The 60,948-nt window shown below is 42.2% G+C and overlaps 3 protein-coding genes across 3 annotated transcripts; all 3 read right to left on the reverse strand.

The window, feature by feature from the left end:
- Positions 1–28,520: 28,520 nt before the first annotated feature.
- Positions 28,521–46,123, reverse strand: LOC136677434 (polymeric immunoglobulin receptor-like). Its single transcript, XM_066654954.1, has 12 exons — positions 46,034–46,123; positions 41,573–41,624; positions 40,385–40,723; positions 40,210–40,290; positions 37,295–37,399; positions 36,845–36,934; positions 31,782–32,102; positions 31,589–31,669; positions 30,665–30,742; positions 29,362–29,469; positions 29,242–29,276; positions 28,521–29,145 (listed from the first exon to the last, which is right to left on the reverse strand). The coding sequence occupies exons 1-12, from the start codon at positions 46,121–46,123 to the stop codon at positions 28,801–28,803; spliced, it is 1,725 nt and encodes a 574-aa protein (XP_066511051.1). The 3' UTR covers positions 28,521–28,800.
- Positions 46,124–46,759: 636 nt separating this feature from the next.
- On the reverse strand, positions 46,760–50,956 carry LOC136674402 (CMRF35-like molecule 1). The gene is made up of 4 exons (XM_066650415.1): positions 50,775–50,956; positions 48,378–48,716; positions 48,227–48,283; positions 46,760–47,116 (listed from the first exon to the last, which is right to left on the reverse strand). The coding sequence occupies exons 1-4, from the start codon at positions 50,812–50,814 to the stop codon at positions 47,040–47,042; spliced, it is 513 nt and encodes a 170-aa protein (XP_066506512.1). The 5' UTR covers positions 50,815–50,956; the 3' UTR covers positions 46,760–47,039.
- A 4,057-nt stretch (positions 50,957–55,013) lies between these two features.
- Positions 55,014–58,925, reverse strand: LOC136677440 (CMRF35-like molecule 8). The gene is made up of 7 exons (XM_066654966.1): positions 58,883–58,925; positions 58,456–58,533; positions 57,440–57,766; positions 56,858–56,920; positions 56,544–56,627; positions 55,982–56,082; positions 55,014–55,430 (listed from the first exon to the last, which is right to left on the reverse strand). The coding sequence occupies exons 1-7, from the start codon at positions 58,923–58,925 to the stop codon at positions 55,014–55,016; spliced, it is 1,113 nt and encodes a 370-aa protein (XP_066511063.1).
- Between the last annotated feature and the right edge of the window lie 2,023 nt (positions 58,926–60,948).

Consider the following 60,948-nt stretch of genomic DNA (forward strand, 5'->3'; position numbering starts at 1 on the left):
ATAATGTAATACACACTTGGCTGTGATACTCTATAGAAAAGACCTTGAAAAAGGCTTTAAATATATTATTTTAAAAAAATTTTGGATTGATTTTTTTAAACTCTGAATGTAACTGCCGCCACATTTAAGGTGGAACGGAAAACTCGCTAAATACAAGAATGATATAAATTTACTAAAAATGAGACATCTTGTTTAACTACTCTAGCAGGCTCTAGTGACACTGAGTGAGAGAAAAAATAGAACTTGTTGCTAACGTTAGCTTGACTAAAACTACGGCTTGTTTTGGAACTGCTGGTCGAGCTGACACATTTAAGGTGGAAGAGAAAACCCGGGGGATGCTGAGGCTTGTTCGCTAAACGCGAGTGTAATATCAATGTACTAAGAAAAACAAATGTTGTTTAACTACTCTAGCAGGCTCTAGTAACATTGAGTAAGAGAAAAAAGTAGAATTAACTTACTATACTTAATCTCTTTCACACACAGCTCCAACAGGCTTCATTTTCAGATGCTCATGCAGTGATGTTGTGCTGCTGTGCCATGAGAGATCAGCTGTGCACATTTTGCACCCAACGCTGTTCCTTGAAGGCGTTAATGTAAAGTGTTCCCATACATTTGATGACTTGGGACATACATTTTTCTCTCTGCTTGTGCTAACATTATCCTCTGCTGTGACCGCCTCCGCCATTTTTTAAACCCTTCTTCAAGAGTTTGTCACGTGTAGCAACTGTACCTATGTGTATAATAACTTAGACCCAACTAATCAATTATTAAATTAGTTGTAAACTATTTTAACACTCGATTTTAATCAATTTAATTGATTAGTTGTTGCAGCCCTAATTTCATCTCTGAGTGTGTTGCACAGGTGGCATCCTACTACAGTTCCTGAGTGACCCATTGTTTCATAAATGTTTATAGAAGCACTCTTCATGCCCATGTGCTTGGTTTTATACACCTGTGTCCCTGGATGTGATAACAAACCTGTGTCCCTCTTGTTTTACACAATCTAATTCACTGCTATTTTCAAAAGATTCAGAGGCTTTTTAGGTTCAGTAAAATCTAACATTATGTATACGCTTGTTCACATCCATAATCTGGCAACCTAGGCTGTATGAACGCTAATGTGATTGGACAGCGGGAGGGATGCTCAGTCACACTTTGCGGGGGTTGAATGCTGCTTTGCTTAATGGACATATAAAACACATCTGCCTTCCTCTGAACTCTGGCATGGTTTGGCAGTTTGATACATCTGGAACAGTCACAGAGGAGCACCGCAGTTTTTTTTTCAACCTCAATGAAGAGACTACATGCAGGCCATCAGCTAATTATATCAAGATTTCAAGATATCAAGACCTCAGAGTGTAGGAGGACATAGCAGAAACAAACTATGCACACGTCTCTGCAAAGCTGTGAACCACCAGTAAACCAGTCTGACACCTCTGCAAGAATGGAACATCTAATATGGTGAACTGAGAAAAAATAAAATAAATAAGTGTTGTGGTAGGGCATATATAATCAATCAGAGAGGCTGACCAGTTTTATACATCGCTGTCCTCAGCCAATGAGGGATTAGTGAAGGGAGATGATGGAATGTGGAGAATACAAGCTGAAGAAAGTCACACAAAATCAACATGTCAGTTTGCCATTGCTTGAAGCAAAAAAATGAAACTCATCTTCAGTGTCTGGGGTCTCAGTGTGTTTAGAAGCTAGTGGTCTGCAGTTTTAACCCTCCGGTTGTGTTCACCTCCCGCCCCTTACTTTACTGTTCCCTGTCAACATTTTTATTCAACTTTGTTCATATCACAGCTAAAAATAATGTCTCTAAGTAGTGTTTACCATGAATTTATAGAATAAGACATAAAATAACTACTGTGAAAATACAAATAGGCAGCAGGTAGTGTCGCAGTCACACAGCTCCAGAATCCTGGAGGTTGTGAGTTTGAGTCCTGCTCTGGGTGACTGTCTGTGAGGAGTGCTCCGGTTTCCTCCCACAGTCCAAAAACACATGATGGTATGTGGATTGGAGAGTTGTGAGTAAATGTGTGTGTTGCCCTGTGAAGGACTGGCGCACCCTCCAGGGTGTGTTCCTGCCTTGCAACCAATGATTCAGGGTAGGCCCACCATGACCATGAACTGGATAAGTGTTACAGTCTCTAGGGTCACAAAGCTCACAGCGCTCCATTTTCTGCCCATGTCCTTGTTGGGGGAGAGCAGCCAGGGCAGCGGCTGGAGCTGGGGCTTGCACACTCCTAACCAGACTGGCAGAGGCTGGTGTGTGGGGAATGTGCTGGTGCCGTTGAATAAGAGGAGTCACCAAAGCTGTCCACACCACATATGCGTTGAAATCAAACAAATCAAGAATGTTTTGGAACATTGCCACAGGCCAGGTCTTCCACTTCTGAGACATCCTCCTCCATCTCTGGTTCACTTTCAGTGCCCTCTTTGTAGTGTATGTTGGTCATACACCATGATACCTCTGTGAATATATATATTTTATAATTTGTTTTATAGCCTTGACCTTATTCAAACTCCTCCAATCTCTGATATTTGACTTAATGAAATTAATTAAGATTTATAATTGGCTTAAGCAATTAAAACATTAATAATTAGTTTGAGAATGAATAATAATCATGCTAAATGAGTACTTCAGGATTTTCAGGAAAATAATGAACAAATCGCAAACACTGTGATTTCAAATAATGAGAGTTTTATTAATAAAGAGAAGATATTTAATTAACATAGCGTAGCCTTATAATCTCACGGTATCACAGCAGGGACAACCGATTTTGACCTTAAGGTGGGCTAGGCACTACTGTCTCGTGATTAAATTATTGCTAACTAAGGTAAATAAATGGTAAATTATAAAGAGGGTTTATTTAGACATTAGCTCCTGGAAAAGGTGTTAAATACGCTAGCTTACTCGTTCGCCGTTTCACCGAGCCGTTGCGTCCTGCTGTTTAATCTCCCTGTCCTGGGGTGTTCTTGTCGTTCCCACGTGGTGAGAGACAGGCCCGCTTATGGAGGATCTCTTTCCGGTTGAGTTGAAAACTTTCGATTCCAAGCTGAGCTGCGTCGATTGAGATTTCCCTTCTTTGGATTTTCACAGGCGTGGCTGGTTTCCACCGGAATGGAGCGGCTTTCTCAGAGTATTAGCTAGTCTCGTTGTTCAGTTTTCCAGGAGTAATGTCTTCAGGAATCAGCTTATAACGTTAATATATCTGCTATCGACTAATCAAAAGGTTTATATCTTATTCTGGCCACAAATAAGTTTCACCCGCTTTGATCACTCGTGAGATCACACTTCGATGGGTAATAAAACATAAACAAGATTAAAAGAAAAGAAGATATTCAAATTACTCGACGTATTAGTAAAACTTCATACTCTTAGCTAATTTCGAGACGTCTCTCGTAAGCTTTCAATGAAGTCTCTGAGGGTTTCCTTTGTTTCGTTGTCGGCGTGGAGAAGAAAGCGTTTCTTTGTAGTTTCAAAGTTTCTCGGATGTTCTCGCCGTTATTGTTGTTTTTTCTTCTCCGTGAACTGTTTCCTCTTGTCGGCTGAACTCTTCTCTTCTTGGCTGCTGAACTGATTCGAACTGGATACTCTGTGTTCTGCGTTGCTGCTCTGTGTTTTCAAGGCTGACGCGGTCACGCCCTAACGGGAGGCGTCCTCTTTCTGATTGGACACAAATTCAGTCTCACGTGACTCTCGCGAGGGGGAGAGAGTAGAAGGGGGTTTGAGTCATTGGTTCACAGAGAAAGAATATGAATTTTGCGTATCGAAATTCTTATACCTGTTATCAACATATAACAATGGGTACACTGGACTATTAATATCAAACGCTTACATAAGGTTCCATCTTTACGTCCCATTTATGATGCTATGCTGGGAAAGAATATTAATTCGTTTTCTCCTATTCAGAGGTAGGATTTCTCTTCATGATAGAAACAATCCACAATATACAACATTTCATTAGGAGGTAGGCATTCATCTGAGGGTACAGAAAGTGACATTAATACATTTATTTATACACGAATAATTCAGAGTTCGACTATTTTCCGCTATGGTTTCGGCGACTCCGAGCGAGGCGTAGTTTCGCCAGTGTCCATTTGGGGTCGCTGTTGATCCATGTGTAGGTTGTCGCTTAGATGAGTCAATGGGGTTCAATTCGAGGTCACCCCTTTCTGAACATCTGTTGATTCCCGTGGAAGATAACGAGACATTGAGGTGCCACTTTGTCCCAAGCGGGATTATAACCCTTCCTTTTGTTTGAGGTCCCTGTCTCTTAAAAGCATTATAAAAATTGGTTATCTCGACAGTTCCTGTTAGTTAAAAGAGAGAAGGGGGGTGTTGGGGCCATGTGTTACTTTAAAGGGTTCTTTGATGTTTTAGCTTATGTGTGTGCGTGTGTGTGGGGCTTTGCAACCCCGCGGGCACAAACAATCCTGTGGAATGTTGGATGTTGTCACAGACGAAAGGTCCTATTCAGACTGGAAAAGTTTAATTCAAAACTTTTCATTTCTTCATTTCGATCTGGTATTTGGTCTATACTCCACTACATTCCCCCCTTTCTTTTCAGTTTTATGGTTCGTCAGGGATCATGGAGCTGAAAAGAACTTTTGCTGTGGAGGAAGGTGAGATCAGCAAGCATATTTAAACACATTTCCAGAGCTGATGTATTCCTATTAGTGTATGGGTGTATATGGAGTGTGTATGTTTGCATGCTGAAGGGATCCTAATTATTTAGGGGTAGGTCTTGTTCAAACGCAACCTCGAGAGCTGATTCTTCGACATGGCCTTCGGCTTCATATCTAAAACTTGGGGGTTCACCTCTCTGGGCTCTTTTATGTCTAACGAATTTAACCATTTTATTAGACCAAGTTTCTAACCTGCTCTGGAGGGCTTGAGTGCGTTTGAAATAGAACCAAGCTATACCAAAGGTCAAAAGATATCCTAATCCTACCAGGGTAACTAGTAAGGTGTCCGGGGTGGACCATGCATAGGTGACAGGCTGAACTGGCCATAGGGGTTGAGACGACAGTTCTCTAAGAGTGTTATCTATGGGGGTTAGGTCAATGACTTGGGTTCCCTCATATTCTAGGCGAGTTAGGGTTTTAGTATCTAGCTCGATGGTGTGTTTGGAGAAGAACTCTGAGATTTCTACGTCGCTCTCATATTGGTCAGGGTTTAGGTGATACAGGGCCAGGTCTCCTACATGTAAGATTGCGTTTACGGGGACGTCTACCCAGAAGGTTTGGCTAGGAAGGAGTACCCTTTCTGAGGTGTCATGTTGATCATAAGTTAGTAGGGCCTCTCTAAAGGGGGTGTTAACCAACCAACGATTTCCAACAATTTCAGCTTGAGTACTGGTTACCAAACGTCGGGGTGTGACGACTACCGGGCATTGAGTATTACTCATCATAGGCTTAAGGCCACAGATCCCATTTGCGCTGTCACGAATGAAAGGTTTGCTAGGGCACAAGTAGTGAATGTCTTTAGTGAGTGTGCACATAAGCAAATTGGGTACCAGATATAGGTCAGGGTTATCGTCTTGGTATGCTACAAGAGATGTTGTTTTCACACGAACGTAGGCAGAATCTTGCCAGAAGCCAAAGTTGACAACATCTTTCAAACGGTATATGTTTTCAGGCGCCATTATGGGAAGGTTAATAATGAATGCTAATTCTCGGTCTTGAGGATTAACATAAATTGGGATGGCGCTACCTAAGGTATAGGCTAGGTGGGCCTGGAGGTCAGTAACTACTTCTCGAGTTGCTGTGGATAAAATCTCCTGTACTAAGGATAGAGGCACCAGGTAGGGAGGAATTCTCCCCATGGCTAGGCTATCTACAGAGGAGCTGATTTCTTGTAGCATATCAGACAATAACATATTCACAAGCTGGATGTGGGCAAGGTCAAGTTGTACTACTGAAAGCATGGAGTTAACCGTCTGGAGCATTTTGTTCAAGGCGACACTGTGAGCGTTGAGCACTACGACGGTGCCACGTAGGGTTTGCCCAATGGTTTGCAGGTGCTGCTGCTGTTTGTCTAATTGGGTTTTAATGTTCGGAATTTCCGCTTGCAATTCCCCTACTTCAAATCAAATCAAATCAAATTTATTTATATAGCGCTTTTCACAACTGATGTTGTCACAAAGCAGCTTCACAGAATTCCAGTAAGACAAGATTTGACATGAAATGTAAAGACAAATGTAAAACCCTCAAGTGAGCAAGCCAGGGGCGACAGTGGCAAGGAAAAACTCCCCCAGCTGAGGAAGAAACCTTGGGAGGAACCAAGGCTCACAAGGGGTGACCCATCCTCCTCTGGTCAATCTACTGGTGATGATAGTTAGTGGTCCTACTTGACATTTAACAGTGGCTACATTGACGGCATTGACGGCGGACGTTCCGAGACTCAGTAGTGATCCCACAGTTGCAGCTGCCATTAGCAATCCGCCTATGAAGCGTTTAGGTCGTTTATTGAAACCATTTAGTTCTGATTGCGTTACGGTGAACTTTTGTAGCTGGCGGAGCATGTGAGTTACGTCTGCTTCAGCATGGCTGATAGCTTCCTCAGTCCATCTAACTCCATTCCGACCAGTCTGCAGAGTGGTTATCGGTAGGTTTTTGCTACACGCTTCGGCGGGATTCAATCGTACAAATACTCTCTGGGTATGGAGGCGGCAATTAGTGATTAGCAGTCCCGGCTGGTCTTTCAGTATTATTCCTGAGTCAGGACCCGGTTCAATCACTTCAGGGAGCACGGCGGTTCCTAGGGAGCCGACGATCAGGAGAATGAGCAGCGGGGCCATTCTACCGGAAGAGATGCTCATGATTAGTTTTAGGGTATTTACGGCGAGTCGTTTAGACAAATTATAAAAAAAATTTTTCGATACCCCCTTTTGATAAAAGTTTCCTAGGGTAAACAATCTATAATAATTGACGATGAGGGACTAGGGTCTTGCACCCTGAGTGTCCTCAGTCTGGTTAGAAGCTCGTTGCCTGCTAAAGAGCGAGAGAAAAAGAGAAAAGGGATAGGAGAACTAAGGTGTGAGTAGAAGGTTATAGTTGTTTGTTAACTAACACCCTTCTTGCCTTTGGTTCTGTCGTTTATGATCTAACATAAGCGTTAGTATCCCCTACAAGTCCCATGGGGGTTGTGTGTGGTCGGATTTGGTTGCGGTGGACCCATTTAAATTCGGTACTGCCCCGAGCTTTGTTTATTTTGATCCTGTAAACAACGGGGGACAGTTTGTCTGTTATCTTATAGGGACCGGACCATCGGGGTAGGAATTTGCGGGCCAAATTCCCCCCCGTTTTTCGCGACCTTCCAACAGGTTGGACAAAGATGTAGTACCATACCTTGTCCCCTATTTGGAGTTCGTCGTGGGATGCTTTGTGATCGTAGTACGCTTTGCGACCTTCTGCACTCTTTTCCAGTTTCTGCTGGGCAAAGGCAAAGGTGGCTTTGAGGTGTTTCTGCAGATCCTCCATATACTGATGAGTGGTGTAGGCTACGGCTATGCTAGCTTCACCTGGCTGATATAACAGATGTAGAGGCAGAGTCATTTGTCTCCCTGTCATCAACTCAAAGGGTGAGACCCCGACCGCGTCGTGTGGGGTCGCCCGTATGGCCATCAGTACGAGGGGAAGTTTGACATCCCAGTCTCGTTGGTTTGCTGCTACGTACTTTTTCAGTATGCTAACAACAGTTCGGTTGGCTCGCTCTACCTGACCTGAGCTTTGAGGATGGTAGCTAATGTGAAGGCTGGCTTTTACTCCTAAGAGTTGCCAGAGCTGCTGCATGACCTCAGCTGTGAAATGTGTCCCTCTGTCAGAGTCGACACGGCTGGGTAGGCCAAACCGTGAGAAGACATGGTTCATCAGTAAGTATGCAGTGGTTAGCGCTGTGTCATTCGGTGCGGGGAGGCATTCTACCCATTTAGTGAATGCACACGTGACTGTGAGGAAGTACTTGTTACCTCTTACTGTTCGAGTGAGTGGTCCAACCCAGTCTATCTGGAGGTTTGACCAAGGGAAGGATACTCCTTTCTTTTGCAAGGGGGCTCTATGAAGAGGATTTGAGGGTTGAAATTGGCAACATACCAGACAGCCTTTAATATAGTCAGCCACATCTTTTACCATGTGGGGCCAATATGCCACCTGCCTGAGCGCATGGTGTGTTGCTTTGACCCCTTTGTGTCCCGCAGATGGGGAGTCATGGGCGTGCATCAGCATCACCCCCCTGTGGCACTGAGGAACCTCGAACGTAGGTGAAGTGTGCGAGTCAGTGGCATGAAGTAGCAAGCCTTTGACGACTTGGAGGGACGCTCTGGCGCCGTATAGGTCTTTAAGGCCTGGTATGGTGTCAAAATCCTGTGCTGCGATGGGATTAGTAGATGGGTCAGAGATATGGCTAAGCATTTTAGAAATGGATGGGTCTCGAGCTTGGAGAGTAACTAAGTCAGTGTCCGAAAAAGCAGGGTTAATAGAGACGATGGTAGTTTTGGCATTGTCAGGCAACGCCTTTGTTACAGTTCGAGACCGTGTGACAGCTAGGACTTCGATGTCGGGTGGGTTTGGAAAAAGGGAGGGATCGAATGCCCACGATGTGCCTTCGCGGGCCCCTTGTTTGGCTAAGCTGTCTGCTTGATCATTGAATCTCCCGGGACTCGGGAGTGACCCTTCACTTTCTTCCAGTAGATCTGCAGGTCATGTGTGTCTACCAAGTGTTCGCATGCCGCGAAAAGCTCTTTGTGTTTAACTGGCTTTTTGTTTGACGTGGTGTAGTTGTTGGTTTTCCACAGTCTCAAGTGGCATGTGAAGCTTAGGCGCGCGTAGTTGGAGTCTGTGCAGATCACCAACGTTTTTACGCTTTTCTGGACTGCAGACTGGATTGTGATGAGAATTCCTGCTATTTCAGCATATTGGGAGGACTGAGCACCCAATTTGAAACTTAGGGGTTCGTGAGGCCATCCGTTTATTCCGATAATACCCACCCCTGCCATCAGGGTGTGTTCTCGGCGGAAGGAACAACCATCTACATACGCAGTGACAAGGTCTTTGCATGTGTTAGGATCGAAATAGTGGTGGTTAGCCACGGTGGGTAAGAGGGTTTCTGGAGATTGTGGCACTTGGGAAGGAATGTTTCCTTCGCATCGCCTGCAGGAAGCAAGGCCTGTGCCTAGGGGGCTCTTGTAGTTTTGCGCGTAACGCACCTCTAAGTCAAAGCTTTGGAGAGCCATTAGCCATGATGCTACTCGAGCGTTAGTTACTACACCCTCTCGAATTCGTTGGCTGTTTAGGAAAGTGACTGGTTGATGATGGGTTTCAACAATCACCTTCTGACCACCTAGGTAGTTGGAGAAATGTTTGACTGCCCACACTGTTGCTAGTAGTGCTTTTTCGCAGTCACTGTATTTGTTTTCGGCAGCCAGCATAGTTTTACTAGCATAGGCTATGACACGTTTGTCTCTGTCATGTAATTGATACAGACCGGAGCTGAGACAGTGGTTCGAGAACCCTACTTCTAGGTAGAATTCTTTGCTACTGTCAGGATAGGCAAGGTATGGAGCCGTGCACAGTTTCAATTTTAGTGCCTGCATGGCATGTTCCTGGGCTTCGCCCCAGGTGAACGGAGTGTCCTTTTTCAGGAGGTCATAAAGTGGACGAGCTAGGTCCGCGTAGTTCTCTATGAATTGTCGTGAGTAGTTGCATACTCCTAAGAAACTGCGGAGTTCTTTAAGATTGGTGGGTGCTGCGAGGTTTGTTACCCCTTGCACTCGACTCACTTGTGGTTCAACACCATCAGTGCTTACGAGCAGACCGACGTAATTCACTTTTGTTCTGCACCACTGACATTTGGAGAGTGATATTTTCGCACCTGCTGTTGTAAGCTGGTCAAGAACATGATCAATCTCGTCAATGTGTGCCTGTAGGGAGTGGTTACGCATGAATATGTCGTCCACATATATGAGGGTGCCTCGCTCGCGGGCATCAGGGCATGCTTTGTTTAAGAAAATATTGAACTCCGCGGGTGAGTTGGCATATCCAAAAGGGCACCGAGTGAATGTGTACTGTCGGTTTGCGAAAGTGAAAGCGAGCTTGTGTTGGTCTTCTGCTTGCACCGGGATGGTCCAGAAGCCAGAGGCTACATCGATGGTGGAAAAGTATTTAGCGTTTCGGACCGAGGGAAGTTCTTGTTCCAATTGTGTCATCGGCCATCGAGACAAGGGAACCTGTTGATTTAGTTTCCGATAGTCGATGATTAAAGGCCATTTACCATTTGGTTTTATGACGGGCCATAATGGTGCCGAATACGTGCTGTTACAGGGTCGAATTATGCCCTTTTCCAGCAAGTCATCAATGATTTCTTGTACCGGTTCATAGGATGCCAACGGAATTTTGTATTGGCGGACAAACGTGGGTGGTGCTCCTGGACGAGTGGGAATGCGTACTGAATGAATGTCAGTGAGACCACAGTCCGTTGAATCTTTGGAAAAAGATTTTTGATATTTAAGGAGCACTTCACAGAGTTTCTCACGTTCTTCTTTGCTTTGGAGGGCGTCGGCCTCCTTTAGAACTTGTTCGACTTGGATACGAAATTCGGAGTCAGATAGTTCTTTCGAAATACGTGGATTTGAAGGGAGGATTCCGGGGATGAATCTATGGAAAGAACCGTGATCGTCATTTGATTGTCGTCAGCGAGATCTATCCTGCAAATGGCGTCGTTACTCATGTCCAGAGCTGAGAAGAGAGCAACAGCTCATGTCGGATGAGTGTAGAACACCTTTGATTCTGCATGGTCAAGAAGCAGGTATTCAGGCATTGGTCCTATGATCGGAATTCGCAACTCGAAGTCATGGAATTTCGTACTGACTAACCAACCCAGAGGGGATGAGTGAGGGATCGTCAAGGGTTGAGTGGTTTCGTTCCGTACGAATAGATAGGTGGATCTTGCTCGCGTCTCCACCAAAGGTGTGGCTTCGAGGGTGAGGCCTAGTTCGAAGAACTGAGGTGACGGTTGGAAAAGTGCATGTGCGTGGCTCAAGTGTTGGCCAGGTCGCATGACTAAGCGGATGGGTACATTTGCGGTGTTCGCAGGTACCACCAGTGAACCTTGGTTAGTGACCTGACATACCTCGGGAATAGTTTGTCCTGAGCCTAGGTTGCTGAGATCAGAGGACCAGGTTTCCGTTGAAACATCAGTCAAAGACCACAGCACGCTATTGAGGGTGTCTACGTGGACGTCGAGGCGCACCAAGAAGTCACTTCCAATGTAAGCGTCGTGCGGCAAGTTAGGGACGACCAAGAAATAATGGGTGATTACCCTTTTGTTCCACTGGACGGTTAAAGCATAAATTCCATCAGTGGGTGACATTGCTTTTGATGCCAGGTTAAGAGAAAAGCGACAAGGACTGCTCACCAAAGGAATATTTGGTTGAGTGAGGCGCAGAGTGTTAAAGAGGGTTTGGCTTATGGCGGACTGGTCGGTCCATAGAGCCAGAACTGCATTGTCTACATGATGGTCCTGCATTGTGAGACCATTCACGATGGGAAGGCCGGGAGCGTCTGTTGTGGACGGCTGTGTGAAAGTGCACAGGAATGTGTTCCGTTGTTCTAACATGGCACTAGGGGGCCAGGGAGAGACTGCTGTCTCCGGCGTGGCTGCCATGGGCTCAGTTTCCTCTTCCTCGAAGTGAGGGATCTGACTTGGTGGATCTCCTATTGATTCAGGCCGGATTTCGAGACGGCAACACTGAGCTTCCCGGTGATGTGGGGTGCAGATGGGTAAAGGCTCACGCACTTGTGCCCAGATCTTTGACCTTTTGAAGTCAATCAGTGGTTCGAAGCGGTTAAGGAGATCTTTGCCGATGAGGAAGGGAATTGTTTCGAGCGGAGACACATGGACTGGATGCACTAAGGTCATTGGTCCAATGGCTAAGTGTATTAGTGCCATAGATTGGATAGTGAGGCCTGCATGTGAATACGGCTGAATTTTAAGAGAACAGTTTTGGAGCTGTATCCCGCGATTTTCACGCCGTGCAATGGCTCGAACCTGGTGGAACAAGGCGGAAGACATGAGCGTGACATCTGATGCAGTGTCCAACAGGGCCTCATGTACTAGCCTTCTTTCCACAATGGTGGACAAATAGAATTTGCGTGCAATCCCTTTCTCAGTTAAGTGTCCCATGAATTGTCGGACGGGTGTGTCGCCTTCAATGACTGAAGGGTCATTTGGCGTTAAACCTTCTTTACCGTCTAACTGAACAACCAAAACAGCACTGGAGGGTAGTTGCGAGTCACCCCCCTGTATCATTGGGTCTTCAGTGTTTGTTTGGGTCACGAGGAGATTGCACGGTGCGCTAGAAGACGGAGCTTCGCTTGTCACTTCTCCTACATAACTCTCTAACATTTCTGGGGTGTTAGAGGATGGCTTTGGGTTAGACCGCGAAGAGGTGATAGAGAGAACGTCAGGTTTTTTCTTTTTCTCTTTGCAAATTATTGCAAGCATTCGGCGGATGTCCTCTAACTCCTTAGAGCTGAGTTCCGTGCCTTTAAGCTTGTCTTTAGCGTGATTTTCTTTATTTTGATACCAGTATTTCTCTTTCTTTTCTCTATAGGAATCAGAAAGCTGGTTCGGAGCTGTTCGCTCATATCCCTTATGGGGATGTGATGGTTTTCCACGGCCCGCACCGCGGTTTTCTACAGGGTAATAGTCACGACCATACCCAGCCCTGTCCCGAGGGTTCCAGAAATCTTTGTCGTGATTTCTGTCTGGCCTGCGAGGAGGGTAGCGCTTGTATTGGTGTGAGGGCGGATGAGGTTTCGGGCCCTCACTAGTCCATGGAGTGGAGGAAGGATCCAGGGCGGATCTTTGTGGATCGGCCTGGGTGGCACCTTCTAACTCTAAACGTGGGGAGTTGGAGTCGACATTAAAGACTTGGGGTATTTCGGACCGCCTGTTGGGAATTTGTTGGGATTTTAGGAAACCTCTGAGTGCTAAATCGCGCAGCTGTCTGCTAGACAGGGTGCGAGGGCAAGCTGAGACTCCCAACTGATGACTGGTGTGGGGATGGAGGTTTTGGATAAATAGTGATTTGAAATTTAACTCTTCCTCCTTTCCGGAGTCATTTCTAGGTCCGAAGTACGCCTGTCTAAGTCGATTATAATATTGCTGAGGGGATTCCTGGTGTTGCTGTTTTATGTTCAAAGCAGTGGCCAGTCCGGTCTGTGACAGGTGATTGGAGAATTCGTCCTCCAAGGCTTGGCACAGCACATCATATCGCGCTTTTACATAGTCTGGCTGACGTTCAATGAAGTTGCTGACGTCTCGGTTGGAGGTCAGTTTAATCACATATAGTCTGTCATCTATGGTGATCCCGGGGAACCTTTGGAGGTAGAAGTCAATATCTTTTAGGTAGGAAAAGATATCATTAGAACCGTCAGGTTTGGGATCAAAGCGGGTTATATTACGCGCGATTTTATCTAGGTTCTTGTATGAGGGACCGTGAGAGGGTAAAGGTTGAGGGGACCAGACACTGGGTTGCAGTGCTCTGGGTCTAGCAGGGCGTTGTAAGGGACGGCTGACAGGAGACACAGGGGAAGGTGAAATACCCGTTGATACCAGAGGAGGTGCTGCAGCAGCTCTAAAGGTTACGGTCCCTGAGTCTGGTTCCTGATCCTCACTATCTTCCTGCTGGCCTTGTCTTTCTGTAGCGGCACTAGGTGGCACATCAGGTGTGACCTGGGGCAGTGTGTTCCCTTCAGCTATTTCGCTTTGAAGTTGACTTAACTCTGCCTCTACCTTTGCCTGCTGTCGCTGTGATACCTCGAGCTCACGTTCGCTGGCTCTGAGCTGTACTAAAGCGAGGATGGCTATTTGACCTAATGCCTCCGTTAGGGACTTGCCCTTGGCCATGTGGGTTAAGTGGTTCTCTACCCACTTAGCCACCATGTGGTCACGGCCGACCAGGGAGGTCTTCTGCACAGTCTCTGCGAATCCAGGCATCACATCACTGGTGATGCTGGTCAGAACAGAGAATGCCTCATCCCACAAACCTTCTACATATACTTCCGAGGGAAAGGTTCCTTCTGCCATGTTAGCTGTGTTTTAACTGCGAGGTGTAACTTACTTCTATTTAGTTAGGATTAATTCCGTTAATCCCTTTTCTAACTAAATCTGAACTAAATTCACCTGTACCGAGTGCTCTAAGAGCAACTGCTAGTATGTATGGTGTTAGAGTTCACTTGTGAATCTCTAAGGGAAGTCTGTTAGTAGGAGAGGGTGGAGTGAAAGTTGTTATGCGCAAGTGAATACAAGAAGAGAGAAAAAAAAAATTATTTTTTTTTTTTTTAAATTTCCAATAATTAAAATTTATAAAAATTTTGAATTAAAGAATTGTCGAAAAATTTGGATGAAGGAATTTTAATATTAAGTGAGGTTTATTACTAGATATAATTTCCAATTAAGGAATTATGAAAGTAAAAGAATTTTGAATTACAGAATTATTAAGAATAGCAAGATTAAAGGACTCTCTCTTTTAACTGCGTTTGTGATCTGGTATCAAGTTAAAGTGTCAATCTCTAATTACTGCACACTGTCTGCTGTAGTTGTATCAACTTATTATGCTTCCAAGCCTTTACTTGTAATTATTCAGATGTGCAGAGTTTAGAGACAGCCACTAGAGCTGTGATACCAGGTCTTATCAGTGTGAACTGGTCGACAATTTCAATTGCGATAGCAAGTTTTCTCCACCAGAGGGTACTGAAGGTAAGTCTGAATGGCAACAGCAAGCTTCAGTATTTAAGTTGAACTTAAATTGTAATACCAGACTAGGACACCAGAGGGCGACAAGCAAGTTACAATGCAATAGCAGCAATGGACACCAGTCGGCGCTGGTGGGAATCCCAATCAACACGGCACGAGCAGACACAATAACACAAATGGGAATTTCCATTGTAGCGGGAAGTTTCAACACTAGAGGGTGTTATCAAGTTAAAATCTAAGATGGGATAAAGATTTTAAATGCTCAGATACTCTATCAAAAAATAAAAATAAAAATTTTAAAAGGGGAACAGAGATTTTACACTAAGGTATTTTAAAAGAATTTCATCTGTAATGACAACTTTTAAACACCAGAGGGCTGCTAAACACTTATGTTGTCTCGGCGGACAACCTCCCAACCACTAGAGGGTGTACGGGAATCAAACGTCAAGGGTAGCACCGCTTGACCACAAGGAGGAGCACGGGAGGACACGCTTCAATGGACGCTAGTTATGAAGTATTTTTCCCTGCAATTACGCACTTATACCACAAGAGGGAATTTGTCTTCCTCTGTTTTGGGGGTGTTTTGAATTTCCCTCCTTAGTTTCAGCTCCGCCCCTTCAAAGGGGTTCATTCCTTTTCTGAATACGCGTTCAGTTTAACAGGAACAGCTGACAAGAGCAGATCGCTCTTCACACAAGCCGTATTTTCGGCTGTTTAATAACCTCCCAATCACCTAGCGCGCGATCTCGTTATTAACGCTGGTAGCGACCCAGTTTAAAACGAACGGGGGTATTCGGTTCGGTGGTTTCTCGCCGGGATTCGCGGCTGAGGGGTCGAACCGACGGCAAAGTCTTACAGCGGAATTTCGCGCAGTTCAGACGTGCCCAGGCCTCAATTTAATGCATGCAAAATGGCGCAGAGCCGCGCTCTTTCAAAAACAACCAAGCTTATTTTCTAACCGGTATATATCACAACAGTTTTTCAAAAGTAACAAACACAAGACGAAATTGCCCACATCAAGCTTTGAATCTCAATCGTTATTCAGCAACACAACAGCGGAAAGTATTTCATAAACCCAAGCTGAGATTGTTTCAGTGTTTTGCAGTTTGTACATTAAAAGCCTTTTTCCTGGCCTCGCGTGGGCGCCAAAAATAAATATATATAGGGTATATGTAGTGTATGTTGGTCATACACCGTGATACCTCTGTGAATATATATATATATTTTATAATTTGTTTTATAGCCTTGACCTTATTCAAACTCCTCCAATCTCTGATATTTGACTTAATGAAATTAATTAAGATTTATAATTGGCTTAAGCAATTAAAACATTAATAATTAGTTTGAGAATGAATAATAATCTTGCTAAATGAGTACTTCAGGATTTTCAGGAAAATAATGAACAAATCGCAAACACTGTGATTTCAAATAATGAGAGTTTTATTAATAAAGAGAAGATATTTAATTAACATAGCGTAGCCTTATAATCTCACGGTATCACAGCAGGGACAACCGATTTTGACCTTAAGGTGGGCTAGGCACTACTGTCTCGTGATTAAATTGTTGCTAACTAAGGTTAATAAATGGTAAATTATAAAGAGGGTTTATTTAGACATTAGCTCCTGGAAAAGGTGTTAAATACGCTAGCTTACTCGTTCACCGTTTCACCGAGCCGTCGCGTCCTGCTGTTTAATCTCCGTGTCCTGGGGTGTTCTCGTCGTTCCCACGTGGTGAGAGACAGGCCCGCTTATGGAGGATCTCTTTCCGGTTGAGTTGAAAACTTTCGATTCCAAGCTGAGCTGCGTCGATTGAGATTTCCCTTCTTTGGATTTTCACAGGCGTGGCTGGTTTCCACCGGAATGGAGCGGCTTTCTCAGAGTATTAGCTAGTCTCGTTGTTCAGTTTTCCAGGAGTAATGTCTTCAGGAATCAGCTTATAACGTTAATATATCTGCTATCGACTAATCAAAAGGTTGATATCTTATTCTGGCCACAAATAAGTTTCACCCGCTTTGATCACTCGTGAGATCACACTTCGATGGGTAATAAAACATAAACAAGATTAAAAGAAAAGAAGATATTCAAATTACTCGACGTATTAGTAAAACTTCATACTCTTAGCTAATTTCGAGACGTCTCTCGTAAGCTTTCAATGAAGTCTCTGAGGTTTTCCTTTGTTTCGTTGTCGGCGTGGAGAAGAAAGCGTTTCTTTGTAGTTTCAAAGTTTCTCGGATGTTCTCGCCGTTATTGTTGTCTTTTCTTCTCCGTGAACTGTTTCCTCTCGTCGGCTGAACTCTTCTCTTCTTGGCTGCTGAACTGATTCGAACTGGATACTCTGTGTTCTGCGTTGCTGCTCTGTGTTTTCAAGGCTGGCGCGGTCACGCCCTAACGGGAGGCGTCCTCTTTCTGATTGGACACAAATTCAGTCTCACGTGACTCTCGCGAGAGGGAGAGAGTAGAAGGGGGTTTGAGTCATTGGTTCACAGAGAAAGAATATGAATTTTGCGTATCGAAATTCTTATACCTGTTATCAACATATAACAATGGGTACACTGGACTATTAATATCAAACGCTTACATAAGGTTCCATCTTTACGTCCCATTTATGATGCTATGCTGGGAAAGAATATTAATTCGTTTTCTCCTATTCAGAGGTAGGATTTCTCTTCATGATAGAAACAATCCACAATATACAACATTTCATTAGGAGGTAGGCATTAATCTGAGGGTACAGAAAGTGACATTAATACATTTATTTATACACGAATAATTCAGAGTTCGACTATTTTCCGCTATGGTTTCGGCGACTCCGAGCGAGGCGTAGTTTCGCCAGTGTCCATTTGGGGTCGCTGTTGATCCATGTGTAGGTTGTCGCTTAGATGAGTCAATGGGGTTCAATTCGAGGTCACCCCTTTCTGAACATCTGTTGATTCCCGTGGAAGATAACGAGACATTGAGGTGCCACTTTGTCCCAAGCGGGATTATAACCCTTCCTTTTGTTTGAGGTCCATCCATCCATCCATCCATTATCCACCGCTTATCCGGGTCCGGGTCGCGGGGGAAGCAGTCGGAGCAAAGAACCCCAGACCTCCCTCTCCCCAGCCACCGACGCCAGCTCCTCCGGGGGTATACCGAGGCGTTCCCAGGCCAGTCGAGACATATAGTCTCTCCAGCGTGTTCTTGGTCTGCCCCGGGGCCTCCTCCCCGTTGGACATGCCCGGAACACCTCTCCAGGAAGGCGTCCAGGAGGCATCCGAACCAGATGCCCGAACCATCTCAACTGGCTCCTCTCGACGTGGAGGAGCAGCGGCTCCACTCCGAGTCTCTCCCGGATGTCCGAGCTCCTAACCCTGTCTCTAAGGGAGAGTCCAGACATCCTGCGGAGAAAACTCATTTCAGCCGCTTGTACCCGCGATCTCGTTCTTTCGGTCACTACCCAAAGCTCGTGACCATAGGTGAGGGTTGGGACGTAGATTGACCGGTAAATCGAGAGCTTTGCTTTTCTGCTCAGCTCTTTCTTCACCACAACGGACCGGTACAGAGCCCGCATTACTGCTGACGCTGCACCGATCCGCCTGTCAATCTCACGCTCCATCTTTCCCTCACTCGTGAACAAGACCCCGAGGTATTTAAACTCCTCCACTTGAGGCAGGATCTCACTTCCAACCTGGAGAGAGCACTCCACCCTTTTCCGACTGAGTACCATGGACTCGGACTTGGAGGTACTGATCCTCATCCCTACCGCTTCACACTCGGCTGCAAACTGGTCCAGCAAGAGCTGGAGGTCCCGGCTCGATGAAGCCAACAAGACCACATCATCTGCAAAAAGCAGACATGGGATCCTGAGACCACCAAACCGGACACCCTCCGCCACTTGGCTACGCCGAGAAATTCTGTCCATAAAAATTGTGAACAGAACCGGTGACAACGGGCAGCCCTGACGGAGTCCAACTCCGACTGGAAACCAGTCGGACTTACTGCTAGCCATACGAACCAGACTCCTGCTCTGTTTGTACAGGGACTGGATAGCTCGTAACAAAGAGCCCAGTACCCCATACTCCCTGAGCACCCCCCACAGAATACCCCGAGGGACACGGTCGAATGCCTTCTCCAGATCCACAAAACACATGTAGACTGGTTGAGCAAACTCCCATGCACCCTCCAGGATCCTAGCGAGGGTAAAGAGCTGGTCCTGTGTTCCACGACCGGGGCGGAATCCGCATTGTTCCTCCTGGATCCGAGGTTCAACTATCGGTCGGACTCTCTTCTCCAGTACCCCCGCATAGACCTTACCGGGGAGGCTGAGGAGTGTGATCCCCCTATAGTTGGAACACACCCTCCGATCCCCCTTTTTAAAAAGGGGAACCACCACCCCAGTCTGCCAGTCCAGAGGCACTGCCCCCGATGTCCACGCGATGTTGCAAAGACGTGTCAACCAGGACAGCCCCACAACATCCAGAGCCTTGAGGAACCCGGGGTGAACCTCATCCACCCCCGGGGCCCTACCGCCAAGGAGTTTCCCTACCACCTTGGCCACTTCAGCCCCAGTGATAGACGAGCCCCCCCCGGGGTCCCCAAGCTCTGCTTCCTCTGCGGAAGACGTGCCGGTGGGATTGAGAACATCCTCGAAGTATTCCTTCCACCGTCTGGTGACGTCCCCAGTCGAGGTCAACAGTTCCCCACCCCCACCATATACAGTGTTGGTGGAAAACTGCTTTCCCCTCCTGAGTCGCCTGACGGTTTGCCAGAAACTTCTCGGAGCCGACCGAAAGTCGTTTTCCATGTTCTCACCGAACTCCTCCCACACCCGAGTTTTTGCCTCAGCGACTGCCGAGGCTGCGAGCCGCTTGGCTCCTCGGTATCTGTCGTCTGCCTCCGGAGTCCCCTGAGCCAACCAGGCTCGATAGGACTCTTTCTTCAGCTTGACAGCCCCCCTCACCCGGGGTGTCCACCACCGAGTGCGGGGATTGCCACCCCGACAGGCACCGACAACCTTGCAGCCACAGCTCCGTTCAGCCGCCTCAACAATGGAGGTCCGGAACATGGCCCACTCGGACTCAATGTTACCAGCCTCCCCCGGGATGCAGTCGAAGCTCTGCCGGATGTGGGAGTTGAAGATCTTTCTGACAGGTTCCTCTGCCAAACGTTCCCAGCAAACCCTCAACACACGTTTGGGCCTGCCAGGTCTGTCCGGCATCCTCCCCCGCCATCTGATCCAACACACCACAAGGTAGTGATCAGTTGACAGCTCAGCGCCTCTCTTCACCCGAGTATCCAGAACATATGGCCGCAGGTCAGATGATACGACTATAAAATCGATCATCGAAATGCGGCCTAGGGTGTCCTGATGCCAGGTGTACTTGTGGACACCCTTATGTTCGAACATGGTGTTCGTAATGGACAAACTGTGACGAGCACAGAAATCCAATAACTGAACACCACTCGGGTTCAGATCAGCGGGGCCGTTCCTCCCAATCACGCCCCTCCAGGTCTCACTGTCATTACCCACGTGAGCATTGAAGTCCCCCAGCAGAACAATGGAGTCCCCAGAATGAGTGTTCTCCAGCACTCCCTCTAGGGTCCCCAAGAAGGCATGGTACTCTGAACTGCTGTTCGGTGCATAAGCACAAACAACAGTCAGAGCCCTTTCCCCAACCCGAAGGCGCAGGGAAATTACCCTCTCGTCCACTGGGGTAAACCCCAACGTACAGGCGCTAAGCCGGGGGGCTATGAGTAAGCCCACACCTGCCTTACGCCTCTCACCCTGGGCAACTCCAGAGTGAAAGAGCATCCAGCCCCTCTCGAGGAGATTGGTTCCAGAGCCCATACTGTGTGTCGAGGTGAGCCCAACTATATCTAGTCGGTACCTCTCAACCTCGCGCACCAGCTCAGGCTCTTTTCCCACCAGAGAGGTTACGTTCCATGTTCCAAAAGCCAGTTTCAGTAACTGAGGATCGGAACGCCAGGGCCCCCGACCCCGACCACCACCCGATCCACAATGCACCAGACCCGGATTACTACCTCTCCCACAGGTGGTGGGCCCATGGGAGAGTGGACCCATGTATCCCCTTCGGGCTAAGCCCGGCCGGACTCCATAGGTGAAAGTCCGGCCACCAGGCGCTCGCCAAGGAGCCCCTCCCCCAGGCCTGGCTCCAGGGTGAGGCCCCGGTAACCCTGCTCCGGGCAAGGGAGGCTGTGTCCTCGTTGTCTTTTTCATCTGTGTCTTTATGGATCACTCTTTGTCTGGCCCATCACCTAGGACCAATTTGCCTTGGGAGACCCTACCAGGGGCTATTGCCCCCGACAACATAGCTCCTAGGCTCACGCAGGCACGCAAACCCCTCCACCACGTTAAGGTGGTGATCCAAGGAGGAGTCTCTTAAAAGCATTATAAAAATTGGTTATCTCGACAGTTCCTGTTAGTTAAAAGAGAGAAGGGGGGTGTTGGGGCCATGTGTTACTTTAAAGGGTTCTTTGATGTTTTAGCTTATGTGTGTGCGTGTGTGTGGAGCTTTGCAACCCCGCGGGCACAAACAATCATGTGGAATGTTGGATGTTGTCACAGACGAAAGGTCCTATTCAGACTGGAAAAGTTTAATTCAAAACTTTTCATTTCTTCATTTCGATCTGGTATTTGGTCTATACTCCACTACATCTTCATCATGTCCAAAAACCTAAACCAGAACCTCTTCGACAGGTAACCTCTTGGTCAGTCTCCTCATTGTGCTCATATTAAAAGGAGTGCAATGCGAACATCAAGCTATATATATATATATATGAGGTCTGTGTGAAGATGATACACTGACTCGTCTGGAAGGTGTGTTTCATGTGGGGGACAGGCACAAAGGCATGGGAAAGAGATGTGTCCCCGCAAAAGACATTGTTCAGTCTGAAATGTTTGAGCGAGTGAGTTGGGGTGGTGTATATGGGGATGTTTTCTGTCTGATGGATGAATATAGTCTGGATACCCATTCATTTCTTATGGCGGTCACTTTTGACTAAATACTCATAAAAGTGATGATCACCTCTTTCATTGAATTTTATGTTCAGGTGCATAGTGTGGAGGATATCATAAGGCCTTGAGGCAATCAGATGTAAAACACGATATTTAAGAGTGTTTTAAGTTGTAAATCCGTCAGGTTTGACCTGAACACGACAGAAGGGTTAAGCTCTTGCTTTCGCAAAAACAAAAGCTGTGACCATATTTTTAAGAATATGATTCATACCACAAATAATTTCTGAACTCACAGCACAGAGAGGAAATATCGGTTCTCATTCCAAACTTTGTGGACAGAGCAAGGCTTTATACATTTTGGAATACAAATCACCTTTAAAATGTTGAATTATTATAATCATACAAGATAAGCTTCACATAGGGCCTACAACACTCTTCCTACCTAAAGTTCCATGTGAACTTTAAATGCTACATCACAACAGCACCTCTACAGTGAATTCCCCCATGTAATCTGTGCTCTCCTTATCAACAACTACTGACTAAACCTTTTAGCTGTTTTTGATAACTCCTTCACTGCTGCCCATAGTTTCCGGCCCCTGATGCTGAACTCTGAACTGATCTCCATCAGTCTTACGTGTTAGTTCTGTGGTTTTTTTTCTCCTTAAAATCACAGCATGTACTTTGTCAGTGCCTCACCTTGTCCTCTGGATGGTGACCTCAGTGAGCTCATCTGAACTCCACCTGTCCACGCCACACCAGTATTGTCCAGTGTTTTCCACATTCAGATCCCTGATGGTCACAGTATAGTCCATCTTGTCTCTCTTCATCCTCATCCACAGTGAACCCATGTTTTTCACAATCTACACCTTTTCTCTGCCTTTGCTGAAGTATTTGGGGTGTTTCTCAGACCCTCTGTCATCTGGACAGTTGATAGACACATTTCCTCATAATGGTGCTTTCACTCTGAGTCCAGGAGACACTGCACAGAAAAAGACTGGAAGGAAGAGAGAAAATCATTAGAGAAATAAAAAGAACAAGTTCGGTGGATATCATGATGCAGGGTAGATTTTAACAAAAAAGTTTTGGTCAAAGCTATGTTTGGCTTTATGTAAATCTCAAGAAATTGCCTTGAAATAATTGGAAGGGTTCTGTCACTAAACAGAGATACTCATACAACCAGACTCGGAGAATACAAACACCCTTGTCAAATGCAAGAAACGAATGGAGAGCAAAAGGTAGCACTCACCTGCAAGAAGTGTCCATGCCACAGCAGTGATGTTTATGCTATCACCTGCAGACAGAACATTACATAAAGTTCAGTAATTTTGAGTTGGTGACTTGCTTTAGTTGACTGTATCTACAGCAGTCATGTGTTGTGTATATGACAATATAGGAAATAGAATATATAATATAGGAATGAAGGCAAAGAGTGTGAGTGTTGATTGGGGTGAGAGGGTGAGTGAGTGGGTGAGCAGATTGAACACATCTTTCATGACCCTTAAAGTCTGAACAAAGGTGCTGTACAATGTTAAAGGATGTCCAACATTTCAGCAGTAGTCTGAGGGTCCAGCTGTGAATCTTACATCAGAAATAAAATTAATCTTGGATCCAGCCTGGTCTTAAGACAAATCTAACGAAAAGACAAAGTGGACAGTGATGCCTGAGCTACTTGTGCAGCAATAATGGCAGGTAAACATTTCCAGGAGCTGTTGATCAGCCATGAACATGATGTTGGATCTTTTTAGCCCATTCCTCCCTACAGAACAGCTTCATATATGGCATGTGGTGAGTGTCCTCACATGGACCCAGTTCTATTGTGAGCCACAAGTTTCTTCAGGATTATAAGGTGAGGACCTTGAATCTTCATTCACTCATCTTTAACCATTATATATATATATATATATATATATATATATATATATATATATATATATACACACACACTGTAGGTGTCTGCATATTGACACATGTTTCAGTTGAGGGTGGACCCAGGTTCCAAAAAAAGTCCCAAAGGAAGAAAGATTTTGAATACCTCTGGTCTAGAGCCTGGTATCACTGTGTTCAGAGCAGGAACACACCCTGAACAGGACGGAATTTCACCAATCCTGATATTAATTACCTCTCCTGATATTTACCTTTACATTGCACTGGTAATATGTAATGTAGCATGAACAGGGGTGGGGGGGGGGGGGGGTTGAACCAGGAACCCTTTACGTAAGAGCAGAATGTTAACTACAAACAAGTTGTTTGTTAATGGACACAAGTTCAGAACAAACTTAACTAAAGATTAACAAAAAGGTACCACTAAGGTGTTGGTGTGGACCAAGAGAGAGAAAAAGACATTAGAACTGATGAACTCCTGACTTAGAGGCTAGTGAAATCCCACTCTACCACCAGAGCAGTGTGACACAGGACTAAACACGGAAACCAAGTGTAGCGTATTACTAGAAAATAGTAATGACTTAGCTAGTTTCCAATATTTAAATACCAGCGCTAAATACCAAAGGTAAGTATCTGGGGTTAATTAATAAGAAATATAAAATAATACTGTGAACCAATCAGAAAAACCTAGGATCGTCTACGGAGCCAAGGACAACACCACGCAAGAGATGACACTGCACCACTGCTCTGAGATTTGGATGTTAGGGAAAGCCTCCTTTTAATGAAAGGTAAGTAAAATATTATAAAATCAAATAAAACAGGCAGGATATTCAATATGAATAATATGTCTTATATTACTGTTATTACTTTATATTACTTTATACATATACAGATTACTGTATATGTATCAATATTTATCTACTACTACTACTACCCGGGTAGGAAAATATGTATATCAATAAGAAAAGAAAAAAAATTATATATCAATATCAAAATATCCCTTTCTTTGGTTTAAATCACCAGATACCAAAAATAAAATAAATTAACAAATACTTCCTAATTAGATTTTGTATATGCACACATTAAATTCAGTCACAATCAATACAGTGTATATCAAATTATATGACAATAGTATAAGGTTTCCCTTTTTTCCTGTGTGTATATATGAGTAATTAATGTCGGTTTTTTCACAGGTGGCAGTTGGAATTGAGTATGTGCAAAAGGTCCAGTCTGTGGAAAAGTACGTGTTTCTCCTACAGCTCTGGAGAGGAGTGAAAGTTCAGCAACACTGAAAAGAAGGGGGTTTCACAGAGCAGAGTTGCACTTGTGGACAGCTTCCAGGGTCGGAATCCAGGGAGGCTCGCCATCACACGTAGAAAAGGGGGGTCCAATTTTAAATCTATCCAAACACCTGATCTATAATAGGTCAACACAATAATTCACATTCAACTACACATACTCACAACATCTGTACCTTCTTTACCAATTAATCGAACATATTTACAGCATTTGGGATTTATGTACAGAGAAAATAAAGATAAATGCACTGCTTTGCACACAAGGGGTTAAATTCTCGCAACGCGCGAATTTGTGGGGCGCTTATCGCGGGCTCACAAAGGACAGCCTGTGTTTACACGACTGAAAAATCCCCAATAAACACAAAACTGCACACTCCCAGCCTCTACAAATCCAACTCTTAAGCTTTGTCTCATTCATATGGGATATAGCTACATAATTTTAAATGGTTATATTGGCACGTTTAAGCACAGGCATCACCATAATCCCAATGAAAATACATGGTTAGCTTAGCATAGTCGGCTAGCGCCGTAATTACTACATTAACCCACTCCGGTAAAGTTGGTTTCATATTCGCATATTCAGATTTCTTTCTTCAATAGCTCTCAAACGGTGCATGCAAATGACTTAATACTTGCAAAGTATTGTTTTTGGGATGCAAGACAAGCAACTACAACTCAGTTTATGTCAGAAATGTTTGCCATTTAAAAAACACGAAATATATTGTTTTCTATGGGCTGCCGCAATCTCCGCGAGAGCTAAGGGACCGTTTACAAACTACACTACACAGTAAAAACGAAGGTGACGAACCTCACACATGATGTATGCTACATCTCCTACCTTGATAAATTTAACCATTGCTGGCCCGTGGTGATAAATATTTCATTATAAATTTCAATAGCTTTTGAACCTTTGATGATATTGTTTCTAAACCAGTTGTATTTGATCAAGTGCCACCCACATGATGTACTACACCTGTTATTTTCGTCAATTTAACAATTAATGGCCCATGATGATGCATTTTTGAGAATAAATTTCAATAGCTTTTGAATGTTTAATGAAATTGCTCAGAAAGAACATGTAGCTGTTTGAATGAAGTAATGGTGGGGTAGGCAATAATTTGAGCAGCTTTTTTAACAGGTTTTAAAATATTTTTATTGACCAATTATCAATATTTTGCAGAATGTAAGTATATACACACAAAACAACAGCAACAGTTATAATCCAAAAAAATTACTTTCAATGTAAAAATTAAGTTGTCTGACTCATGAGAGACATAACTTTTGCCAGAGGTGTACATACAGTAGGTGTATGCAAAATGTTGGTGTATCCACAGGATACATTTAAAGAAAGCTGGAGCAGACATTCCCAGAAACAGAGACTGTTTGTCTATAAAGGGCCATTGTGGATCTAAGACATTGTCCAAGAGAAGTAGCAACACATCTCATGTTATGCATTACATAAGGTAGTCTATGTTTCTGGGAATATCTGCTCCAGCTTTCTTTAAATGTATCCTGTGGATACACCAACATTTTGCATACACCTACTGTATGTATACCTCTGGCAAAAGTTATATATAACTTAGAGACCTGAGGAAAAACACATTTTATACAAAGATGACCCAAAGACTCAGAAAGAATAAGAGGGAAATGGATTAATTAAAAGACTCCACAGGAAAGAACCTGCTTGTGTGGTACTCTTGAAAAGAGAAATCCCAAGACTGAGCACTGAAGTGTGTCTTGGCCTCCCTTAAGTAGGAGAGGAACAGGTGCTGCTGATTTTTCCTAATAAAGGTGTGGTGGCTCCATATCTCCCTCTGTTGGCTCGGGGTGGCCTAGTGGGCAACAAGGCACCTGTCTGAACATTTACAGTATAATTCAGAATGAATTGTTCCATTTGTAATGGCAAGCTCTCAACAAGGCAGGCCCCAGTCATGACACCACCACCACCACCATGTTTCACATGTGCCATAATGTTTTATGGTGGAAAGTACTGTTACTTCCTCTGAACTAAAAAAATCAAGTTCTCATCTGTCAAATATTTTTCCAACTGATTTCTGGCTTGTCCATTTCAGCCTTAAACTTGGGTTACACTAAATGATTATCAGCCCAAAGTTAACCCTGGTTTCCTGTTGAAGGCTGAGTCTGTGGAGTCCTACTACAGACTTAGATTTTTTTTACCTTCAAATTGTGTTTCAGACCAGTCACAGCATATCAAACATGTTTGATATTTTTCAACACGGATCTGGATGTAGTCGCTCACCAACTCAAATCTCAACGAGTCCTGTCAACTGCCAATAAGAACAGAGCACAGAAAGTAAACACAGGCATGTGCACTGGAGCTCTAAATGACATTACATAGTTCTGGATGCACATGTCCCCAAATAAGTTTTACCTGTAACAAAGAACAGTGAGCCACAAAACACACTGTTAGCTTTTATTCCCAGTCTGTTCATAATCTGTCCAAACATTAAAAGTTGTGTTGTGTCTCCAAGCCTTTAGCCAACTCTAGACAGGCAGCAATGTTCCGATTGGAAAACAGTGGTCCTTTCCTTGCAGCAATGTCATCTTCTCAAAAATGTGAAAAATACCTTTATTTGCTCAGAAGATGCAATTTTTCGTAGTGGCCTTGACGCCCTGGAGAACCCAAAGTTTTTTGACCATTTGCAATTCTTTGATTCTTCACAAAGAGAAAAGATATCAAAGTAGATGTGAGGACACAATTGTCAGGATTGAAAATCAGGTTAATTACAGTAAAATTGTTGATCATTATCATAAAAAATAAACATAAATGTAAATACATAAACCTAAATGTGTGTTATTGTCTGAGTACAACGTTCGATAAAATGTGTACACACACACACACACATATATACACTAGTGAACACACTCATGTGTAGCGGTGGGCAGCGTCCCCAGCACCCAGTGAGTGATTTGGAGGTTAGGTACCTTGCCCAAGGGCACCTCAGCCATGGATTGATCTCACAGGCTACACTTTGCCTGAATGTCAAATCAAGTAAAACATGAGTACAATCATATGCCTTTAATGAGTGCTGAATTAATCTGACTTTAAAGCTTTAATTCAGAAGGACCACATATATTCATAACCTTTAAAAGACTAATAAAAAAACTGAACTGTAAATAATATACATTCTGATAGATATTTAATTACAGTCTTCTGAATGTATCACACTGGACAAAATATGGATTTGCAATTATGAAGTAATTCTAGCAACAAAATATTTTGTTGTTTCATTTTTCCATCAGTTAAAACTATATTTAACTAAAAAATATGACTCACTAAAATAATAAAAATATAACATGATTTCACTAATTGTATTAAATTATTAATTCACTTTCAAAATATTCTCTAGTTTTAAAAACACCTGTGAAAAAAAATATTTTGGACATCAAAAAATAAATCTGTTTTCTTAAAATTACTTTGAAGGATTGTCTAAATGTTTATTTATAATTTTTACATATAATTTACATATTTAATTGCCTGAAGAACGATGTACTGGTATTTCAACTGATATAAGGCACAAGGTTTTTTTTTTCTATTTTTAATTAACTTAAAAATATATATTACACATTATCAGAAGCATATAGTTAAAATATACAAATGATGGTGTACAATACAAAAATAATGATGCTAGGGGGATATACATACATTTTTCAGCATGTCTTTTCATACAGTGATAAGCTAGACCCAAACATTACGTGCCATGACTCACATTGTTCACGTACCAATAATAGAAATACAGGCGTTGTGAAAGCAGAAGTGATTGAAATCACAGAACTGCATTGTTCCTGACATTTTTTTTACATCTGTTCTGAACATGAAGCCTAGCTCCAATAGCCAACGTTAGCTTAAGTGTTAGTTTCAATCCAGTCAGCTGAGAGCTGTTATAACAAGTAAATGGGATTATATATAACTTGTTTTCCAGATGAATATGTATCTTCATTCTTCAGCGCAGGATTCATATCTGGGTTGTTTATGAAATACACCTCACTGTACTGGTGTTCTGGGCCTTGGCTCTGCAGGTCTGTACTGGGGTGTGTATGGCTGGCTCCCAGTGTGTTATCCTGGTCCACATCTGTTACTGTAGAGTACACAGTGGTGATTGTTGGATGAGAGTTATGTCTTTGGTCAGTGGTGGAGGTGTTCCTTGAGTGTTCTGCTGGGGACTGATGGGTTGTGATGGAGTTGTTAACGTCAGTAGCCTGTATCTCCTCGTATAACGGGACGTCCTGAAAATATGAACCAGTAGAATTTTCTGATTATGGACCTAAAATAATAATTATATATAAAAAAAAGGATGTAACCAAAAAAAAATCTTTACCAACCTCTGTGTTTCTCACTGAGTTTGACCGACCTGAGACTAGAGCAGAGGAGAAAAACATGGTTTCTGAGAAGTTTCTTGATAGAATTTTTAATAAACACTTGACTATTTGCTTGTTATGTACCTCTCGTATCTTTTGAAGCCCTGCTTCTTAAGGCACAGTACAGTCCTGATATAACGATCAGTACCAGGAGGACCCCACACAAAGCCCCTCCAGCTGTGGGGAGGGAACCTGAGAACATTAATGTGTGAAAAGTCAGAATAAAACACAAAAAGGTGTAACACATTGGATCTTCATTTTTGAATTTAATTTGCATTTCTGGACGTCATTTGAAAAATCCATGTTCTCTGGCGACACTGTGGCACAGCAGGTAGTGTCACAGTCACACAGCTCCATAGATCTGGAGGTTGTGGGTCTGAGTCCTGCTCCGGGTGACTGTCTGTAAGGAGTGTGGCGTGTTCTCCCTGTGTCTGTGTGGGTTTCCTCCGTGTGCTCCGGTTTCCTCGCATGGTCCAAAAACACACGTTGGTAGGTGGACTGGTGATTCAAAAGTGTCCATAGGTGTGAATGTGCGAGTGTGTGTCACCCTGTGAAGAACTGGCGCCCCCTCCAGGGTGTGTTCCTGCCTTGCACCCAGTGATTCCAGGTAGGCTCTGAACCCACCACCACCCTGAACTGGAAAAGGGTTACAGACAATGAAAGAATGAATGAAATATGTTCTCTAATATTAACATATGAAGAAATACAGAGGCATTTTCTGTTTCTTCTAGGCTTGTGTTTAAAGAAGAATTTTGTTTTCTGAATATGTACAGTCAATTAAAATCTTTATAATTAACATATTAGCATTTTTTGCTTTGTTTAGCTTTTGATTTACTTTATGCTTGAGCCCATCGACCCACACACTGTGAAACAAGACCACACAGTTTACTGTGGCCTCAGAACTCATGGAATAAAATGAACCTGCTCCGCTTCTGACGTCAAGTGAGAGACTTTAGAACAGAAAGTGGGCGTTATGAACAGGGCGGTGTAGACTGGGGGAGAACACTGCTGTGGGGCTCGTGGGGTTTGGACCAAAGCAGGACACAGACGGTTCATTAAGAAACAGAAATGTGTTCCGCTGTGGAGAAGAGGGGTCTGTGTCCACTTTAATGTGTACAGATTAATGGTGTTTCATACCAGAGTATGATCTACTGTGTGTCTCCCCTCTGTAGTGCACTGTGAAGGTCAGGAAAAACACACAGAAGCCACATCCTATTTTTATTATTTTATTACTTGTACATTTAGTGCTCAATCTGTTTGCTCATCTTTTCTCTGGTTTCTTTTAAGTCTGGGACTCAGTCTGTCTTTGTGTGTGTCCCCGTATGTGTGTGATGGTGTGTGTAAGTGTGTTTGAAGGGCATTGTGGGTAATGTGGTTTACTTCAGACCTGAGCTTGCTGACGGCTGGGGGTCTGTCAGCTTACTGCTGTTTCCTGTTGTGTTAGTCACTGCTGCAGTGGAGTTCCCTGTTCATAACACACACACATACACACACACACACACACACACACACACACATACAACGATTAGCCATAACATTAAAACTATCTCCTTGTATACACTCAGTTTCCACTTTATCATGTCCCCTGATCACAGGAGCACTTTGTAGTTCTACAATTACAGACTGTATTCCTGTTGCTCTGCATACTTTGTGTGTCCCCTTTCACCCTTTTCTTTAATGGTCTGGACCCCCACAGAACAGGTATGGTGGTGGATCATTCTCAGCGCTGCAGTGACACTGACGTGGTGGTGGTGGTGGTGTGTTAGTGTGTGTTTGCTGCTACACACAAGACTGTTGGGCCTAATTGTTAGAGACTGGGCTTAGTACCGGAAGGCTTCCATGGCTAAAGTGCCCTTGAGCAAGGCATGAACCCCAAAATGCTACCCGGGCGCCAGGGATGGCTGCCCGCTGCTCTGGGTGACACAGCAGCCATGAAAGATGCCTCCCATCACGCTAACTAAAAGTCTGCTTTTGGCTGGCTCAAGCTTAGCGACAGCTCAAGTGTGTAGCGGTAGCACTTATGTTAGAACAACTGACAGCTGAGCTGAGCATTCCCGGAGCAGAAACATTCATGTGTCCCACTCTGCCACAATCAGACTGTACCATTCAGTAAAAAGAGAGAGACTTGATATGACAATATGATAAATAATGATAAATAATTAGAGAAAAATATTATAGCAAAAAACAACCATGTTTCATTTGCTTATTTTAACAGATGGAATTATATGTTTAATTATAAATGCCTACACGAGGCAATACTATTAAAATAATATTAATAGCCCTCAAAGGGCTCACATACAACCTCACTAACCTGGGGTTGTATGTGTGGAGACTGTGGAGGAGACTGTGGAGGAGACTGTGGTGGTTTGGGGTCTTTGTGGAGGTCGTGGAGCTGATGGAGATAAACAGATTAACCCTTTAGGATCCCAGCAGTGAACTCAGATTATAAAACCATACCCAGAACAGCTCATTTAAACACAACACGCCTTTATTCACAGTCAGACGGACCAGAGTAAACGGGTCTTGTCCTATTCTCTCAATTCCACAGCCGTAGGGTCCTGTGTCCTCCATTCTGAGGTCTTTGATGGTCACTACAATCAGTCTCTGTATCTTTTTGTCATTCAGAGAGAGTCTTCCTTCATGTCTCCAGGAGTCCTCCCCATTAGTTTGTAGAAGTGTGGTACAGTTTGTATAAACTCCTTTACAGAAATACTTGATGTGAGTTTCATATCCTTTAGTGTAAGGACAGTGGATGACCGCAGCACTGCCCTCTGTTCCAGTCTCTTTGATCTCGTCATGTATCATACCACCACCACCGCTCACAACTGTCACAACAAAGAGAAAACAGAGCATCTCTCTTCAGTCACAGAGCTTTCATGAAACACTAACAAATTTACACATCGTTAAGTTAAATCAAGTTGACAGGGGTCTGCTGGAGTTCCCTGCCCCCTGTGAATTGAATTGAAATCTTTATTTCCTCTAACAGAAATCTGTAGTGATTACTCCAGATCAGCTCAGTGGTGAGGTGTTTAAGACTGTTTGTGTTTCTCCACATCTTTCAGGATATATCTCAGTGGTGTAACTCAGTGCATGTGGAACGTTTACCATCTCCACACTGAGTGTGGTCTTCAAACTGATCAAAGATCAACAGCTCCTTCTGGATGAAGATAAAGTGAGAATGTGAAGTAGAAAATGTCACCAGTGTCAGTTCAGTAATAACCCCACACAGCAGCCTGGTCTCAGGATCAATTTGTACATATTTGTCACGGTTAAAGGGATGATGGAGGCGGACGTAAATGGAAGTAGTCTTTTATTTACAGAAACATAAGTAAAAATCAAACACAACATAAACTTTCTAAACACGGGAAGGGCAAGGAAAACACAAACCAGAATATAAAGATCAAACTAGAACAAACAGAAAACAACCGTGAACTGGTGCGAACATGTACAAAAAACATACACATCCACAGAAAAGACCAGACAAGGGAGGACTGAAACCAAGGGGATATATATACACCCATGACTACAGGCAAGGAACACCTGAGAAAGATAACGAGGGGGAAGGGGTACAAAGGAGGCACAGGTGCTGACATTAATGAGAGGGCGGAGCTAAGGCAGAGACAAGGGAGGAGACTGTAACAAAACAAATACAGATGAGAGAAACAAGAGACAAGGCAAAAAGAGTGACAATATTTAACTAAAACAGCCTTCTCAGGATGCGTACAATGTGTATTAATTATAGTTCATCACTTTGTTGATTTAAAGGTTAGTTTGATGGGTTCAGAGAGTTATAAATGAGTGTTAACACTGCCTCTTAAACACAACACTAACCTTTACTCTAACCCTAGCTCTAACTCTAATAATATCCCTGACATGACCCCTATTTCCAATACTACCCATAATCACAACCATGATTGTTATTGGCCTTATTTCAGCTGGAAACGTTAAGAAAACAAACAAAAAAGCCAGAAACGCTGAGCCACACGGCACATAGTGGTAGCTCTGGAAAGTATCTGTGTATTAAAGCTGTAAAGTCCAAGTTTTTTTTTTTTTGTGATTTATATGAGGCAAGGATTTATGGCTGAAGTTTCAGGAGTCAGATGTTAAAATGTACATCCATGAACAGTGAACTATAGTTAGTACACATTGTACGAATCATTTCACGCTAACATATATAAAATATAGTCAGATATGTACAAATACACTGTCAGACCAGGGGGCTACACTAGACCAGGTGGAAGCATCAGGATCAGAGTCACTCATCACTGACCAGCCTTAAACAACAGAAAGTTAGCATCTTACCAGTGAGTAGAGTACACACTGTGACGAGAGAGGTCTTCATCACTGGGAATTCAAGCTCACTGCAATCTGAGATTCTCCAGAGCTTCCACAAACGTCCTCTCAGTGCGGAAGTCCAGCAGAAATTGCTGCTCTGATGTGTTTACAGATCTTCTTTTCAGTCGCCTTCTGCCCTGAAGAGCGCTGAACTGTAAAGCCGGGAGAACTCATGTACACCACTGAAGATAAACTGAGGATGATGACTGTGCTGTAGCTCAGCTCTGCCTCTGACCAGAGAAACTTAAGCCTGGTGTGTCTGTTTGAGCATGTATTTAGTGCTTTGTGGGGACTGCACTTTCATTATATGTTAAAAACCTGAACATTTAGTAGTTATAAAGATGTGTGGGGGCATTTTCCACAGATATTTATATTTACATAAGAATATTAGAGATCAGAGCTTATGGTTTGGCTGAGGTTAGCCCTGGGTTATACCCAATGGTTATGGTTGTGTTTGTACAGTCCCAGTAAAGATAGGAATACAAATGTGGGAAAGTGTGTGTGTAAGTGGGCGTGTGTTTAGTTGAAACAGGATGTGGTTCTTGTGCCACTTTGCCCTGTGAGTTATCCTGGCTCATTACAGCACGGACAATTGTACAGTTAAAAGAGCAGTCAGTTGGTTTCGAAACAACAAAACAGTAAAAAAAAATGTGTGTGCGGCTGCTGTCTGAGGTGACAGGCCAGAGCCCAGCAAAGGGACCAAACCCTGCCTTCATTTCACACCTGTGCGGAGACTGGGCTAGTGCCACAGGCACTGAATGTACCACACTTTAGCCGCAGTGTCAGCAGTTTCATCAGTTTCATCCACAGTAGCTCTTCCACTGTTATGATGACTTTGTCATGTTTGGTTTCTCATGTTGTGCTCCCCAATGTTTTTTTTTCTTTTATTAGTAACACTTCTCCAGGGAATTTGTTCTTGTCCATTTTCTGGACATTCTTAGCATTGTCAGATATCAGGATTTCTTTGTTACCTTTGTTTTTTTAGGTGTTAGGTGGTCATGTGACTGCAGCTCACAGGTGCATCCTTAAAGCCATGCTATTTAAAGCTCCAGGGGTGGCCATGTTTGGTACAGAGTTACTCAGTCATCGTCCAGGCCACTAGGTGTCAGTATAACATCTGTTTAACAACAAGAAGAAGAAGAAGAAGAATCATTGGAAAAAGTTACTGACAGCATCTTTAATATGCTCAAGAGAGAGGAAGGCAAATCAGAGAGAGGATCATTTATGTCTGAACACACAATCCCCCTACAGGCAACAGTGCCTGGGGGCAGTAGTCTAAACTTCACACAGTTTATTTTTCAACCTCAGTGAACTCACTAGATACACGCCAATTACTGCTAATTACAGACTTCATGAGCTGACCTCAGAGTGTAGGAGGACAGCAGAAACACACCTCTGCACACATGTCTCTGCAGAGCTGTGAATTGCCAAGAAACTAGTTTAACACCTCTGCAAGAATCGAAAGTCCAAAAAGGTGGACTGAGAACAAGAGGTGTTGTAGTAGGGCATATATAATCAGAGACCTGTGTGGGGTATATCACCATCATTAGCTGGCAAGAAAAAACATCTTTATTTGCTCAGATGTTGCAGTGTTTGTGTAGTTGCCTTGAGGCCTGGAGAACCCCAAAAAATTGTAATGACCATTTACAATTGTCTGATTCTTCACAGGAGAAAAAAGATACAACTACAGCAACATCAGCAGATACAATCCCTTAGGGAATCCAATCAGCTCCACTCTCAGTCATCAAGGATATTTATGTTTTCCTTTGTTTATAAGAGAGCAGGGCAGGTCCATAGAAGATGATTTCATAAAAATGTAAAACAAATACAAACACCACTTTGTGACTCAGAAATGCATTTCTTGAAGGATATTTATTCAAAATATATGCGAGAACATCATTTTCAAGTCATTAATTGTCATTTACAGTCAGTGTTTGGATCATTATTATAAAAAGTGTAAACATAAATGTAAAAACCTAAAGCTAAATATCTGTTATTTGTCAGTGTACCATGTTGAATAAAACATGTCTTCTGGATTTAACCCCTCTGTGGCACTGAATACACACACAGGCACAGTAGTGCACTAGGATGAACACACGGCTGCGTACCGGTGGGCAGTGTCCCTGGCGCCCAGGGAGCAGTTGGGGGTTAGGTGCCTTGCTCAAGGTGCCTTGCTCTTCTCCCACTCCCAATTACCATGGGATTGAACAGGTGACATTCCAGACCCACGGCTGCCCTTACAATATTTTTTTAACTAAGAGTCATGGAGCACTGAAATACAGAAGGTAATATATCCATTTACTGTGGTAAAGAGAAACACTTAACATGTTTGTATCTCCCAGACACATCAAGCTTAGACGCTGTGAGACACAAGGGTGAGTATAGACCCCATATGTACACAACACTCACAGGCTACACTTTGCCTGAATGTCAAATCAAGTAAAACATGAGTACAATCATAAGCCTTTAATGAGTGCTGAATTAATCTGACCTTAATCCTTAAAAGGCTAAATCACACAGAACAATGATATAAACAACTGAATTTTAAATATATTACATTCTGTTAGATCTTTAATTACAGTTTTCAGAATGTATCACATTTATTACATTTTCAAAATGTTTTTACTTTTAAAAACTGAAAATCCTTTAGATATAACACAAATAAATTTGGTTCCTTAAAATTACTTTGAAGCATTGTTTAAATGTTTATTTATAAATGTTGATTTGAAAAACAGATTGAATTGCTCAGAGATTAATATGATAATGTACAGGAGTTAATATTTCAACTGGTGCAATGCAGTGCTGCTATGAAATGTAAATAAAAAAGTAATGCATGCACTTCACTCATGGTCCAACAGGGGGTCCTAAGCACTTTTCCCAAGAGGAGTTCCAGTTTTTTCAGCAAGTCTTTTCATATGTTGATGAAGTGCAAACATCACACACCATGTTTTATACAAAATGTGTTTTAGGAATAACACTAACACAACATTAGAAATCCCAGCGATGTGAAAGCAGAAGTGAGTGAAATCACAGAGCTGCATTTTTTTTTACATCTGTTTTGAACTTGAAGCCTAGCTCCAATAGCTAACATTAGCACAAAGTGTCAGCAGAGAGCTGAAGATCAGTTATAACAAGTAAATGGGATTATATATTACTTCTTTTTCAGATGAATAGGTATCTTTATTTTCCAGTGAAGGATTATTTTCTTTGTTTTTTATGAAATGGACCTCACTGTAGTGGTGTTCTGGGCCTTGGTTCTGCAGGTCCGTACTGGGGTGTGTATGACTGGCCCCCAGTGTGTTATCCAGGACCACATCTGTTCCTGTAGAGTACACAGTGGTGCTTGTTGGATGAGAGTTATGTCTTTGGTCAGTGGTGGAGGTGTTTCTGGAGTGTTCTGCTGGGCACTGATGGGTTGTGATGGAGTTGTTAATGTCAGTATCCTGTATCTCCTCGTATAATGGGACGTCCTGAAAATATAAACCAGTAGAGTTTTCTGATAATGCACCTAAAATAATAATAATATATAAAAGAAGATATAACCAAAAAATCTTTGCCAACCTCTGTGTTCCTCACTGAGTTTGACCGACCTGAGACTAGAGCCGAGGAAAAAAAACATGGTTTCTGAAAAATGTCTACATAGAATTTCTAATAAACACTAAAATATTTGCTTGTTACGTACCTCTCCCATCTTTCGGAACCCTGCTTAAGGCACAGTACAGTCCTGATATAACGATCAGTACCAGGAGGACCCCACACAGAGCCCCTCCAAGTGTGTAGAGGGAACCTGAGAACATTAATGTGTGAAAAGTCAGAATAAAACACAAAAAGGTGTAACACATTGGATCTTCATTTTTGAAATTCATTTGAATTTTTGGACGTCATTTAAAAAACTCCACCTGCATTTTTTACTATGTTTTAAGAAACTGACCAATAGAAATGGTTCAAAATTACATCCAAAAATATATTCTCTAATATTAACTTATAAATATTACTGGACACAGTGAGTCGTTCACTGATTTCATTATTAAAAGGGACATATTATGAAAACAAAATCACTTATTCATTGAATGTACAAATGAACCAATGAGAACCTGCGGTGACAAATGTAACACACACCATTTCTAAGGTCTGGGAAGTTCCCTACACCCATTGTCCTTCAGTTTAAATCATGATGATCCTAAGTGACACGTACTGAACGTCCTGGATGCAGTCACATGACCTCTTGTGAATTTGTGAAAGTGTGACCTCATTTACAGAATGACGGTGTGATTGGTGAGGACTGAGAGCCCAGAGAAATGCTAAAACCATATTTTAGTTTTTGAAAGTTGTATTCCAGCCTTTTTCAAAATTCCAATGCTTTAGTGGTCTGTGTCACATAAATCCTATTTTAATCCCATTTCAAGTACAAATCGTTGAAATATAACTTAACAAATAGTTGCTATGATATTTATGCCACACTGGGATTTTAACCCCAAAATAACTACAGAATACACCAAGAAATGTGGACAAAATGGGTTCAGTGTGTCTTTGGTCTGTTTTATATTTCTCACAAGTTGGCTTCATGGTGACTTCTGGGCTCTTATGGGTTAATGTGTGAATCTGGAGCCCACCAACCCACACACTGTGAAACAAGACCCAGTCAGTTTACTATGTGTTGCCTAAGTCTGAAAACATAAGATAAAACGAGACGTTCTGATTCTGCTCCACATCTGACGTCAAGTGCAGAGTTTTTAGAATCACCCCGCCCCCTCGTCTGAGTCTGTCCAATCACAGCACGGTACCTGTGACATGGTTAAATGCAGCAAAACTGACAAATTGAGTGTGGAAAAATAAGAGCACTGAGTAAAAATGGAGGAACGGAGAAGAAACAGAACTGAATGAAAATTGCTTAAAACTAGAGCTTCTGCTCCTCACTCCTCACTGCTGTGTGCTCAGGGTCGGGGTGAACAGCAAGCGGCTCACTATCATTTAAAGGAACAGGTGCTGAAGGTGGGCATTCTGAACAGGGCTATTTAGACAGGGGGGAGAACACTGCTCTGGGGTTTGCACCAAAGCAGGTCACAGATGTTTCATTAAGAACTGTGTTGCTCTGAGGAGAAGAGGGGTGTGTGTAATCTGCTGTGTCTCAAACCACTCCTAACATGTAGAAGCCACATCCTGATATTGAAATTATTAATTTTACACACAATTCTACACTTTGTGCTCAAGCTGTTGGTCTTTACTGTGTTTTCTGTTAAAGCTGGGCCTCTGTGTCAGTGTGTGTTTGAAGGGCATTGTGGGAAATGTGGTTCAGACCTGAGTCTGAGGACGACTGGGGGCCTATCGGTCGACTGCTGTTTCCTGTTGTGTTAGTCACTGCTGCAGTCGCGTTCCCTGTTCATAACACACACACACACACACACACACACACACACACAGAGACAGAGACACAAACTCACAGACAAGTACACTGCACTTACCAATATACATACACAGATCAGTCGTAACATTAAAACCATGACCTTGTATCCACACTCAATGTCCTCTCAGCCCATCTGTTGCTCTGCATTGTTCGCCAACTTTCACCCCATTTTTAATGGCCTGCAGATCAGGTGTGATGTGGTGGTGGATCATTCTCAGTCCAGCAGTGACACTGACGTGGTGGTGGTGTGTTAGTGTGTGCTGTGCTTGTGCAAGAGGATCAGACACAGCAGTGCTGGAGCAGGAGTTTTTAAACCCCTCAGTGTCACTGCTGGACTGAGAATAGTCCACCGACCAAAAACATCCAGCCGACAGCGTCCTGTGTCACTGATGAAGGACTAGAGGACGACCGACACACACTGTGCAGCGACAGATGAGCTACGGTCTCTGACTTTACATCTACAAGGTGGACCAACGAGGGAGGAGTGTCTCACAGAGTGGACAGTGAGTGGACACAGGGTTTAAAAACTCCACTTTGAGTGGAGACTGTGGTGGTGTTGAATATTTGTGGAAGAGTTGTAGCTAATGTACAGAATCAGATTAACCCTTTAGGATCCCAGCAGTGAATCAATTGTATTGAACCTTAAACTGAAAGTTTAATTTTACAGAAAACACTTTAGTCACAGTCAGACGGACCAGAGTAAACGGGTCTTGTCCTATTCTCTCAATTCCACAGCTGTAGGGTCCTGTGTCCTCCATCCTGAGGTCTGCCCTATGTTCCAATCTCTGTGACCTCCTCATGCAGCATCACTACTGCCACAACAAAGAGAAAACAAGGGCTCTCTCTTCATTCACAGAACGTCTGAAAATCACACATTAATTCGTAATGAACTCTGGACTAGTTTCGCTGTAAGAGCTCATCAGTCTCTGTAGGCTGTTTCTCCTGCTCACTGTGGCTGCTCACACATTTCTCCTGGTTCCTACATCATCTTCAACACCTGAACCCACCACTCTACAGGGGGCACTGGAGTCAAAGCATCACTCTTCCTCAGTTTACCTCTGAGTGGTTTTAATCTTGTGGCTGACTGGATATATACATAAAGACCCTCACGTGATGACTGTTATGATTATTGATATGAAATTTATGAAGACAGTAAAACTAAGCCTTTACAACTCAAATTATGTGTCAGTTACCTGGGGTTGGACGTGTGGAGACTGTGGTGGAGACAGTGGAGGAGACTGTGGTGGTCTGGGGTCGTTGTGGAGGGCGTGGAGCTGATGGAGATAAACATATTAACCCTTTAGGATCCCAGCAGTGAACTCAGATTATAAAACCATACACAGAACAGTTCATTTAAACACAACACACCTTTATTCACAGTCAGACGGACCAGAGTAAACGGGTCTTGTCCTATTCTCTCAATTCCACAGCCGTAGGGTCCTGTGTCCTCCATCCTGAGATCTCTGATGGTCACTACAATCAGTCTCTGTTCCTTGTTGTCATTCAGAGAGAGTCTTCCTTCATGTCTCCAGGAGTCCTCCCCATTAGTTTGTAAAAGTGTGGTACAGTTTGTATAAACTCCTTTACAGAAATACTTGATGTAAGTTTCATATCCTTCAGTGTAAGGACAGTGGATGACTGCAGCACTGCCCTCTGTTCCAGTCTCTTTGATCTCGTCATGAATCATACCACCACCACCGCTCACAACTGTCACAACAAAGAGAAAACAGAGCATCTCTCTTCAGTCACAGAGCTTTCACCAAACACACACTAATCTACACTTCATTATCAGGATAAAGCATTTAACAGGATTAAAGAGGCAGTAGGCTTCAACTGAAGATAGATAGATAGATAGATAGATAGAGTATACTTCACAGTATAAGGACAGTATAATATACAGCATACAGTGGAGTAACTGCACTCTCTCTAGACATGGACACAGTGCAGTGCTCTGTAGTAAACACTTGCAGTGAGTGTGGGCTATAAATAAATGAGACACTTTAATACACACACAGACTACAAGTGTAACACAGAGCTAAGCTGTAGGAACATACACAAATACTTTAAATAAACTGTATAAGAGACACCTCAGATCCAAAGAACAGTGTGTGTGTGTCACAGTTTTGATCGATTTATTGTCTTTCCTGCTCTGTACGGGGCGTCCCAAGAGAAAGGAGACAGATAAGAAAGTAATTGTATTCATTGTGTGTGTGTGTGTCCACTAGGGGCAGTGGACCCAGACCAGAGTAGAGTTACAGGGCCTGGGGGATAATGTGGGTTCAGTGCCTTGTCTAAGGGCCCTCAGCCGTGGATGATGGAGGAGGACAGTGCTGTTCCTTCACTCCACTGCCCCTAGTTTTCCTCCCAGTCCTGGGAACTGAACCAGTCACCTTCCAGCTCTAATCCCTCTTCTCTAACCATTAGACCACGACTGCACCATAATACAGACCTTAGACTCTCTCTAAGAACATGTGGTGAGGTTAAGACTGTTTGTGTTTCTCCTCCTCTTTCAGGATATATCTCAGTGGTGTAACTCAGTGCATGTGGAACGTTTACCATCTCCACACTGAGTGTGGTCTTCAGACTGATCAAAGATCAACAGCTCCTTCTGGATAAAGATAAAGTGAGAATGTGAAGTAGAAAACGTCACCAGTGTCAGTTCAGTAATGACCCCCACAGCAGCCTGGTCTCAGGATCAGTTTGTACATATTTATCTACATCAACCTTCCCAGGACTCGTACAATGTGTACTAATTATAGTTCACTCTTTGTTGATGCACAGGTTACTTTGACATGTTTAGAGTTTATAAACTACGCTTAATCCTTCCCCTAACTTTAACCTTAAACACAAAACAAAACATAAAACTTACCTTTACTCTAACCCTAGTTCTATCTCTAATATTATCCCTGGCACGACTCTAATTCTAATACTACCTATAACCTATAACCTATACCTATAACTGTTCTTGGCCTTATTTCAGCTGGTTACATTAGAAAGACAGAAACTCTGAACCTCATGGCAGACTGACCCATTCACCATATTCTGACACACCCCTTTTCAAATGTTCACCTGTAACTCTGTGATGCCTAAGTTTTTTTTTATTTTTATGAAGAAAAGTGGACTAACAATGGTATTAAAAATGTAATGTTCATGGTTTTTCGAGGTTAGTGAGAAATAACTACGCTATTGAAAGTGTAAAGTCCATGTTTTTTGTGTGTTTTAAACAAAGAAACGGTTTATTTCAAAAATTAGCTGCATTTTTAATGTGGAACAGAAAATTTAAAAAAGAGGATGGAGAATAACACCAATATTAGCTTCTTAGAAATAAACAATTGAATACAACAACATTTAATGTGAAAGATAAAAAAAGGAAATGGGAGATCAGCCTCGACTAGTGACACATTTAACACTAGAAGTGCCGAGAGCAGGTGTGTAATGGAGCGCTGAGCTGAAGTGTGTTTCCTCACTGCTGACCACATTCACACACACTCTACACCGCCCTGCTGAAGTAGTGCTGTGTGGTTAGGTCCAACAACAGAAGCAAGGGTCTAAACTGCCATTCTTTTCTTTCCTGGTTAAATTTATCAGTCAGGGCCTGTGGAGCCACTCTGCACAGATCACAACAGAGCAGTCACTGTGTACAAATGAGTAATAGGTAAAGACCAGCAGGAAACTTAGACTATGTTTAAATTTGTAATATTTTTGATATTCCAGTTATAACCAGGGATCAAATCACTCTAAATAGATCGTCATGTAGGAAAAAAGGCAATGTGCTTTTATTTAGTGCCACAGACACACACACACACACACACACACACACACACACACACACACACACACGCACATGCACAAACAAACACCAGCATGGACAAGTAGAAAGACAGAAAAGAATACCAATAATATAAGAAAAAATATATAATAAAATCCTAACAAGGAAACCTAGACTCACTGAAGCAAAACACTGAACAGCGCCCTCTGTGGAGTATTTTGTTAAATGTGGGTGAGTATGCATTTGAGTGAGTTTGTGTGCTGGCGGTTACTGAGCAAGTCCATTTACAGACAATTGGCCTCATTCATGAAACGCGAGCAGAATTAATTTGCATGAAAACCATTCAGAAATAAATTGTTTTGTGAATATTCAGATTCATCAAAATGTTCATAGCCTTGTGAAATTTACACCTGCTCCTGAAAACACATAAAACATAAAGTGTGTGTACTGTCCGAAAGACCTTGAATGTATAATCTGACATGACTGAATTCTTAATAAAAATGATTAAAAATAATAAAAAGGCAGAAACTAAATAAATTAATAAATAAAAAAATAATAAATAATCTAATTATATTTCACAAATCATACCACCTGTTATTCAGAGCAACTTCCAGTAGTTCAGAATTAATTGTTTGATAAATCATTGTTGCAGTATAAAAGAGTTTAAACTAATCACTAATGAGATCCATTCTTTTGTGCAACATTTTTGAACGCCGTACTGTTATCGAACCTTTGCAGTAGCTGTCTGTGATTGGCTCCTTGGACACTGGAGCATTTGAACCATGAATTTAAAGTCCTCAATCATCCAAGACTCATCCCAGGAATTTAAAGTTAAGTTTTACTTGATGGACTGTAACTTATACAACTGCAGTGTAGTCTCGCGCATTTACTCTGCGCCCTGTCACTGCGCACCTTTTATAACATGCTTCATACGAAACGCAACACATAAATTAAAGAAACTTTTGCAAATCAGGAACAAATCTACAGCTATTTATCCCTCTACAAGAGGAGACAGAGAGAGTCTAATGTGCCAAAACTCATAGATGGAGCTCGTATCTAAACGCCTTTACCTTTTGTGCAGCTTCTATGCCTTTAGCAGAATCATGCAGTACTGAGCATATGTCTTAGGCCCCTGAAATTATCATTCTTTAAAATAATGTATCTTCTAAATAAGAGTTTTGATTATATACAATTATATATAATTATAAAAACAACATCTAATTTTCTAAAGTATGTGCTGTGAGTGGGTGTGATGAAAAGACGCTCTCCGTCACGTATGAATTTGTGATATCACACTTTATTTAGAATAATGAAGTCTGATAACCTCCAATAAATCTGCACTGCCACAAGGAAAGATGTTAAAGGTTAAACCAATGCATTAACACAGAGAATATCACTCAGTGTTATTTGTTTTTACTTTCATTTGAGCAAATAATCTCTTACTGCTCAGATAATAGCTTCTTAAATCTAATCTTTGAGTTTTCCAGTTTCTACTAAAGGAGGTCCAAAGAAGGACAAAGCCCTGAACTGGTGACAGCGTCATTAAACATGTGAGGGCCCTTCTTTGACCCACTGTTTTAACTGCTCCCCCCACCAGAAATGACCACTCATCACTGACCAGCCTTAAACAACAGAAAGTCAGCGTCTTACCAGTGAGCAGAGTACACACCGTGACGAGAGAGGTCTTCATCGCTGGGAATTCAAGCTCACTGCAATCTGAGATTCTTCAGAGCTTCCTCAAACGTCCTCTCAGTGCAGAAATCCAGCAGAAATGGCTGCTCTGATGTGTTTACAGATCTTCTTTTCAGTCACCTACTGCCCTGAAGAGCTCTGAAATCTAACGCAGGGAGAACTCATGTGCACCACTGAAGATAAACTGAGGATGATGACTGTGCTGTAGCTCAACTCTACCTCTGACCAGAGAAACTCAAACCTGTTGTGTCTGTTTGAGCATGTATTTAGCACTTTGTGGGGACTGCACATTCACTCTTATATTGAAAACCTGAACATTTAGTAGCTTTAAAGATGTGTGGGTATTTCCACAGATATTTACATTTATATTAGAATATTAGAAAAAGTAAAAGATCAGAGCTGATGGTTTGCTGAAATGAATTATGTGTTTCATTTAAAACTGGTGTTTGGACAGTCTCCACAAAGACTGAAATACCTGTGTGTGTTTGTGTGTGTGTGTGTAAAGGTGTGTATTTTAAGATGAAACAGGATGTGGTTCTTTAGCCCATTTGGCCTCTGAGTTCACCTTGCTCATGACAGCACTGACAACTACACAGTTAAAGTAGCAATTAGTTAGTTTTAAAACAACACAACAACTTTCATCAGTCAGATATCAGTCAGTTTATCTCTGGTTATAGTTTGTCCTTGTCTTGAGTGCGCACCACTGTGGTCAGAGGGGGCAGCCCAGAGCAGGGGTCCAGCAAAGGGAGAACACTGGAGTATCAGCCGCTTAACCGGAGCTTAAAGGTTCTGGTCAATTTGATTCAGAAGTCGACTTCATGTTCAAGAGTCAGTTACAGCGTGAAGTGAAGAAACAGAGAAACCAAAATGAAGATCCCCTCGCTCAGCTCTGACCAGTGTCTCCTCTCAGCAGTAAACTCCTGCTCAGGAGTGGAGGGACATTTAGAGGTGTCAAAGAGAGCAGGAGGTGATTCTGACTCTGTGAACGTATTTGCAGAGCCTCCTGTGGCAGCCCCATTGTTAGGAGTTTGATACCATTTTGAGGTAATACTCAAGGGGGGTAATGTCAGGTATCAGCATTTATCTTTGTTTAGTTACGAATTTTTCTTTGGTTCATTCTTGTCTGCAATGTCTTGTTCCCTCGTGTGTTCATTAGCCACACCTCTTCCCACAGTTGTGGGCCATTACGTGGTCATGTGACTCACAACTCACAGGTGCATCCCTTTACACCATGTTATTTCAGCCCAGTGTTGGGGTGGCTGTGTTTAGTGCAGATCTCTGTTGAGGTTTGTGACTCAAAATAAATCATCCACCATTAGCACCTGATCTCACTGATGATTATGTGGCTGTACACCATCAAATCCTCACAGCAATGTTCCAAAAGTCATAAATATCATGATAATTCCCTCAAAAGGAGCATCTTCACACTTTATGATCTCTCTGTACACACACACTTAGGAGAAAACTGCTCATTACATTTAGAAATAACCACACTGCCCCCTGAAGGCATCAGTGCACACTACATCATTTGGACCATCTACTGTCTACAGACTTACCATTGTCTGAGTGACTGGACCTGATGGGCTACATTGCTTCACTGGTCCTGGTTCTGGAAGCGGGTTCTTGTTTAGTCGCTGTTCTCTCATGGTTCAGAGTGAGCCGAGTAGGGACTAAACCTTGCAGAGCGCTGATTGTTCAGAGAGAGTCGTTAATCTACGACACGCAACGCAGACGTCCAGCACCTACTCTCCATCTGTAAAGTCTCCAGCTGCAGCAGAGATCACATTTGTTTTTATCCGACTCACGATGGCAGCTCAAAAAATTACACTCTGGTCTTTTGAAGAGGTTCAAACGCTCCTTGAATTAGTGGCCAACAAAATAATCATAGGGTCATAGCTTGTTTACTCACTAACTGTTAATCAACAATTAAATTACTTCTGTGTTAGTAACAACTGTCTGTTAATTAACTTGATTTCATAACAATAGTGAAGGGTCTCATGAACATTATACACACACACACACACACACACACACACACACATTGTTATTACTGAGCCTAGATTTCTGACCTTAAACACACAAACTCAGTGGCAGAACCAATCAAAATCTCCATCTCAGCTGAGGGGGCGGGGCATTTCACATGAATATTGTCACAGTGTTAAAGTCTTACAGAAGTGGACACTTCTTCACAAAGGTCTCATTTTCTCTTTTATTTATAACAGAAGTAACTTTAAAATGAACCCTGACATTATTCCTTTATTAACTTCATTTAACTCCTGACTTTAAAAAGTGTGTAAACAACATCATCATTTATTTACATATTGATTTATTTAAATTGTAATGATATTCACTGATTAACTGATGAATCCTATCTGCTGTAGACAGGTTCTCACAGTGACATATTCTTCTCTTGTTGGAAATGTCCCTGTGACACTGTGATCTGAACGTCTGCACTGGACCGGTCAGCTGATGTTCATTCAGGGTTAAGCTTTTCTAAGTGAAGGTGTTCTACAGAAGTGTAAAAGTGTGTGATGTGTGTGTGTGATCTCTACTGAGTGTTTGTTAGATGCAGAACATCCCAGTGTCTGGGTCCTCAGACTTTGGAGTGTGGATGGGGCCAGAGTCAGGGACTGTCTTTACTGTTTGGAAATAAAAAAAAGAAGAAAGACATCAGAGAATTGAGCAGTTCATTCATTCATTCATTCATTCATTCATTCATTCATTCATTCATTCATTATATAATAATAATAATAATAATAATAATAGTAATAATAATAATAATAATAAATGTTTCCTCCCATGGTCCAAAAGCACACGTTGGTAGGTGGATTGGTGACTCAAAAGTGTGAGTGTGTGTGTGAGTGAATGTGTGTGTGTCTGTGTTGCACTGTGAAGGACTGGTGCCCCCTCCAGGGTGTATTCCCGCCCAATGATTCCAGGTAGGCTCTGGACCCACCGTGACCCTGAACTGAATAAGTGTTACAGATAATAAATGAATGAATGAATGGATGAATGATAAACGGAATATTGTTATAAATTTAACTGATTTATTCGTATTAATCCACAGTGAAATTCTATATTATTATTTACCAGAGTCAGACGTCTCAAGGCCACAGTGTAGACCCCTAAACCTTCCTCTGAAAACTGTGGTGTACTGCACTTTTAATGAGAATGTGCTTCTCAGTCCAGCACTGTGCATGGAAACATTCTCCTGTTCACTGTGGCTGTGTGTTCAATACTCAGAGGCTAAATATTTAAATTACCATTTGTCTTTCCTCTTAAATTTCAGCTGCATTTGGACCATCTACTGTCTACAGACTTGTTGCTGTCTGAGTGACTGGACCAGACAGGCTTCACTCTCTAAGATCATCAGTGAGCCCTGGACACACAAGACCCTACTGCTGCTTCACTACTGCTCCTTCCTTAGAGCAGTTCTGTCAGGTACCAACCTCCGCTCACACACAACACCCCACAGAACTGTTCTTATGGAGATGTACTGACCAAAGCATGACCATCACAATGTGGCTCTCAGATCCTTACACTCACCCATTTCTCCTGGTTTCAACATCATCTTCAAAACCTGACCCCCCTCTACCTCTTCCTCAGTTTACCTCTGAGTGGTTTTAATCTTGTGGCTGATTGGGTATGAGTGAAAAGAACCCTCATCTGATGACTGTTATGATTATTGATATGAATTTTATCAAAGCAATGAAACTAAGCCTTTACAACTCAAATGATGTCTCAGTTACCTGGAGTTGGACGTGTGGAGACAGTGGTGATGTTGAGTTTTTGTGGAGGTTGTGGAGCTGATGGAGATAAACAGATTAACCCTTTATGATCCCAGCAGTGAACTCAGATTATAAAACCATACACAGAACAGTTCATTTGAACACAACACACCTTTATTCACAGTCAGACGGACCAGAGTAAATGGGTCTTGTCCTATTCTCTCAATTCCACAGCCGTAGGGTCCTGTGTCCTCCATCCTGAGGTCTCTGATGGTCACTACAATCAGTCTCTGTTCCTTGCTGTCAGTCAGAGAGAGTCTTCCTTCATGTCTCCAGGAGTCCTCCCCATTAGTTTGTAGAAGTGTGGTACAGTTTGTATAAACTCCTTTACAGAAATACTTGATGTAAGTTTCATATCCTTTAGTGTAAGGACAGTGGATGACCGCAGCACTGCCCTCTGTTCCAGTCTCTTTGACCTCCTCATGTATCATACCACCACCACCGCTCACAACTGTCACAACAAAGAGAAAACAGAGCATCTCTCTTCAGTCACAGAGCTTTCACCAAACCCACACTACTCTACACTTCATTATCAGGATAAAGCATTTAACAGGATTAAAGAGGCAGTAGACTTCAACTGAAGATAGATAGATAGATAGATAGATAGATAGATAGATAGATAGATAGAGTACACTTCACTGTATAAGGACAGTACAATATACAGTATACAGTGGAGTAACTGCACTCTCTCTAGACATGGACACAGTGCAGTGCTCTGTAGTAAACACTTGCAGTGAGTGTGGGCTATAAATAAATGAGACACTTTAATACACACACAGACTACAAGTGTAACACAGAGCTAAGCTGTAGGAACATTCACAAATACATTAAATAAACTGTATAAGAGACACCTCAGATCCAAAGAGCAGTGTCTGTGTGTCACAGTTTTGATCGATTTATTGTCTTTCCTGCTCTGTACGGGGCGTCCCAAGAGAAAGGAGACAGAAAATAAAGTAACTGTATTCATTATGTGTGTGTGTGTGTCCATTAGGGGGAGTGGACCCAGACCAGAGTAGGGTTCCAGTGCCTGGGGGCAGTTGTGGGTTTAGTGCCTTGCACAAGGGCCCTCAGCCATGGATTGATGGAGGAGGACAGTTCTGTTCCTTCACACCACTAGCTCTACTTCCAGCTCTAATCCCTCTTCTCTAACCATTAGACCACGACTGCACCATAATACAGACCTTAGACTCTATCTAAGAACATGTGGTGAGGTTAAGACTGACTGTGTTTCTCCTCGTCTTTCAGGAAATATCTCAGTGGTGTAACTCAGTGCATGTGGAACGTTTACCATCTCCACACTGAGTGTGGTCTTCAGACTGATCAAAGATCAACAGCTCCTTCTGGATGAAGATAAAGTGAGAATGTGAAGTAGAAAACGTCACCAGTGTCAGTTCAGTAATGGCCCCCACAGCAGCCTGGTCTCAGGATCAATTTGTACATATTTAACTACATCAGCCTTCCCAGGACTCGTACAATGTGTACTAATTACAGTTCACCTCTTTGTAGGTGTGTAGTTTGATTTGATGAGTTCAGATTGTTATAAATGAGCCTTAACTCTAATTCTATCCCTGACACAATCCTAACTCTAATACTAACAGACTTTATAAATAAAGGTGCTACAGAAGGTTCTTTGAGTGATGCCAGTGAAGAACCACTTTTAGTTCCAGAGAGAATCATTTTTGCTGATACTTTTGAATGAAAATAAGAATCTGAAAATTGAGTGATGGGTTATTAAATATTTCAATGGTTATTCACAGTCACACATCTCTTAAACAAACAGTTCTTTATGGAACCAGAAGTGGTTCTTCTGTGTCATTGTATTTCTAAGTGTGTACCACATTAAGGACATGGCACACTGGCCTATAGCAATGAGTCTGAGTCAGAGGCAGAACCAATTAGAATCTTCATTTCAATTTGGGGGCGGGGCACAGTGGGGCTGTTCAGTGAGAGGAGGGGGAGGCGGGACGGTCTCTGCTGCATTTGAGTTAAGGTGTTATCTGTGTCACAGTTTAATTTGGGCACATTTCACACCAACACACTTCACAGTTCCCTGCTGAAGTAGTGCTGTGTGTTTAGCTCCGATGAGAGACGCAAGCAATAAACATATTGACAAATGAAAAGAAAGTAATACATATAAAATATATCCATATAAAACATGCAATGAGATTCTAACCTGTGCATAAACACTACACCAATCAGACACAAGATTAAAACCACTGACCGGCAGTGAGTGAAGTGTTGATGTGTTTGAAGGAGGAAATGGTCTTGGTTTTGTTTAGGGACAGGTTTAATGCTGATGTTTCAGGTGTCGGATATTAAAATGTACATCCACAAATAGTGAACTATAGTTAGTACACATTGTGTGAATAATTTCAGTCAAATATATAAAATATAGTCAGATATGTACAAATTTACTGTCAGACCAGGGGGCTACACTAGACCAGGAACATCAGGATCAGAGCCACTCATCACTGACCAAGCCTTAAACAACAGAAAGTCAGCGTCTTACCAGTGAGCAGAGTACACACCGTGACGAGAGAGGTCTTCATCGCTGCGAATTCAAGCTCACTGCAATCTGAGATTCTCCAGAGCTTCCACAAACGTCCTCTCAGTGCAGAAGTCCAGCAGAAATTGCTGCTCTGATGTGTTTACAGATCTTCTTTTCAGTCGCCTTCTGCCCTGAAGAGCTCCGAACTCTAACGCAGGGAGAACTCATCTACACCGCTGAAGATAAACTGTGGATGATGACTGTGCTGTAGCTCAGCTCTACCTCTGACCAGAGAAACTCAAGCCTGGTGTGTCTGTTTGAGCATGTATTTAGCGCTTTGTGGGGACTGCACCTTCACTCTTATGTTGAAAACCTGAACATTTAGTAGCTTTAAAGATGTGTGGGGACATTTTCCACATATATTTACATTTATATAAGATTATTAGAACAAATGAATGGTCAGAGCTAATGGTTTGTTGAAGTTAACCCTGGGTTTCATGTAAAAATGAATTATTTGGACAGTCTCCACAAAGACTGAAATACCAGTGTGTGTGTGAGTGTGTGTGTGTGTGTTGTAGTGTGATATGATGAATGTGTATTAATTTCTAATAAGAAATTTGACTCTGAGATTTGATTCTAACACACAGATTTTAGCTGGCTCTCAGAGACATCCCCTCCTTGCACCAGCAGATGGAATCTGAGAAAACACAGGGCAGAGTCATAAAAAGCACTCTTCAGGGACCTTTTTTATGATCCAAGGCCACACAGGGTCAAGAGAAGAATCTTTTGGGAGACACTCCCGAGGATCAGTTTATGCTCTGAATAAAACTGCGTAACTTCTCAAACTATAGAATTAAACCTTAACTCCCATTGGTTTAAAACAACAAGTTGCCTATGGGCACAGCTGTTTGAAATTAATTCTATTTGGAGAATCAAAATGGGTGGGATTAATTTACATGTGTTTAAAGTCATTTCTTTTTTCATATGAACTTATGTAGGAACCAAGGTAGCCACATACTGTGTGTGTATTTGGTTAATATTTATGTAAAACACTGTTGTCTTAATAATATTACTTTGTGTTAACATCTAATCTTTTAAACTACAAAGTATGATTCAAAATCCTGGGACATTCATTCAAAAAGGGACAATCTTCAAGTCTTTTGTCAAGGGTCATAAATTTTATGTGATGTCACTACCAAGGTACAGGAAACCAATCAGGAGCAAGAGAGGCTCCAATCAGGGCTTCAAGGAGGGTTTTCTAAATTCTGTTTAAAAAGCCCAGTGGTGCCAAATGAGAAAGGCTTTTTTTTTTTCGCACTTTTCCGCCCTCTTCACACACCTTCATTTCACTTTACACTTTTTCTCTTTTAGCCTTTTTCAAAGATAAAGATAGAAATGACTCTGCAAGCTCTTCTGCAGGTGTCAGACTCTCATGGCTTTCTTAAACAGTCTTTAACAGTCAGTTTATGAAAATCTATAGTTTGACTTCAGCAAAAATTCAGTGCCACCCAGAGAATGAAGGAGACCTCAGAGTGATGACAAAAGCTTCTAGACCAGCAACGAAGATGGCCACATGCACCCTCAGAATGACTTTAAGGCCCGCGTCTGCAGTTCTCCAGAAAGCACAGTGACATGATCCCATCTATCTCCAGTCTCCAGTATCTCCCAGGATACGTAAGGTCACATGGTTTCATTTCTTTCATTGCTCAGGAGTGGTGCTGAATACTTGCTGGGATAAACAATAGCCTTTCTAGAATTTAGGGTAATTATCATAGAAAAATTCCCTCATATATTAATATCCCAGTTCACTCATGTATCGCTGTAATCCATTTCATTATATGAATGTATAATCAGTATTCATTATTTGATATTATTATTAATAAACCAGTTGTGTGACAAAAACAATCCTTGGTTATTTGTTTGTGTGTGCACCTTTCTTGTATAGAATTATTCCTTCTGGTTCAGATTCAATTTCAGAGCCAAGAACCTACAGCGGGGCAATGAGCATAATTCATTAATAATAATTAATTCTAGCTAATTCTGCTGTATAATATGTAAAGTCATCTAACATGATGACCTACTTGTCTAAGCTAAAATTGGACAGGTAACGACACTACATATTATTTAAGGACTCCCAACATGGAGGTTAACAAAAATAATTAAATAATTAATTATTAATCAAATAATGTAGTGCATGCTGTTTCCACTACAGTGTGTGTGTGTGTGTGTGTGTGTGTGTGTGTGTGTGTGTGTGTGTGTGTGTGTAAATGTGTGTGTTTTAAGATGAAACAGGATGTGGTTCTGGAGCCCATTTGGCCTCTGAGTTCACCTTGCTCATGACAGCACTGACAACTACACAGTTAAAGCAGCAATCAGTTAGTTTTACAACAACACAACTCTCATCACTCAGATGTCAGGGTTTATCTCTTGTTATGGATTTTCCTCGTCTCGTGTGTGCACCGCTGTGGGCAAAATGAATGTCTGAATGACTTTCAGAAAAGGATTCAATATGGCACCAAAAGGGTTCTCCTATTGTAAAAAGACTGACATCGTAACAATAGAAGAACCCTGGAAGACGTGTGCTAGTTTTCTTCAGCATGGCCTGGTAGGGGGTTCTAGCTAAAGGCTGGTAGGAGTTTATGAACAGTTTATTGGCCACTATCTCAGAATCTTATTTTTAAAAGTGCACCGTCCACTGTTATAGACACTTTGATGCCCTCGTGTTCTGGTTCTCCTTGTCTTTCTTGTTTGTTCTCAGCTGCATTTGGACCATCTAGTGTCCACAGACTTACCATTGTCTGAGTGACTGGTCCTGATTGGCTACACTGCTTTACTGGTTCTGGAAGCGGATTCTTGTTTAGTCACTGTTCTCTCGTGGTTCAGAGAAAGCCGAGTAGGGACTAAACCATGGGGTGTTAACCTTGCAGAAGCCTGATTGTCCAGAGAGAGTCGTCATTCTACGACACGCAATGCAGATGTCCAGCACCAACTCTCCATTTGTAAAATCTCCAGCTGCAGCGGAGATCACATTTGTGCTGGACGCTGCAACAAGTAAGGAACCAACTCTACTGATCTGTCTGAACTACAACAACATCACGCTAATATGCAATGAGTAAATAAGGCCTAAAGTTACCTAAAGTGTCGCCAGTGTTCTTGTTGTTTCCAAAGCCTGCTGTTCCCATTAGAGACAGGGTTTTGAGACGACACTGGGTAGATTTATGGGGGGGACTGTGGAAGCTGAACATGAATCAGGGACCGAGAAACAAACAGAGAGTAGATTCAAGTACAGTCCAGTAGAGTAGGGAACGTGCAGTGGAAAATTGCCATTATAATCATGTGATGTTACGCCATTAAATCCTCACAGCAATGTCCTAGAAGTCATAAATGTCATGATTTTGATCTTTGTGGCTGAAAGGATATATTTATAATACCCATACTGCCCCCTGTTTGCACCAGTAAAATCAGACAAACTGTAAATAAACATGACTTAATGTGTAATAAAATACTGATGACAAAGTTTTAATATTAAATCACACACACACACACACAGGGAAAAAAAGAATAAATTTACACTTCTATACACATCTATAAAATTCACAGTTTGTACTGGTTTTTGTTTATTGGCGACTGGAGTGGACACAGCTCAAAAATGACTGGACATTAGTTATGAATATTACAGTGTAGATGATCACAGAGCTTCCACACAGGTGTGAAAAAGAGGAAACAAGTATTTACAGCATCTGTAACTGGAAAATGTCCATGTTACAGGTGCACATTTTCAACCATACATAAATATAAGGCACTAGAGTGGAACAGATTACAATCGTTTCGCCCATTATGGGATATTTGGCTTTGGCTTCAGGTTTAGAGAATAAAACAAACAAACAAAAATGAATAATATCAGTGAGTAAATCCTTCAGAGAACCTAAAGGATCACTCTAGAGTTGTCTAATCAGGATGATTGCTTTTTGGGGGCTCCTGAATTGGGCAGTTGTCTAAAAATGAGGACGCTGGTTCAATCAACAGTCAACACTGCCCTCTCCCTTTTTGCAGAATAGTCATCTTTCTCCATCATTAATGTACTGTAACTCTTAGTGGGTAAAGCAGATCTGGGCTGGTGCTGAGCTGTCCAGTGCTGTTGTGTTAGCGGCACAAAGCAGGTCACAGATGTCATTAAGACTTGAGAACTGTGTTCACTAGATGAAAAATTTGAGCATAAATCTTATCAAATAAGTTATGGACGGATAGTATGGATAAGCTCTACTTCTTTTTCTTTACTGTGGAGTACAGAGCACTGTCAGCATCAGCTGGTTGTGAAGTGCTTACTGGGTTAAGGGTTGAGGATGATGTTGATGAAGGTCTATCTGTATCCTCTGTGTTCTCTCTGATGAAGACAACACTGGCGTAGTGAGGCTCCTCATCGGGTGTCAACAGTGCGCTGAATTTCACAGTTGCATAACTGACTATATCAGGATCTGAGCGTGGAGCAATGTTGGAGTAAATAGTAGAACTGTCCTCAGGTGGCTGCTTCTCATTGTCCGAGCACATAGTCCCAAGATCTGGAGCTGTCCTCCGATTGGCTGAGGTGGAGGTTTCTACTGAAGAAGGTTTAGTCACTTTCTGCTCTTTGGTTTTGCGTGGACTCGGGGTGGAGGGTGGGTTCCATTTGGGCTGAACCTGAATTAGAAATCAGTTTCAAACATATTAGTAAAAGATATTGGCTGGTTTTGAAACTCTTATCTGTATGAAATAAAATGTTGCTATTTATAATAATGAAATAAATGTAGAAAATCATCCATGTTTATTGTAAAACCAAAGGGTTAAAAATGCATTATTCTAACCTGTCAATGCAAGTATAAAATTAATGTTCATTCTCAAATAGCATATATCAGTTCTGTAATTATACAAGTTTTAGTTAATAAAATGTTTATAAACTATCAATAAAACATGAATAAATTAACAATATTATTTTGCCTAAAAGACCAATGAGTCATGATTCATGTCATAAATCAGTCTTTATACTGAGCCCTAGAGGCCTAGCTGTATTAGATATTCAGCTCTAAATTGGAGAATAAAATTATTAATTAGAAAAACACTATATAGACAACAATGGAACAAACAATAAACAGTCACTTTTATAAATACTTGTTACAGCATGTTTTAGGTAAACAATTAATTATTGTTTCTTTAAAGTTGTATTAACCCAAACAAAGTCTCAAAAGATGTACCTCGTCTTTCTTTTTCTTGCTTTGTTTTATGAGAATGAAAAGCAAAATGGCAAATATGAAGAGCAGAATGGCGAGACCTGTTCCAATATAAATCACTGTGTCTGCAAAACAAAAGCCAGACATTTACAATCCCCTTGTATTGCTCATAGATTATGTTAGTATCAATATCTATGAGTTCTATTAATGTGAGAGTCTATAAACACAGTAATAAACAATGTTTATTATTTATTATTAAGTTGTGTTATACTTCATTACAATGTTTATAACAATGTTATTAAACATGTTTTAAGAATTTAGAGCAACAACATCTGCAATGGAGATGGTCATAAAAAACAACTGTAATTTATGAATTTCATTATAAATCCTAATCAGAGTCACAGGGGGTCCTGAGCCCACCCTGAATCATTGAGCCCAAGGCTTGTATCAGTTACCGGGTGTAATTAGATGGTGTTGCATAAAAATTACAGATCATAGGCAGATACCATCATAAACAGAGTAGTTACAATTAGCACAAATTCAGATACATAGTTGAATAAAATGCCAAATATTTCCAGACTCTTACCGGGTGGTTTGCTTGGGATTGTTAAGAGACTCAAGGTGGTTCTGGTGCTGCTGGAGGTTCTTGATTGTGTTGTTCCCTTTGTCCCTACGAAAAAATACATGTGGCAGATTCATACAGTTCTGAATCTGACTCTGATTGGATACACCTGTATTTCACACTCCAATCAAATTTTGATAGATGAAATCATGTCCCCCCCAAACGATTCCTTGACCAATAATTCTGATCCACTTGTGAAACAGTTACATTGTGTTAGAAATGTAGGTTCTGATTTCTGTTTCAGCTTGCCTTTATGTTTTCAGTGGATGCCCACTCACCTGCTTCTGTAGCTGTGCTCAAGTCGGTTGGTCTGGGTGTTGAGCGAGGGGTGGTCACCAGAGCTGAGAACAACACACAGGGAAAGACAAAGGAGAGCAAGAGATAGAGAGAGTGAGTGAGAGAGAGAGAGAGAGAGAGAGAGAGAGAGAGAGAGAAAATAATATTTGTGAGCTTTGACCATTCTAACAACATGCCTGTTCTGTCTTGGATTACAACAGTGGAGCCAATGAACCAATAAGTCTCGTGTCACTCTAATGTCCCACAGGGAAGTGTCTTAATATTGCAGTTCTCAAACAAAAAAAGGAACTTGTTAAAGCCAAACATATGTTTGGACAATGTACTGGACCAAGTCATTATAGATATGAATATATGCTAATATCTCATTTTACTGGAGGTTAAAATATGCCTCGTGGATGTTAGTCACATTTTCAAATTTCCTTCAGGATCAATACATGCTATTTTATTAAAATCTAAATCAATGCTCTGTAAAGTGTTTACAGACTTTCCATCCAGTGCCCATTTGAAGAGAGAACAGCTGAAAGATAATAAATCTTCTACTACAGACCTTCAGTGTGTCTTACCTTCTAGAACTTTTACAATCACCTTCTCTAGGGAGTCTATTAAGAATCTATTCACTCCACACCAGTATGTTCCAGAGTCTGACATCTTCAGTTTGGAGATGGTCACAGTGAAGACCCCTGAACCTTTATCGTGTATTGAGAACCTCCCCCTGGTGTTTGGGTTGTGAGTTTCTGAACTCTTAATGATAATGTCTCTATTAGTTTTACATACAGAGTTGCACAAGTACTTCAGGTTATTTTTGGCATCTTCATGAGAACATCTGACCTTCAGGTCCTCTCCAACATGACCCGTGAAGATTAACACACCATCCACAACACTTCCTAAAACTGACACAGGAAAACAGAGGGGGGAATGGAGCACAATAGGGGGAATAAAGGTAAATTAACAGGTTTTTTTTTGTGTTTTTCTTACTCACAACTTCCTTACCTATGACCTAATTTAATCATTTTTATGATTATTGACAGGGCAGCACGGTGGTGCAGCAGGTAGTTGCAGTCACACAGCTCCAGGGACCTGGAGGTTGTGGGTTCGAGTCCCGCTCCTGGTGTGTGTCTGTAAGGAGTTTGGTGTGTTCTCCCAGTGTCTGCATGGGTTTCCTCCGGGTGCTCCGGTTTCCACCCACGGTCCAAAAACACACGTTTGTAGGTGGAATGGTGACTCAAAAGTGTCCGTAGGTGTGAGTGTGAAGGACTGGTGCCCCCTTCATGGTGCGTTCCTGCCTTGCGCCCAGTGATACCAAGTAGGCTCCAGACCCACCTGAACTGGATAAGTGGTTTCAGACAATGAATGAATGAATCATTATTGACATTATTATTTTCCCTTTTACCTCTTGCTTCATTAATAATTTTTTGTCTTTAGTTTAAAATAATTTTCTGTTCCTTTTAAAATTTTTATGTACATTGTTGCATTTTTGCTCTGTAAGGCACATTCATAGAAAAATAAATTCACATGATGCTGCAGAAACATCTCCTAATTTATTACATATGTCACTATTTGTGGTCCTTAAATATCGTACGGTCACTAAGTGGCACGGTTTCACTAAACCCAGACAAAGCCTCTGTTATAAACCTGAAGAAATAAAGCAGAGACAGAGCTGTAAAACGGAGACAGAGTAGAATGAGAGTCAAGTTTAGGTTTATACTTGGGGCTAGAGTTAGGGTTATTGTTAGGGTTAACTTTAGGATTAAGATTACGGTACATCCATTGATAGGGGAACTAAATTTAGTACACATTGTGCCAACACTAGAAGTAGTAATATATGTACAAATGTACGCAGAGACTTTTAGACATCTAAATAATATCTTCAAGATTTCATCAGTAAACCCAATCTGATGAAGGTCGGTTTAAAGCTTTGACAGAAGAAGGATTACATTAAAAGGTCTTAGGTAAATGAATATGGAACTAAATGTTCCTAAAAAAAAACTAGAAATGTCCAGTCAAACCTGTGAAGGTGCAGATGACCCTGGTCAGCAGAAACCTCCTCATTCTCACCTCAGCGCTGAGATTTTTTTGCAGCGTCTCCTTCTAAACCTTTTCTGTACTCAATATGAAGTGTGTGTGTGTGTGTGCATGCAAGTGAGAGGGTGTGTTGTAATTTTCAGATAATTGCAGACATTTTCTTTCTTCACTTTACTCTTTCTGTCTTTCCTCGTTTCTGCTATTTACTTTCAGACACACACACAAAAACACAACCTCTGTCTCACTTGCACACACACACGCCCTGAGAGCTGTTTTTATTTAAAAAACAGGAGCACTTTTGAAAGAATATCCGAACCAATCAAAACCTCCATTCCTGCTGAGTGGGCGTGGCATTTCACATAAACATTAAGTCAGATACACTATTAAACAAAGGTCTCTTTATCCTTGTTGGTGGTTTGGTAATATTAACAGCCACACTGCCCCCTGGAGGAACATCTGACAAACTACAGTCAACTACTGTCCACAGTACACCTCCAAATGTTAAACCCAGAGGGAGTGAGCAGCACAGGTAGAGACCACAGTGCGGTCACAGTACACACCACAAGAGCTCAGGCTCTGCCTATAAGGTTTACATACATATATGTATATATACACACACACTAAGAAAATTAAAAATGCAGACATGAGCTATTTGTATAGGGCGATGGGGCAATATGCTGCCAAAAGCAAATGGCAAGTATATTTGTATATTTTCTCTCATTCTCCCACAATGTTTACAAAACTCTGCCACACTGTTTGTCCTGGTCACGAGGCGGGTGTAGGGGTGGTCAAGGAGTGAGGAACAGGAATGGAGATAATTGCAGGAGACTTTAATGAGGCTAGGAAAGTAGACAAAGGGGCTAAACACACAAAGGCTACTAAATAAACTAAGCAAAAACAATACAAAGACCTTGAAACAGAAATATTAAATATAAAGCAAGGGGCTAAACATTAAACAGAGAAACTAAACACTAAACAAGGAGGCTAAACACGAAGGCTAGGGGCCTAATCACTAGGATACTAAACACTGGGGCTAAGATGCTAAACACTAAGGCTAGGACACTAAACAAGGCTAAACATAGAACCAAAACACAGCAAGAATCAAAGACAATGACATGAACCACAAACATACATAAATCTACACTTACAGTGACTCACAAACAGGAACCACTGACATGGACTATAAAAAGATAACACAAACAAGAAACACCTGGGACAGATAACGAGGGGGCAGGACCACAACGGAGGCACAATGAGAGGGTGGAGCAAAGGTGGAGACAAGGATGGAAACAAAAACCAAAACCAAAACAGAGCCATGTGCTAAAGGAGCACATGGTGGGACACAGGAAACAAAGAGCAGTAGAAAAGAAACAAGACAAAAGTGTGACAGTCCCACCTCTGAGTATCACAGTCCAGTCAGCGGTAGGCTTTGTTCTGTACACTCCCACCTCTTTTTGGGCATTTTCCACATGATGGAAAATTGCACAAGACTCTCATTTTAAGTTTTTGGGGTGCAGAGCTTTCAGTTCAATTTCAGTGTTTTCTGGGGGTCTCGCCTCCAAATTGCCCTGTAATCTATTCCCTATATTCCTCACTATGTAGTGCACATTATAGAAAATAGGGGAGTGGTTAATTTTGGGCACAGCCAAGGGTTAACTGGAACATATAGCAATCTAGTCAAAGGCTACCATTAATTTAACATTATTCTTTATTGTGCACCCCTTGCACCTAAAATAAAACATTATCCAAAAACAGAAGAGTGAAAAATATATGCTATGAGAGTAATAATAAAGCTGGTCTCTCCTCAAAATGTTTGTGGGGTTGACTAAATGACAATATATTTATGGCCACAGCTGATTGTCCATTAACTCTGAAGGCAAATGTAACTCTTTTCTATTAAAGAAGACCTTTAAAATAAACTTTTGATTATAGCTCTCCACAAAGTATATAAAGATAAAGAAAAAACTTTATGAATCTAGTGGTTACTGGTGGTATTTCTACATGAAGTGACCATATAAATATTAAAACCCTTCAATGTTAGATGACACTA

The sequence above is a fragment of the Hoplias malabaricus genome, chromosome 2 (assembly GCF_029633855.1).
Source record: "Hoplias malabaricus isolate fHopMal1 chromosome 2, fHopMal1.hap1, whole genome shotgun sequence".
NCBI lineage: Eukaryota > Metazoa > Chordata > Actinopteri > Characiformes > Erythrinidae > Hoplias > Hoplias malabaricus.

Bases quoted from the DNA above. Each gene is read 5' to 3' on its own strand.
- LOC136677434 (XM_066654954.1), bottom strand. From the start codon at position 46,123: ATGAGAGAACAGCGACTAAACAAGAACCCGCTTCCAGAACCAGGACCA. The intron at 41,625-46,033 runs GTAAGTCTGTAG...ATCTTTATCCAG, and splicing joins GTCCAGTCACTCAGACAATG to AAGGAGCTGTTGATCTTTGA. The intron at 36,935-37,294 runs GTACGTAACAAG...TGTACTCTACAG, and splicing joins GGTTCCGAAAGATGGGAGAG to GAACAGATGTGGTCCTGGAT.
- LOC136677440 (XM_066654966.1), bottom strand. From the start codon at position 58,925: ATGAGGAGGTTTCTGCTGACCAGGGTCATCTGCACCTTCACAG. The intron at 56,921-57,439 runs GTAAGACACACT...TGTTGTTCTCAG, and splicing joins GATTGTAAAAGTTCTAGAAG to CTCTGGTGACCACCCCTCGC. The intron at 56,083-56,543 runs GTAAGAGTCTGG...TTTGTTTTGCAG, and splicing joins AATCCCAAGCAAACCACCCG to ACACAGTGATTTATATTGGA.
- LOC136674402 (XM_066650415.1), bottom strand. From the start codon at position 50,814: ATGAAGACCTCTCTCGTCACGGTGTGTACTCTGCTCACTG. The intron at 48,284-48,377 runs GTGTGTTGTGTT...TATCTCCATCAG, and splicing joins CCGTCTGACTGTGAATAAAG to CTCCACAACCTCCACAAAAA. The intron at 47,117-48,226 runs GTAACTGAGACA...ATTTCCAAACAG, and splicing joins CTCCACACGTCCAACTCCAG to TAAAGACAGTCCCTGACTCT.